The following is a 72,089-nucleotide window of genomic DNA, read 5'->3' as shown; positions in this document are numbered from 1 at the left end:
TTGCTGAGCTCGACTCGAACTCGAAAACTTTAAAAGTAAGCTCAACTCGACTCAAAAACTCACGAACTAAAAATTATCAAGTTCAACTCGAACTCAAAATATAATATTGAAACTTGAACTCAAAAAGGCCTGAACTTAAAAAAAAATTAGAAGCTCGATTAAAGTCTGAAATTCGAGCTCAATTGAAGCGAAAGAATAGTTCACTCTGTGCTCACCAAAAGGCTCTATGAATTTGAATGCCAAATTACCTCTATTATTTATAGAAGTCAGTTAGGATGCTCTTCTATGTTTCTTAGCCATGTGGGATTTTTTTGTTCTCATATTTTTACTCTTTAGACTTTTATGATGCTCTTCTATGTTTCTTAGCCACGTGGGATTTTTTTAAAAAAAAAATTAAACCAAACAACATCGTTTGTTATGATTTTTTTAGCCCCAAATTTATTTTTTGATTATAGTTATGTAATTATATTTATTATATAATATGTTTTACCTTAAATATTATGTTGTAGTTGATTTGAATCATTTTGTTTCACTTGATTTTATGGTTTTTAACTTATATATGTTATGACTTGCTTTGAATATGACTTGTGATATAAAAAACTATTTTTTATTAAATATTTTTCGTATTTTTATTTAATTTTTTAAATAATTAATTAATTATGACATCGTCCGATTCTTCCGACCGGTTTGACCGATTCGATCGGTTGAACCAGTGAACCGGTAGCACGACCGATTCGCTTACCGGTCCGGTTCTGAAAACCATGGTTGTTACTTGTTCAGCTTACGGAGAAGAGTTTGGCAATTGAGGTTGCTGAGCCTGAAAGGAATGAGTGAAAGGTTTTGAAAGTTCTGTTGTAGGGGGAATGTTTGTAACCCCCTCAGATCGATAAGGGTAACCCGATCCGATCTGAGGTTTCACATTAGGGCCACCGGAGCGACCCACTGTAAAAATAGCAGAAATTTTAAAACCCTTTTATCAGAACATGTAAACTTATAAAATCATTTGCCACTATTTAAAAATAAAACAGATTTTCAGACTCGTATATAAAACAAAATACAATTACATGCCCCCTAATCACATGTACCGTACTCTGTAACAACGCCGGAAGAACTCCCTTACTAAAGTCGATAGATGCACTGGTACAATTCTTTTAACCTGAAAAGATGAGTAATAGAGTGAGCTTTGGAAAGCTCAGTAATACAGAACTACCATATGATGTTGATGAACGTGCATATACAAATAAATATATATTTCCTTATTGTTTCCGAACATTTATAGATTTTTATGCTGAGCAGAGATCCTACTGATATTTCAGGTGGTAACGGACAATGAGCTTTCGTTTCAGAGAAATATTTCAGATGACTGAGTTCAAGAGATCAGAATAGGTTATCTAGTGTGTTCCCAAAAACTATGTAACTTTTCAGATCTTTTTTAAAACATATATATATATACCCCCATCCCAACACAACATAATGTGTAGGTTCCCCAGAACTATACACCCAACCCAACACATCATATAAGGCCCTGAGCACAAAGCCGAAGAACCTGCGGAAATTCTTCCTTCAACAATACCCCCCATTTAAAACATTTTTCCGTCATTAAACGGAGATATCATAAATCAAAACAGAATTCAGAACAAATATCAGAACAAAATCCAGATAAGAAATCAATACAGAATTCAGGTTATGTATCAGAATAGAATTCCATTCGGAAATCAGATAAAATAATTATATGATTAGGGAACACGCCAGAGTTTACAAATATTATTCAGAGGTACTGGATAATCTTAGCAAGTAGAGAAACTCGGATCTTCAGTATACCGATAGAATGTCGGAATTTAGAATCACTATTATAAAAAGTTCAATAACTGACAGAATCATCAGTTATTCAGAATATGAATTATCAAGATCATATCTTATTCGGACAGTTTTCAGAAGTTGTACGTAATCAGAAGGGTATTCAGAATCTTTTACATCCATATCAATTGATCGAATAATCGAACAACTTAACAACGAAGATTCAGAACCTTAACAATCTATGTCGACTGGTCAATTCATTTTCCTTCCAGGGTATTTACTCTTTAATACCACAAATTCTTGTTCATATATCATTTTCGAAATTAACGTTGAATAAATCTTCCAATGTCTTTATTTCATGTTCACGCTTTCACCATATCATGAAATACTGACGTACTTGATTTTGTAATTCATAATCCATAAGAACATTACATCATATATGTTCATTAACATTTCCAGATTCATCCAACTCACTTATTCAATCCTCAGTCCTTGTGGTTACTTAATTTATTTAGCATTCAAGTCCATTCCAGATACTTCGGGATTTTCCAGAGTAATTCAAGCGTTCCTGATTTTCAGACACATGTTGCACTTCCGTTCCATTCAATTTGGTCTTCGTGGTTGATTTGTTGAACAAACGTTCAATTCTTAGTACTGAATGCGATCCAGAGTTGAGCTAAGTTGAATACTTCCAAAATTTATCATCGAGTCAAACTTAAGAAGACGAACACGCATTCCAGTAATATCTATATCGTTCAGGTACTGGCATATCCTTAAGATTGATCAATTTACTTAAGCTGTGATCCATAACTTCTAAAGGTAGTCCAACACCTATGCTTATTTGGATTCCTTAATTAATCCAAGGCATTTACTTAGAATAGGACACAAGGGTATTTTGGTAATTTTGGTGTTCATTTTTATTCTATTTATTTCAGAGCTCGAAGATATCCAATCATTCTTGAGCTTGGTGGTATTCTTGGGTCATTTCCATTACAGGGGTATTTTGGTCATTTTACAGATTCATCGTATTTCAATCATTTCGTTCCGTCTGATCTTACTATTAAATTCAATCTTATCATTTATTTCAGTCCTTTCGAACAATTATGACAACAGAACACCCTGACAAATTATTCTTCAGGTATTTACTCATAACTCGGATATTTCTGGGTCAAGTGTCTTCTCAGATTTTACAAACGGAATATCAAGAATTTTCCTGAACTAAGTCAAGATCTTAACAATCAAATCCGTACTTAATCGAGTTAAGTACGAATCCTCAAAGTATTTTCTCATTCAGGGTCAACTCGGACTATTTTACCTCTCAAGGGTATTTCTGTAATTTCTTAACCAGATAATTTCGATATTAGCTCTTAACGAAAATAATTATAATTTAGAGATCCTATGATTAATTGATTTCTTGAACACTCTCTGATCTTGAAATGATTCCCTTAACAGACTTCTAGTATCCTTCACAAACCCTCATAAGACTAAAAATCGGTTATCCGCATTTCCTAATCAAAACTAGTATTTCTTATGCACATCAATAATTTTTACCGGATCAATATGTCTTTTCAGAGTTATTAACCAACTTCCAGGGACAATTCTTGTCATCTTACAACATAAGGGTATTTTCGTAATTTTACCCTACCAGATTATTCTCACAATTTCTCATCCAAGTACCTTTAACACTTAACCTTTGATGAAATAAATTATAAGTTGCAGATACAGGGCTGATTTCTTTATCACTAATCACAAACTTGTAATTTAATCTAACAATTCCTCAATCTCTTATATTAGTCATTCAATCCGTAATCAGTTACAGAATTTCTACATCATATCGAGTGTATAAATTATTCAACTCCACCAAAGTGACCAACATTATCTTGTTCATGCATTTATCAATATCAACATATTCCATAAAGCATAAAGAGATAGTAAAGTATTACCTCAATTTTCGTGCAATACTGATCGACCATAAAAATTCCATTCGAACGGATTTGATCTTCAATTCAACTTCTAATAATTCCTCAGATACGTATCAACATAAATTATATCAAAAACGGAGCTTAATTACGATAAACGGGTCGAATCGGGTGATAAATCAGTGAAAAACAGCTTACCGGGTTCGAATTTGGCGAAACGGACTTCGGATTCAAGACATCGAAAGCATAAAATATGACTTTTCAGAAATTTGGAATTTTCGGTCAAAATCAAAGTCAACGGGTTTGACTGGAAATTTCGAGGCCTTCGAGTTTGAATTTCGAAAAACGGACTGCGGAATCGGATTTGGAACATCGAAAAATGTCAGGATAGGTATATTCGGTCAAAGTCAAATGTCGTTTAATCCCCAGTCAAAACCCGTCAAAGTTTTTGTCAACAGTGGTCAACGGTCAACTGTCAATGGGTCGGGTCAACGAGTCAGGTCGGGTTATGACCGGTCAAACCGGTCGCGCGTGGGGGCGCGTGAACAGTGCTAAATTCCCGAAAAAATTCCTAAAAATTATTTTGAGCGATTTTGAGATACTTACAAAGCTCGGTTCAAATTTTTGAACGGTGGAGAGCTCGATTTCACCGAATCGGAAACTTTGACCGCTTCACCTCCTTACGCGCCGCCGTCGACAGAGACCAAGGATGACACCGGCAGACTCGGAACGGAACAAGGAACACGATGGTGCGGGAGGTGTCGTAAACGGATGACCTGATCGTCGTGAATCGATGAAAAACCAACTAAAATCAAGTTATTACCGACGGTACTTCCGACTGAAATTAACGACGAACGGTGACGATTCGCGACGAAAGGTTTGAGGGGTTTTGTTCCTCGGTTGACAACGAACACGATGGTGGTTTCGGCTCGTCGATCGGAGGTCGAACGGCGAGTAGATCGGAGTTGAAAGGGGTTGTTGGAGAGGGAAAACTGAAAAATCTCTGTTGAACTTGCGCACGGGGAGTTCATAATTCAACATATAAAAAATGGTTAAATCATGGGTTTAGCCACTGAATTTCCTTCACTTCATAAAACGGTATGCCAACTTTAAAATTTTACAACTTAACTCACTGTTTCTTTCAAAATACTAATTAAATCCACCACTTTATAATTTCTTAAAATTTAACCCTTAAATTGGGGTGTTACAATGTTGGGATATAAGCTCTAGGAGACGTGTATGTTTTTCATGTCTTGTGCATGAGTTTGTTAGAAGTTCGTTGAGAGCTTAGAGGTTGATGAGCTGTCATTTCTAAACTGTTCTCTCTCACACACACCGTCAGCCTTTGTATTTGTATAAATAATTAGTGACTGCACTAATTATTTGTATAATAAAATTTTATATTTTATTTTATTATAAAGTTTAAATTTTAAGTCTAAAACATTAAATAGGATATATGTCATCGAAATATACATATTATATAAACTCTAATTTATACAATATGTGTATCAAATATTTTTTTTAAAATTATATTATTAATTTCAAAAAAGAAACATAAAATTAGAAAAATATAAATATGATAGAAGACATTTTGCAAAATAAACAAAATAGAATAGAATAACGAAGGATAAAGTGATGTAACAGATAAATAGGATCGATTTCTTCTTTTAAGCCTACTTAAAATTAAATAAGAAATCATATGTAAAATACAACCTAAATTAGGGTGAGTAAAATTATAGTTAATCATTAGTTGTTCCTGTGCTGGGAAAAAATAAATTTTTTGACTAAAAAAATTCAATTAGATTTAAAGTTTTATAAACTTGACTTGAAAATAATTTAAATTCAAGTCAGATATAAAATAAAACTCGAATAACTCAAACAAATTTATAACTAGTGGATTGATTTTCAAGTCTCAGTTGAGTTCTTTAACTCTGCATGATATATGTATATCACATATAAAAATATATGAAGAAATGTATATAGTATATATTATATAGTTATAAAATACCGTTTAAATTATAATTAAATAGTACCATAACATTACACTTATTTACAATCAAATTTAAACAAAAACTCGAACTCGAGTAAAAACAAAATTCAAATAAAGTTTGAGTTATAAAATGGGACTCATCAACTCGACTAACTCAATATATTTTTTGACTCGATTCGACTCGACTTCATTGAATACTTGCCCCTAACATGAATGTGATAGAATAGAATTAATAAGAAATGACTCAAAGTGATACAATGCGGAAAAAGGAAAGAATCAGAGTTCTGCTCTCTTTTATTATTAGTTTATCCAAATAAAGTTGAAGTAATATGAAAAATGTATCTGAGTATTCCATTTTCACCACAGCATACATTTCGTGTCATTGTGTGGTACCCTGCTTGAATATCATATCTATCAAAATAAGAGACAAAGTGATGAAAAATTCTTAAAGAACCAAACTGAAAATTCATACATCTTACAGGGACCGAGTAGTAAGCCGTAAAAGATATGTTCCTTATTGATTTCACGCGTATTTATTACATTATAAACATGACACAACCATGGTAGATCTGTTCCTCACTGTCCTTCTATTAAATATATGTATGTATGAGATGGTTGATATAATTAAGTAAAGGCATATTATTAAAATTAGTCTCCAACATTTATCAAAATGATCATTTTGCCTTCTATTCTATTTTCAAAGCATTTTGGTCTATAACATTTCATTTTAAAGCAAAAAATTCCCTAACATATGACAAAATAATCATTTTGTCCCTTTTTCTTTTTTGGGACATTTTTGCCCTCAACGTTTTATTTTAGGTTAAAAAAGACTTTTATTTTATGGCATTAATCATGTGTTAACTAATGTTTTCATTTATAGAAGAGTTTTTTGCCTCAAAGTCTAATGTAGACGGCCAAAATGCTCAAAAAAAATAGGGGTCAAAATGATCTTTTTGATAAAAGGTAGGGGCTATTTTTGACATTATGCCTGTCAAACATAAAGGATGAAAAGCAGGCATCAATTCTGTATGAACTTGAAAGGAGGCTTCTCAAGAGCTGGTGATGGATCAAACTTTCCATAGTCTCTCGTGTTTGCTCTAAGCACCCTTTCATGGGCTCCACTTCCTTCATCACCATCCTGTTTATATATTGTTTTTAAAAATATCATAAAATGAATCAACCAACATAAAGTAAGAAAAAAATAGATATGCAAATGATTAAATTTACGTACGGACGTAGTATTTTATGTTATGAAACGAATTTTTAAAATTGTAGAAAGGGACGATTGGACGAACTTATAAAATTAGAGGGAGAAAATAGATTTTCAATAAAAATATATATATATAGAAAAAATTTAAAATATATGATAATTTTAAAATTTCAGTGAACTACTCTGTCCTCATCCACCTCCTCGCTCCATCATCCCTGACTAAATTTAATGAAAAACAAAGTATGGGATTAGTTAAAAACTTTGGGTTTTTTATTTAATTAATTGATATGTAGAATTTTTTTATAACTATCGGTATTCAATTTATTAATCGATTAATTTAAATCTAAGTATAGTAGAGATTTTTTATACCATGACCCTATATATATATATATATTATATATATATATACACGGTATACCTCAAAGCCTGCATTTATTTCCTTAGCCATGTTTATGACCTTGGGTCGTCGACCTGTAAAAGATGATTTTCAGCATATAAATGTTGGAAGATAAAGTGTACACATACGTACATACATACATCATAAACCCTAATAGGACTTTGAAGCAAAAGAATAAAATGAATATTTTTCCATTTTACGAACTAATATTTTTTCTTCAGTTTTAAGCGACGAAATATGTATATTAATTACTTTTATACTAATTAGTAAGCTGCTGTTTCCTTCTTCGTCACTAAGAGCTTAAACATTTCATCGACAAATCGTGCATGAGTTTGAGCAGATTAAAGAAAAAGAAAAGAGGGAGATAAAGCTCACCGGCCGCCATTGAAGTTGATAAAAGAAAAGCTGAAACCATAAGAAAAAGTAGAACAATCTTCTTGTTCTGCATGTTTAAGCAATCTCTCTTCATTTCAAAGCTGTTTTCTTATTCAAGAGAGAATATGAAGCAAATGAGAGCTTATATGCATATATATATATATTGCAAATAATTCTACACTGGCTAAGAGTGGCCACTGGCCATTGAACTATGGAAAGAAAAAAAAATACTTGTATTTTATTGTGAATAATAATGATAATTATCATTTTAAGATAAAATATTTGAAAGGTTGTTAAAAAAGGTGGAGGAGGCCACTGTTCTTTTGTTGGGGCACTTTTTAATTTAATGACTTAGTGGATTATATAGTTCATTAAGGTAACAGTACTGAGATATTTGGTGAAAATCATCGTAATATTCTTTCTTGTCTTTCTCGTCTATGAATCTATAGAGTTTATTAATTCATATCTAATTATTTAAGTTCAAAATAAGAGAATATAAAGAGTAGTCTCAGTAATAAAGAGAATGTTGTTTTTCTTAGGTAACTCGGGTTTAAATAGTTTTATCTACAAATTTACATGAATTTATCCATATTTGAAATCGAATACAAATATTATGTTATAATCCATTTTTCTTTTCATTTTTTAGTTACTCTCGTCTTCGCTCTTCACATTTTAAGATATGTATTACCCCTCAATTAGTTAACAAATGACTGACATACATGTGTACATGTATTTATCATTGGATATGCTTGAATTAGCATTAGCAATGGAGGATTAGATTAAGTTCATGCATACATCATCCTCCACTTACATAATCCTATAGGCATGCCTGCTGCTTTAATGGAGTCTGAGTGTATTTATAAGATTACATGTTTATGATGTTATTTCATTGGAAAAGCTTTTTGAAGCACTTGTAATCATGCAAATTTCAAGTGATTTGATATATGATAATGTCTCTTTTAACTTGGAATTAATGATTTGCACAAGGGTTTTAGAGGAATATAGGTGTCAATCGTGTCTTTGATCATCCATTTCATCTAGTTGAAGATAAGCATTGAACACATACAACAAAGTTAATCATAGATACTAGATTCAGCACATTGTACAAGAATAAACAAATCCAACAACTTCCAACAAAACACATATATCGACAAAGAAGCGGATACCCATCGAGTATCGAGATGAATATGCCGGGGAACCGATGTTTATAGCTTTGTCGATGTTGATGTTTTTGACGAAGATAGAGGTTTGCAAAGAAAAACACAATATATGAAGGAAGATGGAGGTCGAAATATCGGTTTGATGGTATTAGAGGTTGAAGATGAAGTTGAACAGAGTCCAGTATGAACCAAGAACACAAATTACAACCATCTCAAACAAAACTCAGTATCAAGCTGAACTACAAGACTCTTGAGTATTTCGTACTTCAAAAATTGATCCAAGCGTTTTCAATCCTTTGGCTCGTAAAACCTGAACTTCCTTAGGTACATCAGGGTCTTCAAGTACCTGGATAAAAAAGAGATCTATAGCAAAAGATACCAAAATTTGCAATGATTTTTGGTATGAATCACTTGGATAAAGTTAAGGAAGAAGATTGTTTTCTACTCACTGCTAAGCAAACATTAGATAAGGTTGTTTCAATATCAACTACATTGATCTTCCAAAGGGATTGAAGCATGGCGTCCTTTCTATCTTCAAAGGTTTTCATCAAGTTTTCTTCTGATTGTTCTCCTTGTGTCGCTTTCTTCAGCTCTTCTTGTATCTGGATTAAATTAACAGCACCTACAAAAAGGAGATATACGTGAACGTACTTGACTCGTTTTCGTTCGGAAAATTAGAAGTCCGATAACAGACACAGGCCTTGAATGCCATCAAAACAAGATCTATGACCATTAAATTGCAGAACATTGTACCTGAGGCTGCAATTACTTGTGATATCATACGGTGACCTTTATCGCGCACCCATTCGGTAAAAAAGGGTACCATCATATACGTTTCTTTGCCGAGTTCGCTCGCACCTTTCCTCGTGTAAACATATCCTATAGTCTGTAGCATTTGCTCACCAAATGCTGGAAGTGTGGAGAAAACACAAGTTAATGGAAATAGTTAATATGTAATGGTAGTAAGTAACAAGCTTACCAGCTTTCAAAAGTCTCTGTGCTTCGGAATTTGCCCAATCAATGAACTCGGTGGCATAACCATCAACGTACGGCTGGATCCTGGTTTTCAGAGTTTTGATAAGCCTTTCTTCCCTTTCTTTCTGCAATGTCTGCAGGGGAATAGGGATACAAGTGTAACTTGAAAAACCAACACATGTAGAGGAAACAATGAAACTCAATGAAAGGGTTTTACCGCAAGCATTTCCTTAAGCCTTTGCAAGCGAGCTTCCCTGTCTAGTGAAGTATCTTCAAGTTCAACAGATGCCAAAGTAGCCATTTGCAGTTGTCCAACATATTCATCGAAGTATTCGCTTCCGAAAGCCATCCCGAACACGGCTGCAGGATCCATCATGGAGCCTCTGTCGCCGAAAAGAAGATGAGGTAACGTTGAAGGAACAAATAAGGATCGATCTAATTTTTTAATATAAGAATGTAACTTTGAAAATCACAATCAAAGGATATAAACTTACTGTTGGAGTCCTGCCTTTCCATGTTTGTCATATAGTTCCCGTTTTGAAGGATCACTTAGAACCTGGTACGCCTCAGAGAGTTCCTTCAAGCATATATAATCAAACGCCGAAGATAATTACCATTACATTGTTGATAAATAAAACAATAAATCGAACCAAAAATTAAAATATTATGTCACGGTGAACCACTGTCTTAGAAACAATATAACGATTGCTTACATGAAATTTCTCGTCAGCTTTTGGATCCCCGGGGTTTTTATCGGGGTGAACTTGCCTAGCCTGAAACACCCCACGTAAACGAATCATGCAAATAATAATTCAGAACATTTTCATTGCCCAGTTCGGATTTTCGACAAACACTTGGAGGGCAACTTTTACATCCACGAAAAATCCAGATTCTAAAATCATGGACGAATCTTTTATGGGGGGAAAACCCAGAAACGTAAACATGATGAGGATTCAAATGAAAAACTTACTTTTCGGTAATAAGCCTTCTTGACTTCAGCAGCGGATGCATCAACATTGACACCCAATACATCGTAATATGAGGTATCCTTCATCTTTGTTATAATATTATCTTGGCACTGCTTTCAACATTATAACTTAAAATTAAAAAAAATACAACAAGATTAATATTAATAACAATAATAATATCATAATTTAAATCAAGAATGGAACTTGCGTGTTGAGGAGTGTGAGATGAGGAGAACAAAGAATTGATTGATGATTTGTAAGGAAATGGAAGATGACTAAATTTCCTGTCATCGGTGATCGGATATAAAATGAAATACAGACATAATGTGAAATCTAAAGACAAATATAAATCCAAGATTTACGTGAGTGGAGATGTCTGGGTGTTCATCGGCTATCCCATGCTGTCGGAAACTTCATTGCTTCGTGTGTCCGTGTTGTAATGGACGGATAAACAACGGAAAATCCCTCTGTACCAAAATCTTGAGGAACGTTATAGTTAAAGAAATACTATAAAATTATTTTCGGCAATATGTAAAATTATTTATTGCATTATCAGATATGTTGTCTTCTAATTTTAAAGGTATAAATGTAGATGAATGATACATCATTCACAGTATTAATTAATTTTTAAAATAAAAGATAAAATATTCACCTCAATTTACCAAATAATAATTTTGACGTATTAAAATTTATGATTTTGTTAAAAAATATCGCAAACTATTCTTTATGATTTTTTTTGGCATCCTAATTCCAAGATTTCACCTTGATTAATCCGAATCGATTCAGATTACACACCTGACTCTAGTAGGTGAGTCTCCCAGTTAGAGATGGTAAACGGGTGGGGCATGTGTGGATACCCTTCCTCCATCCCTATACGCATCTAATATTTTCGTATCCACCACCTATTTATAATCCACGATGGGTAAATTTTTTAAATCCACACCCGCCCACGCAGGTACATTCTCAAATTCATCCTGACACTCACTATCCAATTTGATACCCACCACCCATCCCGTACCCGTCTGTACCTGTCTATATCCATCTTACAAAATACATAAGCAACAAAACATAAAATAAACTCGTTCATTAAAAATCATAATAAAATAAAACTAAGATTATTTGAGTTAAGGATTAACATATATTTTAAAATAAACTAAAATCTTAATAAATAAAAAAACATAATAAAAGATATAATTAAAGTCTAGAAACATAAATGACAAACACATGATATTTTTGCTCTTTAGCACAACATTATCAAATTTTAGGCAATATTTTGCACATCGATTACTCCAGTATTACAATCATCATTCTTTATGTCCTCCATTGAGAGCGTTTCAATTTAAATTCACCAGTACCTACATAAATTTAATAAAAGGTAAACTAATATAAGTTAGTAACTAAACTTTAATAAGATAATTAAGCACAATTTCACATATTAACATAGATTAAAAAATAATTTACCTTTAATATCATCCCAAAGTAAATTCTGAGTACACATTAATTCTTCAATCGTCTTCGGAAGTAGTTGACTACGATAAGGACCAATCAGTCTTCCACCCATGCTAAATGTAATGGGACAATGGAGACAAGAATGCTCAAAATATCATTTGCTATTTGTTGATAAGTGAATAACTATTTCCATTTGTTTTCCTTCAATTAAGAATACCAAATCATCAACAAGCGGTATGTTGGCAGTTTCCAAGTACTTGTCTAAATCATATTTTCTGAAATTTCATCATTATTGGAACACTCTAGACCAGTACGACACACAATCGACTGATTAGGATGTTACACGGAACCACCGAAATAACTGACCAACTTTTTCTTATTTTCTTTTACCATAAAATGGCTATTTTAAAAATCCACTCTTAAGAAAACATCCATAAAAATAAAATATAATAAAACTTTACACTGAAGGGCTCCCAAAATCAAAATAATACAGAACAACTTCATTAAATCTATTATTCAATTGGACAAAAATATTTACGAATATACATGCCCTTTAAAAAAATTTAAGACGTACTCTAATCTGCCCTGACCTGGACCTCAGTCACTCTACTGCTCCACCTAATATGCGTAAGGAAACAAATTCCAAACGCTGAGCTAACTAGTTCAGTGTCACACTAACAACTAAATCATACTAATTGTATATCACTAAAATACTCAAGCTATCAAGTTTACTGCTCTGTTTTACTGTAGTGAGTATGCTTATATACTCTCTATCTACTCTATGGTAGACATCATGGAGCGGCTGAGGGGTTGCATCTAGGAGCTCGCACACCCCTGTAGTCTACCAAGGATATGGCCCCCGAAATCTCTACATCAGACACTGTTGAACTATGTTTCGATATAACAATTTAAGGCAAAATGGTTTTTGGACTTGAATTGAATTTACAAAATTTATTTGGACTTAATTGAATGTATTCAAAATTTACAAAAATAATTCAAAGTTCTTTTAAATTAAAATTGAGCACAAAAATGTTTTTATGAATAGTAATTTACTATTTGAACAGTAATTTACTATTTGAACAGTAAATCACTGTTTGACACAGTAACCCGAGGCTCAAAAATTCCAGTATGTAAAAGGGGAACCGATTCCCCCCAAGGGGGTACCGATTCCCTCACTGTTCATCAGCCCAACGGTCATAATATTTGAATATTATGAAGGGGTATCGATTCCCTATGAAGGGGTACCGATTCCCCCCATTCTGAGCAGCCTGTTTTTGCAGAAAAATCATTCCCAAACGGCTCCAAAACATCCCCAACGGCTAGATATGACTTCAAACACATTTCAAGCTATAAATACAAGCTAAGGACACTTGAAGAAGAAATAGAACAACTATCCAAGCAATCAAACACAAGAGAAGAATTTTTCATTCTTATTTCATCTTTCTCTTGTATATATTTTGTTCTTGTGAGCTCAATCTTGTAAACACCTACCTTAGAGAGGTTTTCTTGTTTACATTTCTTATCTTTTTGTAAAGGGGAAAGGTTCTAGCTTATCCCGTGTAAAAGCTAGGGAAAGGTTCTAGTTTAGCCCGGAACAACTAGGGAGTTTGTAAGGTTACTCTTTATCCTCAAAAGAAAGAACAAATTAGTGAATTTGTTGGAAAATCCTTGGTGAGGAGCTAAGGTAGTGGACGTAGACTTTGTTTGAGAAAGTCGAACCACTATAAATCGCTGTGCAATTCTCTATCTTTCAATCTCCTTACTCCCTAAACACAAAACCGTTCCGACCCCTCTTTGCAAATCGTTCCGGTTGTCGTTTCGAGATTCCGAAAATCCTAACAATTGGCATCAGAGCCTAACTCGTTAAGAAGGTTTAACAACCTTGAGATGATCCTAGAAGAAGCTCTACCAATTCCCGACACAACCGAGAAGATGGCTTCCACCTCCGGCTCGTTCCACATGGAAGACTCCCTACTAACGGACAAGCCTCCATACTTCAACGGAGACAACTATCATCATTGGAAGAAATTAATGAAGGTATTCATCCAATCCAATGATCTTGATGTATGGGAGATAATCGAGAATGGCTACTCTTCTCCAAAGAAGAAGGAGAAGAAGCGGAGTGACAAAGAACGGAAGAAAGCTCAACTTAATGCCAAGGCCATGCACATGTTGTTTTGTGCATTTGGTCCTGAAATCTATGAAGGAGTTTCTTCATGTTCAAGTGCCAAGGAGCTTTGGAATAAGCTCAAGGAAATCCATGGAAACAAGAAAGAAGAACCAACAAAGGTGGTGTCTCTAGTGGCTTATGAAGAGCCTGAGGTATCTTCTAACTCAAATGAATTTAATTCATATACATTTGATGAGTTACAAGATACTTTTAATAGGTTATATTCGGAGTTTGAGACCATGAACTCCAAATATAAGAAAATGATTTCAAAATTTAAAATTGAAAACGATTTTCTTTTGAAAACAAAAATAGATTTTGAAAGCCAAAATGAAATGTTGAAAAAGGATTTAGAGCTTTCAAAAATAAAAATTGATAGTTTTGAAAAACAAAATTTTGATTTAAAAGTTAAGCTTGAATGCTTAACAAAAGAAAAAGAAATCATTTTAAATAATTCATTTAGTTCAATAATGACAATATGCTCACATTGTCATTATCATGGTCATTTGGAACATACTTGTCCTTTGAAGAAAGGAAAACGTTTTAAAATTAGGCAAGTATGGGTTCCGAAAGGAACAAGGGGCATTGAAACTAACGTCCAAGGATCCAAAGCAATTTGGATACCAAAATCTACTTAAATGTCTCTTGTAGGTGTGTGGGAGCAATGGTGATGAGAGTGATGATATTCAAGATGCTCTAGCCACACATGAAAAAGGAATGGGTAACCTCTAAGCTTAATGCTTTTAATTTAGGTTATTTGGTTGCTCATTTGATTTTAAGCATGCATGAGTTTTGGTTTTAAATGATTATGCATCATTGTTTTAATCTCATGTATGTTGAAAAGATGATTATGATGAACATTTATTTTTGAGAATTTTTAGTTCATCATAATGAATTTTGGTCAAAATTGGTTTTAAATGCTAATGATATCTCTTTAGCAATTGATATCAAATTTCAAAATACTTTGATTTTATAAATTTTAATTTTTGGCCTAAATTTGAATGTTTATGCATGTGGTCTAAATGAAAATGATATCTCTCTAGCAATTGATATCAAATTTTTAAAATTGCATAACATTTTTGGAAAACTTTATGCAAATGCACTTAATTTTAGCAATTGGTATTAATATCAAATTTCAACAATTGGTATTGCATAAAGTATTTTAGACTTGGATATATTGAATTTCATGTGCTACAAACATGTTTGTTATTCTTTTTAGAAATTCAATATTTTGTTTAAGTGTCAAGATCTTAAAAGCTTAATTTTGTTTGGAATACATTTATTGAGGGGGAGCATTGATTTTTCAAATGATTTTTAAATGTAAAATTTACTACTTACTCTCCAAAGTTATTTTAAACTTCAAAGATCGAATTATTTTTTTATATAACAAAAAGGGGGAGAAGTTTAGTTTGAAAAATTCAATTTCTTAATGAAAAAGGGGGAGCTTAACATTTTCATATGTTTTCCAACAACTAGTATCTTTAAGGGGGAGTTTTTGCCAAAAACAATTTTTCAAATATTTTGTTATATCAAAAAGGGGGAGATTGTTGAACTATGTTTCGATATAACAATTTAAGGCAAAATGGTTTTTGGACTTGAATTGAATTTACAAAATTTATTTGGACTTAATTGAATGTATTCAAAATTTATAAAAATAATTCAAAGTTCTTTTAAATTAAAATTGAGCACAAAAATGTTTTTATGAATAGTAATTTACTATTTGAACAGTAAATCACTGTTCATCAGCCCAACGGTCATAATATTTGAATATTATGAAGGGGTATCGATTCCCTATGAAGGGGTACCGATTCCCCCCATTCTGAGCAGCCTATTTTTATAGAAAAATCATTCCCAAACGGCTCTAAAACATCCCCAACGGCTAGATATGACTTCAAATACATTTCAAGCTATAAATACAAGCTAAGGACACTTGAAGAAGAAATAGAACAACTATCCAAGCAATCAAACACAAGAGAAGAATTTTCATTCTTATTTCATCTTTCTCTTGTATATATTTTGTTCTTGTGAGCTCAATCTTGTAAACACCTACCTTAGAGAGGTTTTCTTGTTTACATTTCTTATCCTTTTGTAAAGGGGAAAGGTTCTAGCTTATCCCGTGTAAAAGCTAGGGAAAGGTTCTAGTTTAGCCCGGAACAACTAGGGAGTTTGTAAGGTTACTCTTTATCCTCAAAAGAAAGAACAAATTAGTGAATTTGTTGGAAAATCCTTGGTGAGGAGCTAAGGTAGTGGACGTAGACTTTGTTTGAGAAAGTCGAACCACTATAAATCGATGTACAATTCTCTATCTTTCAATCTCCTTACTCCCTAAACACAAAACCGTTCCGACCCCTCTTTGAAAATCGTTCCGGTTGTCGTTTCGAGCTTCCGAAAATCCTAACAGACACCATACCCTCAACTAACACATCCCTTGCGAGTGTCAGGCCTCTACCTAAGTTAGTCAGCTTAAAGTACCTTGTGTACTCCCTAAGGATATATCCGGATTGCATCTATACTTTCGAAACTGATAGCTTTTCTAAAGGAACTCAGGTATCCTGATTGTTTCCCAAAAATTCAAACAATGCTAGTCTTATTTGATCTTATTTTATTATCGTTTCTAATTTTGAATTAAACATTAATAATATTCTCACTTGTAGTCTTATTTGGGAGTAATTAAAAGCTTTTAGGAAACCTTAATGGCTTCTATAAATCCTCTTAAATTGATGCCCAGACTGAACCCTTGGTATCGATATTAGCCTTGCAGTATCTATACCCTCTCTTTAGTATCGATACCTTGCCCAACGTATTGATACCCTAGTGCTGAAAAGCTTTGAAACTAAAGGGGAAGAATCGATACTCTTAAGGGATTATTGATACTAGGACCTTGGGTATCGATACTCCCTTGATTACAGATACAAAAAGTAGTTACTAGAATCCTGGTCTTGATATCGAACATCCTGGTCTCGATACCAGATCCTCAGTATCGATACTCCTTGAAGGGGTATCAATATTTCTTCTTAAAACTCTTGATTTTTAGGCTTCTCTCAAGAACAATATCGATACTACTTCATGCAGTATGGATACAAACCCTAAATATACTATATTTAGACACGAATTGGCCTTCCAAACTCTCAAATTTCCATATTTTAAGGTTTTTCAAAGTGGTATTAAGTCTTATTTGATCTTAGGGGTCATAAATAAGCCTTAGGAACATACTAAAAATGTTAAACATTAAATCTACTATGGAATTCTACTTAGCATACTTAAATCTTAACTTTCTAACGTAAACTCATTTCTAATGATCTACAACTAGTATAAGAAAGTCGTTGTGAGTGTGTTATTTGGTTACCTTGGCTGCTAAAACCTCTCCAAACTAGGGGTCACCTTTTTCTTACCCCTTGCTTTAAATTTTCTCCTATCTCTTTCACTAAACCAAAGCAAAATAAGGAGATTACTAACTTGTTTAGATCTTAGAAAATAGGGTTAAAACACTTTAACAACCTAATTTTACTAAAATTAACTTGAATCCTTTGATCCCCTTAACTTTCATAAAATCTTATTTTCTAAAATCATGTTCAAAACTAAAGATTTAGGGCTCAAATTGAAGCTTGAGGGAAGGAGATTAATATTCTTACCTTGGTTGACTCAATTTAGACTTGGAACTCTTAAAGCTTGCTCATTTTTCTTGTTCTTGGGAGGAAATGAAGAGAGAAAATGAAGAAATTTAGGGAGCTTGGGTTTTCACGTGAAAAAATATTGGCTTAAGAGAGTTTTTATCCATTAAAACAAGATATGGGTAAATTACTAATTTGGTCCCTCTTTTTATTAACCCAAGTTAAAACCACCACTAACTATTAGCTCTTGGGCCAAACATAAGCCCAATATCATTATAAACTAGTCCAAACTGATCTAGGAAGTCTAATGGGCTTGATTTATGGGTCTCAGATTGAGTCAAACTACCGACCCAGGTTTCGGGGTATTATAAATGTCCCCCTCATAATAGGAAATTTCGTCCCTAAATTTTGACAAGGCATCTACGTCTAATCTCAACCACTAGAACAAGGGCTGGACACTGGTCGACTAGGGTGTAGTAACTAGAATAGGAAATAGAGTAAGGTTACCTAAATTCACATCAGTTGCATCATCATCCTCTTGGGCTCATATCGTAAATTATCGGGCCACGATTCTAGGATCCATACTAGCTACGAGCTGAACTGTACCCCTAATGGCCTGACCAAACGAACTCTCTCATCTCTAAAATCCTCTGCCCATATGAACTGTCGGAGCTGGCTGTTGGGTCAAAGCTGGAGCTATACTCTGAACTTCTGGGTATTCTCAGAGAATATGATATAGGGATCCATAATGGTAGCAACCCCTGGTTCCAAACTGACAAACTCTTGGGTGATTTCTACCACAGAGAGAACAAGTGGGATGAGAATGTGCTCTCGACAATCCCTCAGAACTATTCATCGATGCGATAAATAATGACCTCCTGCTCTGACTGGTCATACTCCCACATTCACTCTTGCTTTGTGATGGTCAGCTAGACTGGCCTGTCGAGACTCTCCCAAATTCTTGAGATTCTCTCGACCTCTTGGATGGCTAGGCTGTCTCTACTGACTCAACCACCTCTCTACCCTGACCTGAAGATGCACCTTCTTCCGTTGCTCTCTTTCACACAACTCTTTCTACTTCCTTTGCGTGAAAAACTAACTCAATAAAGACTCGTGGTGGATTACTGGCCAAGTGAGTGATGATGTCTAGTCGTAGACCCTCTTAAAACTTTCTACAGTGATGATACTCTGATAAAACCAACTCTGGGGCATATCTAATCATCCGGAAGAACTCTGCCTCATACTCGAATACTAATCTATTCCCTTGGGTTAATTGAGCAAATTGATCGTTCATCTCATCCTTATGGGCCTCTCAATATACTTCTATCGAAATTCCTCTAAGAATTGATCCCAGGTGAGTTGCCCAGGCTTTAAAGACATCTCCACAGTCTCTCACCAATTTATCATATCACCTTTCAGTAGGGAGATAACGCACTCCAACATTCACTCAGGAGAGAGATACAACTGACGAGGAATCCTAAGGGTTTCTCTTAACCAATGATCAGCTACTATTGGATCATCATCACTTGGGCTAAAAAACTCAGTGGTCTGGTACCTCTAGAGCCTCTCTAATGGGGTTTCCTGAGGTGCTACGACTGGAGGAACTGGCTGAACTGATGGAGCAATGGGCATCTGAGGAATAGCCCTCGCTATGCACTCTAATGTGGGGGTCTAATTTTTAAAGAACGCAGCATCATCAACTCATGTGTCTTCAGGCTCTCTATGTTAGGAGTATAAGACGAACTTATCTCTTGAATCCTTAGCCAAGGAAGCTCTACTATCGTCTCTACTCTCTTGACTATGGTTTGAGCTCTCATTCATATCTAAGATATGATATTAAGAGGAAAACGAGGAATTACTACTATTGCAGATACAGAAGTACGACATAAATCTTTAGGGGCATGTATACTCATACACTCTTTACCGACACTGACTCATACACTTTTTCTTACTTTATTTTACCATAAAATGACTATTTCAAAAAACTATTCTTAAGAAAACATCCATAAAAATAAAATATATTAAAGTTTTACACTGGGAACTCCCAAAATAAAGTATATACATATCAAAATAATACATACCAACTTCATTAAATCTACGACTCAACCAGAAAAATATTTACGAATATACATGCCCTATAAAAAATGTTGAGACATACTCTGATCTACCCTAGTCTAGACCTCTATCATTTTACTGCTCTACCTAATATGCGTAAGGAAACAAATTCCAAACGCTGAGCTAACTAGCTCAGTGTCACACTAACAACTAAATCATACTAACTGTATATCATTGAAAGGCTCAAGCTATCAAGTATATTGCTATGCTTTACTGTAGTGAGTATACTTGTATACTCACTCTCTACTCTAAGGCAGACATAATGGTGTGGTTGAGGCAATGCATCTCGAAGCTCACACACCTCTATAGTCTACAGATGATAAGGCCCCCGAAATCTCTACATTAGACACTATACCCTAGACTAACCCACCCCTTGCGAGTGTCATGTCTCGGCCAAAGTTAGTCAGCTTAAAGTGTCTTGCACACTCCCTAAGGATATATCTAGAATGCATCTATACTTTCGACATTGTTAGTTTTTCTAAAGGAACTCGGGTGTCCTGGTTGTTTCTCGAGCATTCAAACAAGGCTAGTCTTATTTGATCATACTTTATTCTCGTTTCTAAGTTTAAATTAAACATTAATATTATTATCACTTTTAGTATTATTTGGGAGTAATTATAAGCTTTTGGGAAACCTTACTTCTATAAATCCTCTTAAATTGATACCCAAACTGAACCCTTTGTATTGATACTAGCCTTGCAATATTGATACCTTCTCTTTAGTATCGATACATTGCCCAAAGTATCGATACTCTAGTGTTGAAATGTCTTGTAACTAAAGGGGAAATATCGACACTCTTAAAGGATTATCGATACTAGGACCTTGGGTATCGATACTCCCTTGAATACCGGTATAAAAAATGGCTACTGGAATCTCGATATCAATACCAAGCACCCTGGTCTCGATACCAGACCCTCAATGTCGATACTCCTTGAAGGGGTATCGATACTACTTCTTAAAACTCTTGAGTTTTAGGCTTCTCTCAAGAAAAGTATCGATATTGCTTCATGCAGTATCGATACAAACCCCAAATATACCCTATTTGGGCATGAATTGGCCTTCCAAACTCTCAAATTTCCCTACTTTAAGGTTTCCCAATGTGTTATTAAGTCTTATTTGATCTTAGGGGTCATAAATAAGGCTTAGAAACATACTAAAAACATTAAATATTAAATCTACCATGAAATTCTACTTAACATACTTAAATCTTAACTTTCTAACTTAAACTCATTTTTAATGATCTACAACTAGTATAAGAAAGTTGTGAGTGTGTTACATGGTTGTCTTCGCTGCTAAAAACCTCTCCAAATCATCTAGGGGTCACATTTTCTATAATCATTGCTTTAGAACTCTCTTCTATCTTTTTCACTAAACCAAAGCAAAATAAGGATATTACTAACTTGTTTAGAGCTTGGAAAATATGGTTAAAACACTCTAACAACCTAATTTTACTAAAACTAGCTTGGATCCTTTGATTCCCTTAACTTTCATAAAAACCCATTTTCTAAAACCATGTTCAAAACTAAAGATTTAGGGCTCAAATTGAAGCTTGAGGGAGGAGATTAATATTCTTACCTTGGTTGACTTAATCTAGACTTGGAACTCTTAAAGCTTGCTCTTTTTTCTTGAATGGGTAAATTGCTAATTTGGTTCATCTCCTTATTAACCTAACTTAAAACTACCACTAGACTTTAGCTCTTGGGCCAAATATAAGCCCAATACCCTTATAAACTAGTCCAAACTGATCTAGAATGTCTAATGGGCTCGATATACGGGTCTCGGTTTGACCCGAACTACCGGCCTAGGTTTCGGGGTATTACAATTATCTTGCTCTACATATTCAACAAACTCGTTCAACATTGTTCATTTCCTCTTGGAACTTAAAAAACCAATAGATTTGGTTTTGCTCTTGGTAGCTTGGTTCTTACCATTTCTATATCCATACTTATCCATCAGTTCACGTAGAAGACCTTCAATTCTATCAATTTTTTCTTGGATAATAAACTCACCATAAATTTTATCAAAATAGAAACGAATCAATTTCATCTTGAACTTATGATCAAGTATAATGGTCACTCCCATAAGACCATTAACATCAACTCAATACTTGTTGTACTTCTCAAACATTACTAGCACCATCTTTCTTATATAATCATAAGGTGATGAAAGCCAATTCGACATTGTTATTCTAAGCCCACAAATACATGGAAAATACTTTTTTTGTTGTGGGATATTTTGAGGCAGAAAATACAGGTGTCATATCATTAAACACTTTCAATAATTCATAAATTTTCTCCACTTTTCACAATCCTCATTGAGTGGTGGATTCTTAAACAAACTTTCACGGCCACTCAAGACAACAAATACCTCATTATATTTTAAAGAAACTATAAGCATGTCATAAGTTGAATTCCACCTATTCTTGCAGTCAAGTTGTAACTTTTTCGTATATTCAGGAACTACTTGCTTAGCTACTTGTTCAAATTCTTGATTTTTTTATCTGAAACAATCCAAAAGGTAACACTATCCATAATTCCATCAAGACCATTTTTTATCACATCACTCAATCCATCCTGAACTATCAAACTAAGTATGAGCACAACAGTGCATATGAAGAAAACATCCATACATCATAAGTGAAAGATAAGGAAACTCTTAGCACAAAATATCAATCATAGCATCATTAGTTGTGCAATTATCCACGGTTATAGAAGATAGTCTGATATCAATATTCCAATAGTGGATGCATTCTTTCAAATGTTCAGCAAGAACTTCAGCTGTGTGAGGTGCCGGGACATATAAAAACCTATCATATTAATGTGATATGCATGAACACATAAAATAAAGGAGAGTTGGTAATCGTTGTTACTTAGGAAATACGGGCTAACATCCGAGTTCCCCTAACAGCTTGGTTACTGAACTTGGTAATCGTTGTTACTTGGGGAAATTTATTAAATTAAAGCTTTTGGTTATATAGGTCCTCAGGCTTCATCTAGGCCCTCATTTTATATATATTAATGTACAATTGAATGTAATAATGTATAATATATATTTTATAGTTACTTACATGGTACTTTAGATATGTCGGACCTGGGTTTAGGCTGCTGTGGAATACTGTGAAGACATTTCTGGATCCCAAAACAACTTCAAAGATCCATGTAATTAAATACTTTTTTCTGCATTATTTTTGAAATTGAGTATATTTTTTTCTTTTTAATTTTCATTCCCTTTATTGGTTGGTGATTTGTAATTATTACATATATATGTAGCGTGTGCATTGACTTTAGGTTACTGGAAATAAGTACCAGAGCAAATTGCTTGAAATTATTGATTCCAGGTAAATGGGCTTTAGAACATCCATGACATGTTATATTGTTGTCTATCTTTGTTTTCCTCTATTTTGCAATGCAACTTTTGCCATTTTTCGCTTAGATTACTGATGTATATATTTTTATCAAACATTCTATTGCTGCCTCATTCTATCAAAAAGTTTATGGTAATATCTGAATTTCTTCTAACTTGTAATGATCCTTTTATTCTGACTAAAATTTTGACCTTTCTGTTTGCATTATCTCATTGCATATTCTGTTGTGTGAAGCAGTTGAAAGGTAGGGATACATCCACTGCAGAATCTGGATCAGAAGCTGAAGATATTGCATCCCCAAAAGCAATGAGGAACTATTCACAGCCTAGGCTGATCCCTGTTCCTGAAGAAGTGGGTTCTTTTGACATTATAATCCTTTATATCTGCTATGTAATCGAATTCCATTGCTTGTCCCTCATAATGTGTCAGATTACATTCATTATGAGTTTATATACTGTCGGATACAAGAGAAGTTAATATAGTATTCTGCCTTTGGAGCACTAAAATGATTTGGAATGTTGAGTTCAACAGTATGAAACTGGTTATAAAGTGCGACTGTTTTTGCTTTATTTTCATTTCAATCTGCTAATTGCATTTTTAGGGTTTTCTTGTTTGGCTGTCAATCAAGAGTATGCTTTGACTAATGATTTTCATGATGACTTCATTATTCATCTTATCTGATTCTCCTCCCAAGTTTATTAGCGTTGTCATTTTTGGCAATGTTGCTAATCCTCTTATTTGGCTTTGTAATTCATGCAGACTAAGGTTGTTGGGAAAACAAACCACCCTGGTAACTTCTCAGGCTATGATGAATATGTTCCAATGGTTGACAAAGCTGTTGATGCTACTTGGAATAAACAAACATCCCCCCTGATGCCTTCTGCTTCCAAAGATCAACAAATATACTCTTGTATATTGTGTTACCCTTTTAGATTCTACATATTTATTCTAAAAAACTTGTTTAGCCTGATTGTAACACGCTTAAGAAAATGAAATGGTATTTTCCAATTCAGGTGCATTAACATTGCCTGAAACTCCCAGAGCTCCAGAAGGAATTCAAGCTCGGATTTTGCTTACTGCTATGGCTTTTTTCATGACACTTTACACTCTGCTGCGCTCAGTAGCTTTCAATATAACCAGAAAGCTTCCTGGCACAGTTTCTGGTACTGACCTTACCCCTGATGCAACTCAAAGGGAAGAGCCTTCTCCATCTCCACCTCCTTCTCACGCAGATGCATTATCTTCTGTGCTCAAGAGGTTGGTTCTTGAGGAGAAAGTTGATACACTACAAGCAAAGCCATCTGAGATGCCTTACAAAATATTTCCAGTACATCTAAAATAATCCTATATATATTGGGTTTTACACAACATAGCTTTTTACGAGGTCTATTGTTTTAATTTCTAAGAAACACAGAGGGTTCAATTTAATAATATAACTATAATATATTTTAAAGATTAAATGATATTTATTTTTATTTTCTTAACATTTGATGTGCCGTATAAAAGCTCTGACAACTTATAAACCTTGTCCTTCTCCTTGTTCTTCTTCTTAAAATTCCTCCTGTTTATCAATGGCTTCCTGAAGTGCCTGCATATTCAACAAAGGAAAAACAAGCAATTAAAGTTCACGGGGATTTTTGAGTACTTAAAATTTAAGTATTTAATACCTTCTTGGTTGCAGATAGCTCTTCTTCAAGGACGCAAACTCTTCTTAATGCACCATTCAGCATCTGCTCTTTCTCCGGCGGCATGGTTGCCGGTTTCCGTATGATAAAACACACCGCCTCTTCCAATTTAGACAAGCGAATCATGGCTACGATACTTATAACGAAGCTCATCGGTGATCATTCCTGTCCCATCATCCTTCACTTGCCAACAATATGCAATTTTGGCCAAAAAAAGAACAATGTGGTGGTGATAGAACGCTATCATGTTGGTTCATCAAACTATCGTTACGTAGCGGTTGAAAGTTTGGTGGTAGTTGAAAGTTTAAAGAATCGATCCCCTTGTCCACGATCGGAATACAAGGATGAGTTCAATGGGTGAATTTACATTTGTTACCCAAAATCTGGTGAAATGTAACATAAAATTGCTCATCAACGTTGTGATTATCGAAATCACATCTAACTTCAAGCAACATGGTGAATTTACGTACTACATGGAATTTTGACATCGTCTTCGGGTAGAGGAACGATCTAACCGCACCCCATTGGAGCCTGAATACAGAGCCAGCTTGAGGATAAACATGCGGTTAAGAGTCTGCAATATAGAAGGGATAGATTTAGCTTCGTTTTCGCTGAAAGAAACTCTTTTGCTAAATGAAAGTTAAGTAAGATTATCTCGGGATAATTGTCAAAATCGATCTTCTGAAGGCGCTGTAGGAGCTCCATTGCAGCCTTGTTGAAGCTTTTAAGGCCCTGCTAAAAGTGTTCATTTAGTTAGCGCATAGGTATTAGACCTGCAACCAAGCAAAACTTTGAGACATACATATATGTACACACACAGACACACATATATGACCTATTTCACATAACACTCCTTCAAGATCCAAAATGGATGTGCTCTGATTAATTTGCCTTTCTGCAGCAATGGATGCAGCAGGGAACTTAACAGCAAAAGGTCTTCTCGAACTCCTTTACATGGTGCTTTAGATATCGGCCGCTTGTTGTGACTCAAGTCAGCTTGTTAGCATCGACTTGACCCTTTCGATATAAACAGTTCGTCCATCGATCTTCATCAACTCCATGATATCGTTGTGGATTACACTCAATCACTTCATTGTAGTCTTTGAAATCAAAGTCCTTGACATCAAAACCAGTCCGAAAGAAGCAAGTTTAGAACACAGATAAGAAGGTTGCAATGCGTGTACGTATATATAGCAGGTGTGATTCAATGTTCCTTGTTTTACCTCAATGATCATGTCCGCCCCCCCAAATCCATCCTCCTTTGGAGCATATCAGCCTTTGCTTTGCTTTTTCGAGATCGGATTTCATCGTCCTCAGGAATCTGTATCATAATATCAAAGAGTTAATGTGTAGAATATCCAAATACCATTTCATAATATGAAATTCAATTAAAGATTGTGGCTTTAGCATCATATGATGATCATCATATATATATATAATTATTTGACAGATTTTGAGTGTCATCTTTTTTTCATATTATATGATTATTTTTACTGTGCATAAGTTAATTGGGTTACATCTCAAGTTCAATGCTTCAACTGTTGTTTGATTTATGCAGACCGCAGAGCCCAGTTTTTGAAATGGACTGATAAAACAGCGTACAGCCCAATCCTAGTTCATAATGAAGTCTGAAACTTTACTGATTAAATTTGCTTCGTAATTCCTACAACTGGAAACCTAATTTTCACTTGTATTTTTGACACTAGCTGTCAACAAACACAAGCAAGCTGCATTTTCATCATTCATGGCGGCGACTACTCACAGCCTTCTCTCCCCCTCCCCATCTCTTCCCAAAACCCTTAACATCCTTTGAAACAAAACCCATTTACCCAACTCCCCGTTTTGCCCCTCAAACCATCCAAAAATCTCTTCGAACGCCATTCTCTCTCCCTCAAAGCCGTGCTCTCTCAAAACACTACTAAAACCCAGAGCCCCACCTTTGAACACTGTTTCACGAAATCGTCAGATGGGTTTCTCTACTGTGAGGATATCAAGGTCGAGGACATGATGGGAAAGGTGGAAAAGAGACCCTTTTATTTGTACAGTAAGCCCCAGATTACTAGGAATGTGGAAGCTTATAAGGATGCTCTTGAAGGCTTGAAGAATTCCATCATTGGGTATGCTATTAAGGCCAATAATAATTTGAAGATTTTGCAGCATTTGAGGAAGTTGGGTTGTGGTGCTGTGCTTGTTAGTGGCAATGAACTCAAGTTGGCCCTTCATGCCGGTTTCGATCCAACTAAGTACATTTTCTTACACTGGACAATGCTTGTTTTTATTTTTGCAAACTACTTGTGTTTTTGTTTCACATTTTGGATACAGAAGGATATAACTTTCTAAAAGGTTTGATCAAAAGTTTGGTTTTTTGTGTATAATAGAAGGAATTATTGCAATGACATGTGAATTTTAATGTATTCACCTTGGTCTATGATGTGCCATTGCCAAGTTGATGTTATGGTTTTTGTTTGACTGCTTATATTATTTGATTGGTGCTTATATCTGGATTTATAGGTGTATATTTAATGGAAATGGAAAGCTCTTGGAGGATTTGGTACTAGCTGCCCAAGAAGGTGTTTTTGTGAATGTGGATAGTGAATTTGATCTGGAGAATATTGTTGCAGCTGCAAAATTTGCTGGCAGGAAGGTTAATGTTTTACTTCGGATCAACCCCGATGTGGATCCTCAGGTAATGTAGTGGTTATACTATCAGGATTTAAGAGATGATAAGAGCATGTTTTTTAATCTGATTTTTAAATGTCTGTTTTAAATGATTTGACTATTACCCTGTAGGTCCATCCATATGTTGCCACGGGGAACAAGAACTCTAAATTCGGTATTAGGAACGAGAAGCTGCCGTGATTTCTGGATGCTGTAAAGGCACACCCTAATGAGCTGAAGCTTGTGGGAGCCCATTGTCATCTTGGTTCGACGATTACCAAGGTGTGTTAGCAACATCATGCTTATCTGATTTAGCTTTCTCCTAGTTAGATCTGGTTAGAGAATTTCGAGGCAGGTTTGCAGTGGCTGACCCTTTTTTTCTGATGACCAAGTTGACTGATGTAGGATCAGCTAGCACGTGCTTCTAAGATGCTTCCAGAGTTCCATCACTTCAATTAGATTATTTTCCATTTTCAATAGTATTATCGTCTTATTATTCAGAAGTTGCACATCAATGCTAATATGCTATTGCTTCTCATGCAACTTCTAATTTGAAGTCAATACACAATGTTGTTCAGGTGGATATATATGGTCAACTACATTGACGAAATCCGTGCCCAAGGTTTTGAAGTTGATTATCTGAACATTGGAGGTGGATTGGGGATAGATTACTACCACACCGGTGCCGTCCTTCCCATACCTAGAGATCTCATTGACACCGTAAGGCTCGGACTCTAAATCTTGAAATTGTTGTTTTGATGTCTTTGGCTTATTCATGCATGAATTATTTGGCCACCTGGTGTGAGAAATAGGAGCTTCAGGCCATAGTATCACACTTTTGCTGGAATCTAAAGTGTTCTCTGTACGTGCTTTATACAATAAAGTACAAGTGCATCCTAATTTTCAGTTCATATACTATGTGAAAATTTCTTTCGCTTTTTGAATAGATGATATGATACTTATTATGGCTATGGTGATTCCCTTGTTTGGCCGTGTTATGAAGTATCGGAATTCCTATGATAGGAACGTTAATTTTTTTACTAATAATGTGTTTTTCTTGACGGTGGTTGGTGTAGGTCAGAGAATTGGTCACTTCAAGAAATCTTAATCTAATCATTGAACCGGGCAGGTCACTCATTGCAAGTCAAACTAATGGAACAAAAAATTTCATCGTTATCGATGGCAGTATGGCTGAACTTATCCGTCCAAGTCTTTATGATGCTTACCAAGTAAGTATCGGTAAAACAGGTCCATAGCGCAGAACCCAAAGCAAAATCATTCCTTAAATGTTGTTGAATGAAACCATATGCTAGAATCTTTCTTATTGAAAGGCTTAGTTCATCTTGCTCGATATGATGGTATCATCATTTTTCATTTTCAAGCTTTAACGGATTTTATGCTGATACTCGTCTTACTTGGTATGACTGTCATCATTTATGGGTTGAGCTTTTGACAAATTTATGCCAGTATAGTCGGTGCATCTTACTGTTTGTTTTAAGTATGTCTCAATCCTGGGTGGCGGTGCCTTTGGTTTGAACTTGTGTTGAAGTCGTTGATTATTAGCACAGTCTCACCTCCTTCACCTATCTGTTTAGTCAATGTCGCAATGAATACGTATTTAGCTTCTGGTTTTAGTATTTCTTTTTAACCATAGCTAGTCATCGGCATCAAATTTTATTGTGTATTCTGAATTACACATTTATACCCGTCCATTCTAAATGGACCATTCTTGTTTGATTGCAGCATATAGAACTGGTTTCTCCTGCACCTCCTGACACGGAGGTTTTTACATTTGATGTTGTCTGTCCTGTTTGCGAATCCGCAGATTTCTTGGGAAAAGAGAGAGAACTTCCAACCCCAGCTAAGGTATTTGTTTTTCCTGTAAGGAGACTGATCGGTGCATTAATCATTCGAGATTTACATCTTCTGAAGTTCTATTTTTGCAGGGGACTGGCCTAGTCGTCCACGATGCAGGTGCATACTGCATGAGTATGGCCTCAACGTACAATCTCAAGATGCGTCCGCCTGAGTACTGGGTAATGAGCTTCGACCTCGTCTACGTTGCAAGCTTCTCATATTTCAAGATTTTTATTCTTTAGCAATGATAATCTTACTCCATTGGCATGATATTTTAATGGTAAAAGATATAAATGGGAATTTGGAACTCTATTGTTTTCAGGTCGAAGAAGATGGCTCGGTGACCAAAATCCGGCACGGCGAGACATTTGAAGACCACATTCGGTTTTTCGAGGGTTTGTAATTTGACTAAAACTAGTAACATGGAGACCTGAAATGATGTTGTTTTGCAACACTTTTTTTCAAATATTATCCAAATGAAGTTAAATATTACAAATAAGATTACAATCCAAATTATTTTTTGGGTTTTTTCCCCCTCCAATTTATGTCGATGAATTACAATAACACTACTGCTTCACTATCTCAACTATTGAAATTATTATAGAAAACAATGATAGCTTAGCAATAGGCACAATATAAGCATGAAATGTTTTCTTGGTGAAGATTCAGTTCAATGGAAACGATGAAGTTGTGATAACTTTAATGTATTTGATTCAAGTCTTAACATATATATATATATATATATATATTATATATATATATATATAAGTTTTTATGCAAATTATTATCGTGACTAAAATTAAAACGTTAAGGGTTAAAAAAATTTAAAATATAGAGATCAAAATAATCTTCTATCGTACATTCATGACAAATTTTAACAATATTCTATCGTACATTCATGACGAATTTTAACGTTACACATTATTTTTTATTATAATATTTTTTTAATAATATTTTGCGATTATAAAGTAATATATGTTTAATATATTTCTTAGTCATTGATAATACAAGTTCTACAGACAGAATTGTAGTGTCACATCGAGGAATTTAGAAATGAGGGTCTAAAAATTTTAGTAATCTTTTTTTTATGGTAAAATAAAGAATCTAATAAACCCAGTCTAACTTTATATCCTAAAGAGAATAATACTCCCTTTTGAGACCGTTCAATACGTTCTGTTATAATCACTTTTAAAATATAGTATTCATTGTCTTTCAAATTTCGTTATTTATAACTGTTTCCTTTTATCTAAAACTTATGTAGGAAAAAAATCCTTCATTAAGTATTCTTATTCCACCTTATCCATCACAAAAATACATAAAAAAATTTACGGTTAAAAACTAAAATTTAATTAATAATTAATTAGTCTAATAGTATAAGACACTATATCGTTTAGGCAAAATCAAAAGTTTAAATTTTAATGTATTGAATTGAACAAAATGAGTTAAAATTATCACTTCCATTATATGTATAAAAGACATCTAAGTGTCCTGGATTCTAGTTTGCAAGGGCTTGCTACGAGGATTTGACCTTCAGTAGATATGGGCCTTAATATTGGGCTTTTCACTGGGCCGAGGTCGACAGTTTAGATAGCTAGGTCAAGTTTACACTATGAGAATAAAATAGACTTCCCTTCCTTGTCTCTCTCAGCTCTGGCAGCGGACAAAGCTCTCTCTCCACCCAAGGCTTATATTTTGTTATTCCATGGTATGTTCATCTCCCTCCTCCGTTGTTGAAGTCATCGGATTTGTCATTCTCTTTATGGTTTGTTTTTAGATTACTAACTCCTTTTTTGACTTGCTTTTTGCTAGGCCCCGAAGAAAGACAAAGCCCCTCCTCCTTCCTCCAAGCCAGCCAAGTCTGGAGGTGGCAAGCAGAAGAAGAAGGTTATTTTTTTTAATTATTTATTCAATGGGGTTGATTTTCTGCTGCATATGATTTGGTAAAACTTGGGTTTTTCTTTTTTGTATTTACAGAAGTGGAGCAAGGGAAAGCAAAAGGAGAAGGTGAATAATATGGTGCTGTTTGACCAGGCTACCTATGACAAACTTCTCTCTGAAGCTCCTAAATACAAGCTTATCACTCCCTCTATCCTCTCTGATCGTTTGAGGGTACTTTTCATTTCTTTCGTTTTTTTAAATACATTTCCTCTTTTGCATGTTGATTATTTGACTGGATCCTCTTTAATTTGGGATACTGTTATATTCTAGTTTGATGGTTGTTCTCTCTTTGTAATATATGGAAATTTAAGTTGCCTTTTTTTGTCACGTCTTGTTGCAGTTCACTTCCCATTATCTTGTAATTATGCTTTAGTTACTGATTGTTGCATGAATACAAACTTGATTTAGATGATGGGGTTTTATTCCATTGATTTATGTCCATGTTTTGTTAATCGAATGGCTTCTACTAGCTAGCAGAAATAGAATGGGTGGTATTGCAGCTAAAAGCGTCAAATGAGAATCTGAAATACATTTTCTTTTTCATAGACCGGTGTTATGATTGACATTTGTAGACTATGGCAGTAGTGCTTCTGTGAACTCTATTACATGAATGCTTTGTTTCAATATTGTCCGACATGGTATTGTATGCAACTTTCAGATGTTGCATGAATACATCTTTTAATTATGCTTTAGTCACTGATTGTTGCATTAACGGACTGAATTAGGGTGCTGTACTTTGAAACTTGGATTTGGATGATGGATTTTATTCCATTGATTAATCCCCATATGTGGTTATCGAATGACTTGTACTAGCTAGAAGAAATAGAATGGTATCGCAGCTAAAAGCGTCAAATGGCAGTCTGACATTCATTTTTTCATATACTATTGTGTGCTGGTTAATATTTGTAGGCTATGGCTTGGCACCGTTCTTGTATATATGTCTTCACGTGGATGCTTGTCTGAACTCTATTAACGAAAGCTTTGTTTCGATAATGTCTGACATGGTATTGTGTGCACCTTTCAGATTAACGGATCGCTTGCAAGGAAGGCTATTAGGGAATTGATGGCGAAAGGACTGATAAGGCTGGTGTCTGCCCATTCAAGCCAGCAGATTTACACTAGGGCAACAATACCTAGATGTTTTGTTAGAATTTTGCATAGCTAGTTTGATTCAGTCTTGCCTTTCGATTTTGAGTTGATTTTGTTAGAATTGTTCTGGTTTAATGCATACTTTTCAGAATTCGTATTCAGCTGTCTTAAATTTGTCCCTAACGTGTTAAGTAACTTAATTAGAGATAATCTTATTACTAAGATAGTGAAATATTTTTTCAAATCCAAACAATGCAGATCATGAATTTAAAGATTTCAATTTTAAATGGAAGATGAGCCAAGCTTCTGTTAGGTTTTAGGAGGCATGATGTTGTCATGGTGGGAGGAGATGGGAGAGAAAACGAGGAAGAATTAGGGTGAGAACACGAGGAAGAATTAGGGCGAGAAATGTGTATGTTAGGGATTGAGCAAAAGAAATTAGGGATTGATGTACGTGAGGAAGGGGTTAATGATTTACCTGAAGTGGAGCAGGCCGATATGGATCAGACGTTGTTGGAGCAGGCCCAAGAAGAATGAGAGCATCCGAGTCCATTAATCCAGTATCGGCAAAAGAAGACAAATTCTAAGGAGTTGTTATTTTGTTAGAAAGGACAACCAACTGACAATCTTTCTATTATCATTATAACTAATAAATTGGCTGAGTTGATATTTTTCAGTATGTTATGAATGAACAAACAATTTCTTCACTAAAACCTCTCTATTTCCTATTACCTATTTCTCAATTTCTCTTCTCAATCGTCCATTTATAACAATTGGTATCAGAGAGCCTCGGTTCTAGCAAGTAAATCAGTAGCATGACAAAGAAGAATCAGAGTATGGAAGTTGATTTATCGAGGTTGCAAAAAACAGATGGAGGAACTAACAACTTTGGTGAAACAAGGCCAAGATGAGTCTAATCCACCTAAATGGTGGGAGACTCAAGGAAAACAGGATTGCTGCTCTAGAGGCAAGAATGTCCACTAATCAAGGCTATGTGGAGGAGCTGTTGAAGATTTTAACTGGCAAAAATGGTGAACAAGAGCAGTCTGCAGCTGATCAGGTAAACACTCATAATAACTCTAAAATGGGGAGAAAAATCCTGTTTTGGTGACTATATGAAGGATAAGTCAAGATTCACTTAAAATTGATGAACCAGAGATTTTGAAAGATAGGCCTGATGCTTGTTTAGCCCTTAGGAACAGTTCTAGGCCTGAGAATCAAATGGATGAAAACGTAACAATATACTTATTTTGCTGGACTCGAAGCTGAAAACAGGGGACCAGGTGGTTCTTTTAATAGTGTTGGGACTATGTGGCATAGACCCAAAATTGAGTTACCATTTTTTTAAGGTATAAATCCTAGGGGGTGGCTTCAGAAGTGTCTTAAGTATTTTTTTCCTTATGCAATATTCCTATAGATCAGAGGGTGGAAGTGGTTACAATGTATCTTACAGGAAAAGCAGAAATATGGTTTAATGGCTATATTATGCAGAAGCATCATGTAACATGGCATGAGTTTGAAGCTGATTTGTGTCATAGATTTAGTGATAGGTCTTTTTCTATCATTGTGGAGGAATTCAGCTTACTACTCACTTTTTATAAGTTTACTTAGAGAAGACATCAAACATAGAGTAAAAGCCTTAGATCCTAAAAATTTATCTGAGGCATGCAAACAAGCTAAGCTCTATGAGTTATCTGTGGAATTTAAAAACAGAAAGTTGAGACCTTCGTTTAAGGTCCCACCCTACCCAAACCCCATAATAGTTTCAAGAAAAATTCAATGTAATACCTATTAAATCCATACTAAATTCCAATCCTAAACATATTCTCGTTGATTACATAAGGCAAAATAACCTTTGTTTTAAGTGTGGAGAAAATTTCAGTCAGGCCATCAGTGTAAGACAAGAAACTTAAAAATGATGATGAAGAGGAAATATTATTCCTACAGTTATCTGTGGAATTTAAAAACAGAAAGTTGAGACCTTTTTAAGGTCCCACCCTACCCAAACCCCATAATAGTTTCAAGAAAAATTCAATGCTAATACCTATTAAATCCATACTAAATTCCAATCCTAAACATATTCTCGTTGATTACATAGGCAAAATAACCTTTGTTTTAAGTGTGGAGAAAAATTTCAGTCAGGCCATCAGTGTAAGACAGAAACTTAAAATGATGATTGAAGAGGAGAATATTATTCCTACAGAATCTGTCCCTACTAACTCAGACCAGCAGATAGTGCAAGAAGAAGAAAGTTTAGAAATATTTATGAATGCTATTACTGGGTGTATTAGCCATAATACTTTGAGGATCAAGGAATAATTCAAGGCAGACCTTTGAATATTCTGATTGACGGAAGTAACACATTTTTTTGACACCATAATGGGCAGATGCTGGAATTCAAGTTCCAACTCCCTACCCTTTAGCTATTACAGTAGCTAATGGCCAACAACTCTATAGTTCAACTAGATGCAATATGGTGGAGTGGCAGATGCAAGGACATTCATTCATACATGACTTTAGACTCCTTAAATTGGGAGAAAGTGATATGGTTTTAGGGGTTGATTGGATGAAATTATTTAGCCCAATTTTGATGGACTTCAATAAGATGACAATGAGTTTTTATTGTTATACATGGACAACAACCTTCACTGCTTTTGCAGCAGATTTCAGGTGCTACTTTATTGAAAATGACAGCATCTGATGCAACTATTTTGGGGTATATGGTTCTGCTGAGTATGACTGAGACTTCTAAGTCAATTCCTGTAGCTCTCAAACCTCTTTTAAAGAGGTATCATTCTATTTTTGTTGAACCTACAAGGTTACCTCCTACAATGACTTATGATCATGCTATCCTCTCAAACCTTCTAGTCCTATTAATCTAAGACCCTACAGATTTCCTCATAACTGGAAGACTGAAGTAGAACAACAGATTGCTAAAATGTTAGCCTCATCTATTATTCAACCTAGCAAGAGTCCATTTGTTTCTCCATGCCTTTTAATAAAAAAAAGGATGACACTTGGAGGTTTTGTGTTGATTACAGAAAATTAAACAATCTTACAGTGAAGGATAAGTTTCATATTCCTGTGGTGGAGGATCTATTAGAGAGCTATATGGTGCAGTTTATTTTCCAAGTTGACTTAAGGTCAGGCTATTGGCAAATCAGAATTAAAGAGGAGGATCTACAAAACACACATTTAGAACTCATCAAGGGCATTATGAATTCAAGGTAATGCCTTTTGGTCTTACTAATGCCCCTGCTACATTTCAAGCATTAAATGATTTGTTTAAATCATTCTTAGAAAGTTTGTTTGGTGTTCTTTGATGATATATTAGTCTACAGTAATTCTATAGAACATTACTCATTTGCAATTGGTTTTGGAGGTTTTGAAAGCCAATCAGTTATTTGCAAAACTGTCCAAGTGTTTTTTTTTGACAGACCCAAGTGGAGTACTTGGGACATATTATTTCAGCAGCAGGAGTAGCAACAGATCCTACTAAGATAGAAGCTATGAAGAATTGGCCTCTTCCTAAATCTTTAAAGTCTCTGCGTGGATTTTTGGGTTTAACTGGTTACTATAGGAGGTTTATTAAAAACTATAGTTCTATAAGTAAACCTTAACTCAAATGCTTACTAAGGACATTTTTCACTGGTCTTCTGCAGCTTTGAATGCTTTTGAAAACCTAAAACAGGCTATGTGTATTGCTCCTATTTTAGCTTTACCTGATTTCACTAAGAGTTTCTATTTAGAAACTGATGTTAATTCAAGAGGTATTGGTGTTGTGCTATCTCAAGAGGGAAGACCTATTGCTTATCTAAGTAAGGCTCTCAGTCCTAGACATGATGCCCTCTCCATTTATGAAAGGGAGTATCTTGCTATTTTATTAGCAGTTTCTAAGTGGAGACATTATCTAGAGAGTAAGCCATTTATTATTAAAACTGATCATGAGCCTCTAAAGTATCTATTGGAGCAGAAACTGACCACCACTATTCAAAAGAAAGGGTTGACTAAATTACTGGGGCTTGATTACTCTATTCAATACAGAAAGGGTAAGTCAAATATGGTGGCATATGCTTTGTCTAGGCAATGGGAAGATCATAGTCAACTGATGGCTATGGGGACTACTTTGATCATTCCTAGTTGGGTGACAGAAGTTGAAGGCAGTTATAAGGATGACAAATTGGATTGATTGGATCATATATTAATTGTGAATGCTACTGCTGATCCTAATTGGAAATTTTCCAAAGGAATACTGATTTAAAGGCAGAGTTTACATTGGTCCTACTGGGTCTCTTAGGCTTCAAATTCTGCAAGCATTACATGATTCCCTTCATGGGCGCCATTCAGGAATTCAAGCTACTTACCAGAGGATAAAATCATATTTTTATTGGCTCGGGCTTAAAACTATGGTAGCTACATATGTTAGATGTTGTACATCTGTTAACAAACTAAGTATAGTATGTGCCTAAACTAGGTTTGCTACAACCCTTACCTATTCCTCAACAAGCTTGGGAGGTGGTTATTATGGATTTTATTGATGGCTTACCTACTTAATTCAAGAAAAATTGTATATTGGTTGTGGTTGATAAATTTACAAAATACAGCCATTTTATGACCTTGTCCCACCCCTACACTGTAGCTGAGGTAGCTAAGTTGTATTTGGATAATGTTTATAAGTTACATGGTCAGCCTAAACTAGCTATTTCAGATAGAGATAAAACATTCACTAGTCTCTTTTGGAGAGAACTAATGAAGCAGGTTGGCACTACTACATTATTCAACACTTCTTACCATCCTGAGACTGATGGTCAGACAGAAAGGGTGAATCAATGCCTTGAGCAGTATCTAAGAGGGTTGTGCTTTTTTTCAACCAAAGCAATGGGCTAAATGGTTGCCACATGCTGAGTGGTGGTACAATACTTTCTATCATACAACCCTAAACCTAACACCCTTTCAAGCTCTATATGGCTATAAGCCTCCTACAATGGTTTGGCAGACATAAACAATAGTACAATATGTGGGAGAACTAATGAGGAGTAGGGAAGAAGTCAAGCAAATTGTAAAATAATAATTAGAAAATGCTGCAAACAGAATGAAACAACAGGCAGATAAAAAGCATTCTGAAAGAATTTTTGTAATAGGGGATTGGGTTTACCTGAAACTGCAACCGTATCGATAAACATTCCTTGCCCTGAGGAAGAATCTAAAGTTAGCAGCCAAGTTTTACGGGCCTAACAAAATTTTAGAAAGAATTGGGGAAGTGGCATATAAACTTGACTTACCAGAAACGTCTCGTTTACACCCTGTCTTCCATGACAGTTTGTTGAAGAATCATATTGGCGCTACATTAACAGCTTTGACAGAGCCCTAAGGTAGATGAAGAGGGTCAGTTCGCGCAGAACCAAGTAAAATATTGGGAAATGAATTGTAAATCGTAATAACCGACCAGTTACTCAGTTGTTGGTAAGATGGACTAATCTTGACGATTCGAACGATACTTGGGAGGATTACTATGTTCTCTGAGGTCAATTTATTCTTTTGATCCTTGGACAAGGATCCTCTCAGGGGTGGGTATTTTCATGGTGGGAGGAGAAGGGCGAGAAAACGAGGAAGAATTAGGGCGAAACACGAAGAATTGGGGGAAGAAATGTGTATGTTAGGGATGAGTAAAAAAAATTAGGGATTGATGCACGTGAGAAGGGGTTAATGATTTACCTAAAGTGGAGTAGGGCGATATGGATCAGACGTTGTTGGAGCAGCCCTAAGAAGAATGAGAGCAGCATGAGTCCACTAATCCAATATCTGCAAAAGAAGACAAATTATTAGGAGTTGTTATATTTTGTTAGAAGTACAGCCAGCTGGCAATCCTTCTGTTATCATTGTAACTAAATAAATTGGCGTGAAAATGTCATGTTATCAACATGTTTTGATGTGTATTCAATTAATAGTTTTTATCTAACATAGTTTCTTTTAAACAAAAATTAAAATGTTATAGTAAAAAAAATCCTCTGACTAGGTTTAGGAGGTTTTTAACGAGACTTTATAGTATCCCTTTTTACCAAATAAATATATTCAGAAAATTAATAAATTAAGATAATTATTTGAGTAACGTTAAAATTAATATTGACATTTTGCCTTCTTCTTTTTCTTCGTCTTTTTTTTACCTTTTGGGGAGACCTAACCAATAAGCTAATCTCATTTATGCTTTTGTGTTAATAGAACATCTAATTGGAAGATGCCAAGGATGTAATGGTGGGAAATTTTGTAGCATGTAATACTCTATATTTTAATAGAAAAATTCTATACGCCGATGAGTACCACTAACGATAAGTACCACTAACGATAAGTACCATTAATTTAATGGATGATTCTTTCACACTCGACGAGCATGATGAGCACCACTAACTATGAACATCATTAATTTAATTTATAAAAATTAAAATTCTAAAGGCTCAACGTATGATTATAAATTAATTAAAAATTAAGGTAAATTATTTAAATAAAGGATAAACTATACTAGTGACACCTAACTATTGCTCATGTTCATTTTGACCACTATTTTTAAAATTTTATCAATCAGATCACTTAACTATTTAAATGTATTCAATTAAGCCACTTTTCGTAATATTTAACGGAGAAGATCATGGCAGTTAAAATATTTGGTATAATTACACATTTAGTCATTGTTACTTATATTCTATCAATTTGGTCCTGATTTTAATAAATTAATATAAAAAAGAATTATTTTATTCTATCATATATAATAATATATACATGGAGTATTATTTAGCCATCAACCACGTCATTTTCGTTATCAATTCAAGCACTATATCTTTCAACATATAAATATTTATTCAACAACTTTTATATTTACTTTAATGTAATATGTTCATTCTGTACTTTATAAAATTATTAGAAATTATACTGTCACAAAATATTGAGTTACGATAATAATAAAGAAATGAAGTATAATAATAAAAAAGTTATCATTATAAATCATTTAATTTTCTGGATTCTGAGATGCAGTCAAATGATTGAGAGTTATCTTAGAACATATCATCTTGTACTTACTCCAAATTAATATGAATTTAAAAGCTTTTTCTTATCACAAATAGAGAAAGTTTCTCAACTAAAAAAAGATTAATTATGTATTTAATCACTTAACTATCACTTTGGTTCAGTTAGGTTATCTAATTATTTCTATTTCAAAATCTTCACAATGTTTAGGTTTTTTGATTTCATTTTAATCATTTACTGTTAAAATTAACAGAACTATTGATTTGACATTTTTTTTCAATGATGATGTGACATTACCTTATGATGACATGTTAACGTCACCATTATATTTTAACTATTGTTGATCAAATGAACCAAAAACGTAATGTTAGTTATGATTTTGAAAAAAAAAGTTTGGTGACTTAAACGAAACCACATGTAATGTCCTAATCTAGTACGACCTGAAGATCACTAGATTATGACGTCACACAGACCGTCGGAGCATCCAACCAAAATTTTTCTTTTAAAATAATTATTCATTGCATAAAATTCGTAGTTTGTCATACATAAATTCATAATTTCATAATATTTTCTTTACAAATTTAGGAGACAAAATAACTTGAGTTTAAATTTACAAATATTTGAACATAAAACCTTGACTTGACATACACGGGTTCATTTACAATACATGCCACTAGTACAAAAGTCGAGACACACTCAAAAGACAGTTTTTGGTGCTAAACGATCTAGATAATGGCTCCTCAAAAAGCTCATGCTCCTAACATGCGCATGGAAACAAATTTCGAACACTGAGCTTACAAGCTCAGTACCACCAAACTTACATGCACCCTCTATTGGAACATACATAAAACATACTTATAACGTACTTGAAACATACTTGCTAGCATACGAATGTGCTAACTAAAATACATACGAAGGTAGGCATTATGGTGTTGTTATCCTACCTAGGGGGAAATCCAAAATTTTACATTGGATTGCACACCCCTAACTGCTCTATCAAGCCTTGGGCATCTACGCCCAGATAGCAAAGAAGTGCCTAGTGCACAATCTTAGAGTTGGCCATGTTCTAACATACAATCGTTCCCTTGTTCCTAGGTTATATGGTTTCTAAGTGAAATTTTAACTTGTTCATATTGTTTTCACTTGATGTTTTGTTGAAGGATTTAAAGAGTGGTTGGGTCCCTCAACTGTGTTTTCTAAATTCCCCATAATTTATTATCTTTGAAAAAGAGGTAGTATTAATGTTGGCTTATCAGTATCGATACTGATCTAGGAGTATCGATACCAACAATTTACAAATAACCTTGAGAAAAGGTAGTATCGATACCCCTGTAGGGAGTATCAATATTCAGCCCTTGGTAGAGACTCTCATGAGTATCAGTACCAAAATGGTTATGTTATCTCAGTATCGAGACCCTTCATTCAGGTATCGAGATCGGGTTTATGGTATTGATACTCTCTATATGAGTATCGATACTTTTACGTAAAACTCATGTATTGTTGCCTTGTATAAAAACAATATCAATACTTTGTCATATGGTATCGATACTGACACCCAAAAATCATGTTTGAGCATCTTCAACCTTTCTAAACCATCCTAAAGGCCCTACGGAGGTCCCCAAACATTATTATTATCTTATTTGAATTTATTAGGGTCATAAAGAGGCATCATATAACTTAAAAACATAAACTTGAGATTTACCATGAACATGCTCTTAAATCCTTCAAATCTAATGTAAGCTACATATATGGTAAGGCTTACAAATGGTATAGGAAGGTTTTAAAGGTGTTACCTTAAACTTTAGGTGAAAATTCCCCAAAATCTCCCAAAGGTTAACTTCTCTATTTTTACCATGGACCCTTCTCCAACTTCTTTCACTAATGCATGAGGAAAAATGTTACTAACATATTTATGAGACTATTGGAAGCCTAAAAACATTTCTTAAATTTTATCCAACCTTAAACACAAGTTATAATCATCTATTTCATAAACCCTCACTAAAACCCCATTTTTGGATCAAAACTTAAAACTTAACATATGAGACTTGAAATGAAGCTCTTAAATTGGGGAATAATATTTTTCTTACCTGAGGTAAACTCAACTAGGATTTGAAATCCTTAAATCTTCACTTGGAGAAAATAAAATGAAGAGAAAAATTAGTGGGATGAGGAATAGTGCTTAGTGAGTATGAAAGGGTTAACTCGATCTGCTCTAAAGGTAGTATATGGAAAGGTTGGAACGATATCTCCTTAACATAGTGTTCACGTATTGTGAGTACTATAAATTATACGCAAATAATGTGCAAGTATATACAATCGCTCAAGTAATATAATGATGTGAGTATCGTCTCCACAGGATTGGGTGAAATTAAAAAGTCTAACCAAAGCAATGCACTATTCTATCTAAGTATAGTTAGTCTTGATATATACAAATGTCACGGCAATGTAAATGTATGCTGGTGTATGGAGTGATGGTCTGATAGTGTAGCAAATGGAAATGCAATGGCAATGATGGATGTTTAATGTTGAGTATGGTGAAATGTCAAGGCAATGAAAATGGTAAAAACAGTAAATAAAAAGAAAATAGAATGTAAAGAAAATAATCCTCACGTAACAAGCTTCCAAGAGAATGAATTGTAGGGATTGATCTAAGGTTGCTAAACTTATTTCTCAAGTATATTTGATGTATGGTCTTTACTTACTCGACAGAGCTTTCCTAAAGTGTTAAAAAGAACCTAACAGAATAGGATCCAAGGCATCTGCTCTCACTCAACGATGTTGGCCAGCCTACCCTATTGATAAGACACCCTTTTTAGTCGTTGAAATCCTATCCTAGTCTCTTCCGAGATCTAAGGGATTAAGTTATAATATTCCTAGGCCGGTTCAAATCCCCTTGAAAATACTATAACCCATTGCTTATGAGGATCTTATCTTGTGTTTCTTCCGAATACTTACAAGTATTTTTAGTCTAGGATTCTTCCGAATACCTAACCTTCATCTAAGAAATGGACATTTCCATGCCTCTTACAAGCCTAGATGGTGAAGCATTCATAAGCAAAGCAAATAAAGAACCAAAATAAACTTAAATACACCATTAAAAATAAAGTTCAAACAACCATTAATCAATCACCACCAAATAAGTTAGTTCATGGTGGGGTTCAAAATATCCAAACACAAAGTCATGAAAATATTTGTTCCAAACCCACAAATAATATAAATAGCAGCAAAAAGGGAAGTTGAGAAGAAGCCTTCGACGCGCCACAGGAGGTCTCCTCTCGGCCACCGTGAACCACCCTAGCTCGCTAGCTCCTTTCGGCGCCTAGCTTGCCACTCCTTGGAGCTTTATCAATGGAGGAATATCCCAAGGAAGAAGAAGGAAAAAAAATAAAAATCTGATTTTTTTTTTTTTTGCTACAGTATGCGTGTGCGTCAATCCTCTCTTCCTCTCTCCCATGAGGTGTCATATATAATAAAAAAATAGGGTAATGATGATATTGTTGGATGAAAAATACCCCTCATACCCCTAGAATCACATGTTGAGCGTGAATGTTATCCTCCAAGTGGAAGTGGTCCTCTGGCGGCTCTGGCAGGCGGTTACAACAGTCCTTCACGTGCAGAGATAACTGTCTAGTGCCAGTTGTCCTTGTGCAAAAATATCTTTTTTATCTTTTTCTACGCCAGAAATGTCGAGGCATTTCATTCTGCTTTAGCAACGTGTGATGCCACATTGCTTCCCAAAGAATCCTTTTTCTTGCTATTCTTTGCACACCACAAAAACTACACCTTTCCCTCAAGGAGCACCATTAAGAAAAAAAACACTACCACCACAAATGCAACTATATGGAACTACATGATCCTAAAATGCCTAAAATGAGCTTTTAAACAAACAATAACTTAAGTGAAAAAGGCCTTAAAAGTAGCCTTTTTAGGAAGTTATCACACCCCCAAACTTAAGCTATTGCTTGTCCTCAAGCAATGGATAACAGTTACATAAGTAAAATGTCATGGCAATGTTCGACAATAAGATAGGATAAAATTGAATTTCAACCCTCAGAAAAAATAGGCTTCAACATGCTAGACTTATCAAGAATTCAAGTACTTTTCCCTAGGTCAAATCCTTTGTGGTAGTGTTGTGCGTGATTGTATTCAATCTATACTTAGCAAACTTAGACAATTTCTAATCTAGTCCTCTAGTTTTTTGCCAAGGCATTTACTTATTCATTAAGCACTTTTTACTCCCTTTTTTTTAATTACTGCTACGAAGGGAGTCAGCTCATCACCCTATTCTCCCACACTCTAGATGAAGGGAGCATACATTCTACCCCCGAGCTAGTTAAGTAGAGTCATCCTGTGACTACTTTCATTGACTCATATGCATAAGGCTGCCATTTATTAAAGAAAGTTCCAGGCAATGCCACGACAAATAGGAATGTCCCTCTACAGCTATGCCTAAGCATTTATTCACAGTTTTATTTCCAAGGGAGTTGTTTTTGAGTTCTTTTAAGCACAAAACTATTTTCAATGCCAAAACTAACTAGAGTTCTTTCATAAAAATTTTCTAAATTTTCTAAGTATAAAAAGCATATAATCGTGTAACATTTTACAAAGCATCAAGCTCTAGAGTGAGTTCTATCATTCTCAACAGTCATTTACATTCATAATCTAGCCTAAAATCATCATCATCGGGTATCCTAAAACATTCTATAACTATCCTACCATTTACTGATGCCATGGCATAATACTACGCTAATGCTATCATGCATATGACCTACCAAGAACATTACCTCCCCCAAACTTAAGGGAAGCATTGTCCTCAATGCTTATACTAAACTAATATAAACTAAATGTCATGCAATGAAATGCAACTAAATTATCATGAATGCAAAGGAGATACCTCAATGTTTGCGTGGTGGTGGTGCCTTGGAGGTGCTAGCAGCTCCTTGCTTGGTGCGCTTGCGTATTGGTACTGGCTGGACTCGGAAGAAGTGGAGTAATGACGCGTAATTCGTCCAGCCGTGGTCTTGGTGCGTCGACCACTATATGGTGTAGGAGAAGGGGTGCTGGGACAGGGATGGGTTTCTTCGACAGGGACAGTGGGCGGATATTCAGGAGTTTTCAGAACGGTGCGGAGTAGGAATCAGATCATCAGCGGGAGGATCGGCTGCATCTTGTTCGGCTCTGGAGATGCCTCGGCATTAAATGCCAGCAGAATTTTGTCTGGGAAGCCAGGGAAATTCCGTTGACCGTAGGGAATAATTTCTTGAAACATTGATTCCACCACAGTATCTCTACTTCACGTATCCAAAGAAGTTACGGATATCACCGTGTAAAGTATGCAGGTGTCTGAGTCTGCATCACAGCTTCCTCAAGAGCAATTAGCCTTGCCTCAGTATTTGATTGTGTAGTACATGCAGACTGCTCATGAGCAGATTCTTTAGATTTAGGATTTTCAAGTCCTAATAGCAGTGGGAGTCTGGCTCTAGTAATGCCCGATAATCCAGGTAAAATTTCATCAAAAACATTTTCCTCAACCTTTTTCTTACGACCTCAACCTTTTTCTTACGACATAAGGCAGTAATTAAGTTAGGAAACACAAAGCACTTGCCTTTTTACTTAAGCAATCATGAACTTGCTGAACAATAATACGCCCAACATCAATAGGACGGGACACCATTATCGAATGTAAAAGCAGTAAGCGTGAAAGTGATACCGTAGTTGTGGGAAGTGAGCATGAGTTTATGCTTAAGGAAGTGATTCCATAACTTGGCGCGCGGCTGAAGACGTTCTCGGTTGACCGAGTATCGACTCGTTTGATGCCCATTCCACTCAGTGCTTTTGAAACAAAGGTCCTCCAAGACCCCATAGTATGTGGTGCTATTAGCCTCCTCTTCGAACGTGGCATACCCATCTACTACATCCTGTAAATGAATATATCGGTTAATCGCAGTGGGTGTAAACGGATCTGCTTACCTCGGACGAAGATAGAGTGTTGGTTGGGCTTGGAAATATTCGCGTAGAACTCCTTAACCACCGAGGCATTTACCAACCAGGCCACCATCGATTTCCTCAGTAAAAATAAATCCTAACTCACAAAAAAAGTTTTTGGTTCTTGAAGTTTTGGAACCGAGCCCTGTCCTCGTCATCTTCAAACTGTTGCCAAGCGTAGTGTCGGTTGGAGCCGGTCTTGAACGCACCATTTTCGTGTGTGTATGAAGCAAGAAAAATGATAAAGGAAGAAACTTTTGAAAGCTTTAAAAACTTATGTATTTTGGCTATGGAGAGAATAAGGGGAAGAAGAGAGTAAAAGAAAGAGAAAAGTAAAGTTAAAAGAAAGAGAAAAATTAATAAAGAAAGAGAAAAAAAAGTTAAAACTTTAAGAGGGAAAAGGTATGATAGGACAGTTAAAGAGTATTGAGTGGGGGAGGGGGTTATACGTGTATGGGGAAGGAAAAAATACCAAAAGGTAATGATGGTGATAGGACAAGTCTGTGGAAAGAGAAAAAAAAATATCAGAAATTAAATTAAATAAAAAGAAACAAATCAAAAGAATATCTCTCCAATTAATGCATGTCATTTCCTCCCTTTGGTAACCGCTCCTTGCACGGTTTGCAGTACTATGGTCCCTACAAAACATATCAAAAATTAATTACAAAATGAATAAAAAAAAAATAAAGAAAAATAAATTTTAAATTTTTATTATGCAGACACAAATAAGGCCGTGGCATCGAATTTTGGTTCTCCTTCTGGGATGCTTCAGTATCGTGCAGACGTAACATGTCCTTGTTGTGTGGTGGTGGAACTCCATTGTAGGCTTTCAGACGCTGGCATTGACCTTGAAGATCGTCCCATTGTCTATTCTCTTGATCTCAACAGCTCCATGGGGATAGACATAATGCACCTCAAATGTCCTGACCATCGAGATTTGAGTTTCCCAGGAAAGAGTTTTGAGTCTGGAGTTGTAAAGAAAGACTTGTACCCCTCATGAAAATGTCGTGGCATCAGTTTCTGGTCATGCCACTTCTTGGTTTTCTCCTTGTATATCCGAGCTTCATATGCTTGTGCTCTAAACTCTTTCATTTCGTTAAGTTCAAGTAATCTCTACTCCCAGCTAGTTGAGCATCGAAATTCAATCGCTTGATGGCCCAATAACTTTGTGTTCAAGCTCAACCGGGAGATGACAAGCTTTACCATACACCAACTTAAAGGGTGGCATCCCCAAAGAGTCTTGAATGCAGTTCTATACACCCAAAGTGCTTCATCCAAATTGGCGACCAATCCTTACCCCTTGGGTTCACCACTCTCTAAAATCTGTTGATCTCTCGATTAGATATCTTGCTTGGCCATTTGTCTGCGGATGATATGTCATGGCAATCTTATGTCGAACTCCATATCTTCATGCCTTGGCAATAACTTGTTATCAAAGTGGGTTCCCTCATCACTAATGATAGCACGAGGTACTCCAAACCGAGTGAAATATACTTGTGCAAAAACTTGAGTACGGTTTTGGAGTCATTCCTTGATACTGCTATTGCTTACACCCATTTTGACACATAATCCATAGCAAGCAAGATATATAATTTTCCTTCAGAAGATGGGAATGGTCCCATGAAATCAATGCCCACACATCAAACAGTTCTATCTCCAAAATATTTGCAGCGGTATTTCATGTCGTCTGGAGATGTTTCCAGTCCGTTGGCATCGATCATCCTTTGTAAAATGCTTGGCATCTTTAAACAGAGTTGGACAGTAAAAGCCTGATTACAGGACTTTAACAGCAGTCCTTGCTCCACCAAAATGGCCTCCAGTTGGGGCCGAATGACAATGGTACAAATATCACTTTGCTCTTCTTCAGGTACACATCGTCTAATGAGCTGATCGGCACAATGCTTGAACAGATATGGCTCATCCCAAAAATAGTTCCTTGCATCGTGCTTGAACTTCTTTTTAGCCTGACTATTCAAATCAAAAGGCACAATTCCACTAACAAGAAAATTAACAAGGTCAGCGTACCACGGGATTGCCGTGGCATATAAACAAAGGCACAATTCCACTAACAAGAAAATTAACAAGGTCAGCGTACACGGGATTGCCGTGCATATAAAATTTTCTTTTCTCATCAGGAAATTCCTCTTGGATATCTATAGTGTCATGGCATTCAGAATTGTTCTCTAGCCTAGATAAGTGATCAGCAACTTGATTTTCAGTTCATTTTCTATCTACCACCTCTAAGTCAAATTCTTACAAAAGTAAAATCCACCTAATAAGTCTAGGCTTGGCATCCTTTTTGTTCACTAAGTATTTTATAGCCGAATGATCAGTGAACAATAACTTTAGTGCCTATTAGGTAAGGTCTAAATTTATCAAAAGCAAATACCACGACAAGTAATCTTTCTCAGTGGTACTGTAGTTCAATTGTGCTTCATATAAAGTGCGACTAGAGTAATAAATAACATGAAAACATTTTACCTTGACGTTGCCCCAGAACACTCCTACGGCATAATCGTTTGCATCACACATCAGCTCAAATGGTGAGTCCAATCGGGAGGGACTACAATGGGTGCCGAGACAGTTGTCGTTTCAGCTCAGTAAATGCGCCGAGGCATAATTCGTCAAACACAAAAGGTTGGTTTTGTTGAAGCAATGTGCACAAGGGCTTAGAAATCTTGGAGAAGTCTTTGATAACCTTCTATAGATCCAGCATGTCCAAGAAAACTTCTTATACCCTTGAAATTGGTGATGGCAACTTTTTCAATCACTTCAATCTTCGCCTTATCAACCTCAATACCCTTGTGTGAAATTTGTGGCCTAATAATGCCTTTTGTCACTATGAAGTGACATTTTCCCCAATTTAAGACCAACTCAGCCTCCTCGCGTCTCTTGAGAACTTTTGCTAAATTGTCGAGGCATGGTTCAAAATCGTTCACCATGTAGTATAGTGGTGAGTATTCCCGCCTGTCACGCGGGTGACCCGGGTTCGATCCCTGGCAACGGCGCCAAAACTTGTTCGCGTGTTGTGAGTATTATAAATTATACGCAAATAATGTGCAAGTGTACACAATCGTTCAAGTAATATAATGATGAGTGAGTATCGTCTCCAAAAACAGAAAAGTCGTCCATGAAAATCTCCAAAAAAATCCTCAACCATGTCTGAAAATATGGCTTGCATACAGCGCTGAAATGTTGTCGGGGCATTACAGAGTCCAAAAGGCATCCTCCTAAAGGAAAAGTGCCATAGGGACAAGTAAATGTAGTGTTCTCCTGGTCCTCTGGTGCGATGGCAATTTGATTGTACCCCAAGTACCCATCCAAAAAGCAATAGAATGCTTTGCCGACTAATCGATCCAACATTTGGTCAATGAAAGGTAGAGGAAAATGGTCCCATTTTGTAGCTTTATTGAGTTTTTGATAGTCCATGCATATCCTTCATCCGGTCACAGTGCGAATTAGTAACCACCGATCGTGCCTCCTTTCTTCGAAACATATTGGACAGGGATCACCCATGAGCTATTTGAGATAGGGTAGATCACTCCAGCATCAAGCCATTTCAGAATTTCTTTCATCACCACTTGCTTCATAACGGGTTGAGTCTTTTGTGGTCTATTGAATTATCGTGGTAATCTTCAAGCAGAATCTTGTGCATGGATATCGTGGGACTGATGCCTTTCAAATCGGCCATAGTCCAACCAATTGCTTTTTTATGCTGCATCAACACACTTAACAAACTTTGCTCTTGGTTAGCAGTAAGGTTAGCCGAAATAATCACCGGTAAAGTCTCATCGCTACCTAAGTAAACATACTTAAGATGCCCTGGCAAAGTCTTAAGCTCTAGAGTGGGTGGATTTATTAATGAAGGCTTAGGAGGACTAAATTCATCAAAATTTAGAGGTTCAAAATTCATACCTGATCTAACTTGTAGTAAGCTAGATTCTTCCTCAAAAATTGGAAAGTTGTCGGACTCCACTAAGCTTTCATCATCCACCCAATATTCATTTTCTACTAGCTGAATAAAATTGTTCTGGCAAAGATGTTCAGTCTCTTCTTCAATCACTGAGTTCAATTCAGAAATGCCTTGGCATTCTTCAGTGTCATCAACATATTTGAGCGTTCGAAAAACATTGACAGTCACACACTGATCAGCACTCCATGGTGAGTTCACCTTTTTCACAGTCTATCAAGATACGTCCAGCGGCTAGGAAGGTCTTCCCAGAATGATTGGTGCCTTGGCATCAACTTCGCAGTCCAGAATTAAGAAGTCGACTGGAAACACAAACTTATTCACCCTTACTATGACATCCTTGACTCTCCCTTTAGGTTTCACATGGGATCTGTCAGCAAGTTGTAAAATAACTGAGGTGAGTCTTACATCTCCTATGCCAAACTTCAAGAATATCGATTTCGGCATTAAGTTGACACTTGAACCAAGATCACACAGTGCCTTTCTAACGAAATTAGCTCCAATTGAACAAGGAATAATGAAGCTGCCCAGATCATTTCTCTTTGGCGGCAACTTACTCAATCAAGAACAAAATTCTGTTGACGTGGTAACAGTCTCTACTTCCTCTTCTTGGTACAAATTTTCTTCAGAAATTTGGCATACATCAGCATCTGTTCAACAACTTCCAAGAGGTATATTGATATGAGTTGATCAAGAATGTCCACGAACGAACTTGAACTGACTTCATCATTATGCTTCTTCAATTTGCGGGAAGGGTGGGGGAGGTCTAGCTTCCTTAGCTGCAGGAATAGAATTTGTTTTTGCCTTGGCATCAGAATCTGGTATCTTAGCAGAATCCTCCTCCTTGTCCTTCTCAGTAACTCTATCATCATGTAATTCAACTTCAGTAGTGGGATTAGAATCATCATGTTGTGGCCCACTATCCTTGACTTGTTGATTGATTTGTGTTCCACTCCTAAGAGTTAACACATTGCAGTGCTCTTTTTCAGGTGCTCTAATGACTTCAGTATCACTTGGCAAACGTCCTTGCTGAAGCTCTTGCAATGCCGTAGTAATCTGACCAATTTGACCTTCCAAAGCTCTCAGAGACGAGCTATGGCTTTGAAGTAGGCGCCTTGACTATGAAATAAAGCCCTTGATTCTTAATTGAAGTAGAATGGTCTTGCAACATTGTCTTCGTAGTGGATATGAACTCTTGAATTGTAGCTTCCAATGAACTCATGCTTGCTGAAGATGAAGCTCCTTTGTTGGCATTATGCCATGGCATAGCATTTTGGTAACCTTGAGGCTCATTGTGATTCTGCTGTCGAGTAGGTTGATTAACATTATGGGCTCCTTGATTTCCCCATGAAAAATTGGGATACTGACGCCATCCAGCATTATAAGTGTTAGAATAAGGATTGTTGTTGCCTCGATTGTAATTACCTACAAAGTTGATAGACTCATGGTTGGTGGGCATTCACTCGTGTGATGATTGCCTTGGCATAACAACATACCAACTAGTTGCTTTCACTTCCTTCACATCAGGAATGTTGTAAGTTCTTCAACATATTAGTGATGGCTGAGAGTTGAGCGGACACTGAATCCTTGGTATCTAACTCAATACTCCAGTGTTCTGTCCAAGATAGCAACGCCTCAGTAGGTGATTTATCCAGCAATGTCCCATTTGCCGAGGCATCTAGTAACATCCTCGTGGGTGCATTGACTCTATTATAGAATGACTACTTGAGTCCAATCATGAAAACCATGATTTGAACACTTCCGAAGCAAACTCTTGTAACGGTCCCAACACTCATACATGGATTCGTAGTCGCCCTGGAGAAAAGATGATATTTCATTCCTTAGTTGCTTATTCATGTTTGGTGGGTTGTACCTCAATAAGAAACTCTTGCAAAGATCGGCCCATGATTCCATAGAACCGGCTGGTACACCACTCAACCAAGACCTTGCTCGGTCACACAATGAATACGGAAAAAGCTTTAATTTCAGAAAATCCTCATGCAATCCTTGGCGAAAAGAATCACAAACTTCCAGAAATTTGCGAATGTGATGCCTGGCATCTTCAGTTGGCATACCCCAAACTGCCCAACAAAATTCAACATGTTGAACATGACCGGTTTTAGCTCGAAATATGCAGCTTGAATTTCAGGTGCCACGATCCCAGGATTCAGATCATCCAGCATCGGATTTAAGTGGTCGCGAATAACGCGCGGCCTAATAGTAGGATCAACATTGTCTAATGCCACGGCATTATGATTTCCATCATCCTGACCAATGCCTTGGTTTCCAATCTGATACATATTTCTTTGAGTACGTCTTCTTCTTCTAAAGAGTCTTTCAATCTCAGGTTCTATTGGTTCCAAAGGCTCTTCAGAATTTCTTCTAGGCATACACTAGATAAAACCTGAAAAAAACAAAAATATCAAGTAAACTATACACAAATAAAAATGCAAAACAAAATATGCTCTGGCAAAACTAAATAACTTCAGGCTGCCAATCCCCGGCAACGGCGCCAAAAACTTGTTCGCGTGTTGTGAGTACTATAAATTATACGCAAATAATGTGCAAGTATACACAATCTCTCAAGTAATATAATGATGAGTGAGTATCGTCTCCACAGGGATTGGGTGAAATTACAAAAGTCTAACCAAAGCAATGCACTATTCTATCTAAGTATAGTTAGTCTTGATATATACAAATGTCACGGCAATGTAAATGTATGCTGGTGGATATGGAGTGATGGTCTGATGGTGTAGCAAATGGAAATGCAATGGCAATTATGGTTGTTTAATGTTGAGTATGGTGAAATGTCAAGGCAATAAAAAATGGTAAAAACAATAATAAAGAAAATAGAATGTAAGAATAATCCTCACGTGACAAGCTTCCAAGAGAATGAATGGTAGGATTGATCTAAGGTTTCTAAACTTATTTCTCAAGTATATTTAAGCTACCTGGTCTTTACTTACTCGACAGCTTTCCTAAAGTGTTCAAAAGAACCTAACAGAATAGGATGCCAAGGCATCTGCTCTCACTCAACGATGTTGGCCAGCCTACCCTATTGATAAAGACACCCTTTTTAGTCGTTAAAATCCTATCCTAGTCTCTTCCGAGATCTAAGGGATTAAGTTATAATATTCCTAGGTCGGTTCAAAGCCCCTTGAAAATACTATAACCCATTGATTATGAGGATCTTATCTTGCGTTTCTTCCGAATACTTACAAGTATTTTTAGTCTAGGATTCTTCCGAATACCTAACCTTCATCTAAAAAATGAACATTACATGCCTCTTACAAGCCTAGATGGGTGAAGCATTCATAAGCAAAGCAAATAAAGAACCAAAATAAACTTAAATACACCATTAAAAATAAAGTTCAAACAACCATTAAATCAACCACCACCAAATAAGTTAGTTCATGGTGGGGTTCAAAATATCCAAACACAAAGTCATGAAAATATTTATTCCAACAACCCACAAATAAATATAAAATAGCAGTAAAAAGGGAAGTTGAGAAGAAGCCTTCGACGCGCCACCGGAGGTCTCCTCTCAGCCATCGTGAACCACCTAGCTCGCTAGCTCCTTTCGACGCCTAGCTTGCCACTCCTTGGAGCTTTATCAATGGAGGAATATCCCATGGAAGAAGAAAGGAAAAAGAAAATAAAAATCTGATTTTTTTTTTTTTTTGCTACAGTATGTGTGTGCGTCAATCCTCTCTTCCTCTCTCCCATGAGGTGTCATATATAATAAAAAAATATCTAGGGGTAATGATGATATTGTTGGGCGCAAAATACCCCTCATACCCCTAGAATCACATGTTGAGCGTGAATCTTATCCTCCAAGTGGCAGTGGTCCTCTGGCGGCTCTGGTAGGCGGTTACAGCAGTCCTTCACGTGCAGAGACAACTTTCTAGTGCCAACTGTCCTTTTGCAGAAATATCTTTTTTGTCTTTTTCTACGCCAGAAATGACGAGGCATTTCATTCTGCTTTAGCAACGAGTGATGCCACGGCATTGCTTCCCAAAGAATCCTTTTTCTTGTTATTCCCTGCACACTACAAACAAACTGCACCTTTCCCTCAAGCATCACCATTAAGAAATAAAATAACACTACCACCACAAATGCAACTATATGCAACTACATGATCCTAAAATGCCTAAAATGAGCTTTTAAACAAACAATAACTTAAGTGAAAAAGGCCTTAAAAGTAGCCTTTTTAGGAAGTTATCACATAGACACGGGAACACATTGTGATACATTCCAACTCCAGAGGCAGAGCTAAACGATATGCTACGGGTCCTATCATCTTGAGGATCTCTTATGGTCCTATAAAGAGTGGGAATAGTTTTCCCTTACCCCGAAATATAGAACTTTTTTCCATGGAGATACTTTAAGGAACATCTGATCACCACAACAAACTTGATGTCCTTAGGCTTTAAATCCGCATATGATCTCTGTCTCTCAGAAGCTTCTTTTAGCCAATTCTGAATCAGCCCGCTTTAAACGTAGCCCCTTTATTCTCAAATATATTTATAAAAAAATAAATTATAGATATATCTAATAATTTTATATAATATTTAATTTTAATAAATTAAAATTAGGACCAAAATGATAGAACATATAAGTGACCAAATGTGTAATTATACTAAATATTTAACTTCCACATCAGTTTTTTCGTTAAATATTAACGATAAGTGGCTTAATTGAATGTATATAAATAATTGAGTGATCTGATTGACAAAATTTCAAAAATGGTGGTCAAAATGTAAAGGGGAAATAGTTAGGTGGTCACTAGTATAGTTTACCCTTTATTTTAAATAATTTACCTTTAATTTTTCAACTAATTCGTAATTATACGTTGAGGCCTTTAAAATTTAAATTTTTATAAATTAAATTAGTGGTGTTCATCATTAGTGGTGTTCATCCGTGCTCGTCGAGCATTGTAGAATTTTCTAATTTAATTTGTAAAAATTAAAATTCTAAAGCGTTTCAACGTATAATTATAAATTAGTCAAAAATTTAAAGGTAAATTATTTAAAATAAAAGGTAAACTATACCAGTAACCACCTATATAACACCCCAAATTTCAGGCTAGTAGTTTCGAGTTTACCCGATAGGTAAGTAGACCTTGTGAAATGTATAAATTAAGTTGTTGGGCTTAATTGGGTTGGATTTGGAGTCCAATTAGTCATAAAAAGAGGATTTTTGAATATGAGAGAAAATGCCAACGACTAAAAATGTAATTAGACTAATGAAGAAAATTGAAGCTAATAGTTAAGGTTTTATTTGAAGTTGGACATGGGTTCTCATTTGGGCGTCTTTCATACTTCAATTTTGTTCCAAATTCATCTAACAACATCATTTTAATTATGCAAAGCTTTGAGCTCTTTGGTTGCAAGAAAAGTAAGGGTTTTAATCATCCAAGCCCTAGGGGGTTTTGTGTGTAAAGGAGCTTCATTTCATGATTCCAACATCAAGGTAGTATTTCTAATCCTTTGGAGTATTAAGTTTTCATAAATTCAGAGATTTTGTTAAGATTTAAATATTTGAGTATTTTCGGGTTTACCTTTGATTTCTCAAATAAATCATGTTTAGGTGTTAATAATACGTTTTTATGATACCTTAAGACCCTAAACAAATTACAAAGCTTCAAAATTTGTTTAGAAACCAAAGCAAGTCATTTGAGATTACTTTTAAGTGATTCATGGGCCTAAATAAACCATTTCAGTTTGAGTATCGATATTGGGATAAATAGTATCGATACTAGTTAAATAGGGCAAAAAATAGGGATTTTGGGCTGGAGCATCGATACTCAGGATATCAATACTGAGGCCTTATTTCATAACAGAATGCATTTTTGTACCAATACTCATAGGGGTATCGATATTTGACCCTAGGGTATCGATAGTACATGTAGAGTATTGATACTGCTTACTTCGGATGGCTAGATTTGACCCGTTTAAGGGTCGTAATAGATAAGAACAATCCATAACAGTAAGACTTAGACCGTGAGGGATGTAAATGACTAAATACACCTAGAAACACTCATAGGAGTGGGTTACAATGGATGTGAATATACTAAGCCTAATACATCAAAATATATTCAATGGAGGACATATATGGGTTGTTAAGGATAAGGATCGTCATAAGGGGTGTACCGATAAGTGGTACAATGAGTAATTTAGATTCATTTATATCAGAAAGCATAAACTCCAAGAACATCAGAGAACCCAAGATGGGTAAGTCATTCCTTTTAGTCATAAGGTATTGAAGGGAAGTACGATAAGAATAATTAAAGTGTCGGTTCTCATAAATGAACCCGAACCGGGTATTAGGCCAACTAGTGCTTCTGATAGTGATCGGCCAACTCTAAAACCATCGTTGAATCACAAAACGGGTAGAGACTTCTTTTGAGTTAGAGACTAAAACGACTTAAACAATGAACGAGCGATAGCGGCTAATGAGAGGATCACCTCACTTTAGAGAGTCCTTCTAAGCTAGGGTATAGCTAGGTTACCTTGGTTGTCCTAGTGGGGCATTGATTGTGCGAGGGGTACTTCAAGAGCTAACTAGGGTGAGAGGCCCAAACACTCACAAGGAGTGGGTTTGAAAAGTTAGTGTAGTGTGGCCTTTGGACCTTAAATATGCTTGGGTAATAATGAATATGGTTTTCCTTAAGGGCATAAGACTCTAAAATACTATTAACCTTTGCATAACATTTTATAAAAGAGAATGGTCGAAATACTAGTAAGTGAGAGAGTGTTCTTCAACTACTTATGTTGTAAATAATAATATAATGACAAGATAACAAATGAGAATAATATCGTAACCTTTATGAATAATAACACTAAATTATGTGGCATAAAATAGCCTTTGTTTGGCACTCGGGAAACAACGAGGACACCCAAGTTACTTGAGTGTATATATGTACTATTCGAATATGTAAGTAGATATTTGGATTCTCTTTCCCAGTGCTATGGCACTTTTGTATCAGTGCGAATGCACTTTTGTAGTGTTGAGGCACTTTAGTACATATGCTAAGGCACTTTCGTGAACTGATGACCTTAATAATATATAAATATTTATTGTGTTTGGTTTTGTACGATGCTTATTGCATTATGTCATTGTCTTGGTATTGCAGTTAGAGACCAATATTTGTACTCATAGCAAGGTTCTTAGTAGAAAACTAAGGGAAGCATGAGACATAGGCTATAGTGATAGAACTATTGAATCCTAAGTATATAGCACTTGATCTAGATCTTGCATGTTCCTACTGATTAGCATCATATGCCTTAGCATGCTTGTGTTTATATTCTTATGTTGCTCTAGATTAACTTATACTGCGAAGCTTTCTAAGCTCAGCCTCCGGATATTTTTCGTTGGCAGGTCTATAGCTTATGCAGTTTCGTGGAGCAGTATCATAGCAGGACTTCCAGCATCTCCTTCAGTATTGTATTATAGTTAGTGGGAAATGTATTCAGAACCTTACTTATGTATTTGGTTGTTAAACTTTGGGTTTGTGTTTTGATTTTAAATTATGTGTCAGAGCTTTGGTTTTGTAAAATGTTTTATATCAGTTACTTATGTTTTAATTATGATACCATTCATTGTGTTTAAAAAGAAAATGAACAGGTTTTGAAAGAGTTGTGGTTGCTTCGGTAGCCCAGTGTGACACTTTAGGCCTAAGTGGTTTATGGTGGTTACAACCTAATTATACTCCTTTTATTTTGACCGTCATTTTTTAAATTTTGTCAATTAGGTCACTTAACTATTTAAATGCATTCAATTAAGCCACTTTTCGTTAATATTTAACGAAAAAGCTGATGGGGCAGTTAAAGTATTTGTATAATTACACATTTTGTCCATGTTACTTATATTTCTATCAATTTGGTCCTAATTTTAATAAATTAAAATGAATTTAACCCTCAAATCAAATGGTGCCAAGTAGTTCTTTCATCTTATCTTTCAATTTGTATGAAAAAAGAAATAAAATAAATAAAACTTACAAAATTGGTTTCATTTTTGAGAAATTAAAAAAATTAAATATAAAACGCTTTGATTTAAAAATACGTCTATATTAAGTAAAATCAAATTTTAAACTCTTAAAAATTAATCCAACAATAGATTTTACTTATAAGCAACGAATTAGATAAAAGTAATGTTGTAATACTTGAATAACTACTAATAAAAATAAATATTTTTAACAACGATCTAAAAGTAATTACAAAATAAATAAAACATTAATATAAACTCCTAAAATAATTAAAAGATAAATTTAAACACATTAATTTGTCACATAATTGTCTTACGTGTATCAATGTAAAATATAGTATTTCATGCTGAAAAAAGAAAACATGGAGACATGCTAGCATGTCTCATTACAAAACATTGCCATGTTTATTTTATTTTATTATTAGAAATAATAAAAGAGAGAAAAGAAAAATTGTATTGGTTGGCATTAAATTGGATTCTTCTACAATTAACTACTTTGGTATATTTAAATTATTAAAATTTGGAACCAAATTGATAGAATATATAAGTAACAATGACTAAATGTGTAATTATACCAAGTATTTTTAACTGTCATCAGTTTTTTTTCGTTAAATATTAACGGCAAGTGGTTTAATTGAATGCATTTAAATAGTTGAGTGACCTGATTGATAAAATTTCAAAAATGATTGTCAAAATAAAATGGGCAATAGTTAGGTCGGCACTGGTATAATTTACCTTTTATTTTAAATAATTTGCCTTTTTATGCTAATTTATAACTATATGTTGAATCCTTTAAGATTTTAAATTTTATAAATTAAATTAATAGTGTTCATCGTTAGTGATACTCATCGATGCTCATCAAGCGTGGTAGAATCATCCTTTTTAATATAATGGGTATGCATAATTTCTTTTTTTTAAATATATTGAATCATATTTAATATCTAATCTAAAATAATAAGTATGTATTTGACCTCCTATAGGACCATATGCATCCCCCTTGGCCTAAGTATGTGTTTCGGCAATGACCTACATTGGGTGTCTAATATTTTCACTATAGAAATTATGACGGAGGAGACAGAGATTGGTGATGGTGATCCGTGGAGGGGTGGGTCGAAAATGCTTATCAACTTTAAAGGTGACATTTTGCTAATTCCCCAATCTATAATGGTCGTTGACTTTATGACCATTCAGGAAATGGGGCCTCTATCGTCTGCTGCAAATGGGCGTTCACTTTCTAGATCAACATCTTACCACGATTGACGCCACCTTTTAACGTTCTATAGCGGTTTATAAATAAATACCACTAAACTTAAAATATTACTGGCGTTTTCAACTAAAACGCAGCTATATACCGCTTGGTGTAGTGAACCAACAATATAAAGAGCGAGTGGAGAACAAATTAATGGTTGCCAAGGACCCTGACCTCAAAGCTCCATCTCTACGGTAAAGTTCATCTCCACATAGTGAATGCATGGCATTTGTGGTTCATATAAAGAGAGAGGGAAGCACCCCACGTGAAATTTTGTCACTTAACACATTGTTTGTTTCCATTTTACATTTCCAGGGTTGGGGGATTTCTCTTTTTCACCTTCTTTTATGGGGTCCAATGTCATCTTTTCAGATTTCGACTTCTTCAGCTTATATAAGCAAACAGTTGGTCGCTTCCTAGTGCTGTATATTAGGGTTCATTGAATCAAATTACTTTTAGTTAATATTATTGAATCAAAACAAGTAAACAAGACAACAAATAGAGTGACAAAGGGAAAACTTGGTAATGGATAAGGTCTAGAAATGTTTTTTCTTTGTTTAATATTATTATCTATTCGAAGGACTTTTAATTATTTGACAATGAACATTCGCCTACTCTTACATGTCGTGTTCGAATCTAAAACTCAATGAATAATAATCATTCTTTTATCAATTAAAGTCGCTAGATTCGTGCAAGACCTAAAACTGTTTTTAAATAGGATAAATGTGTCTGTAGCTTTTTCTCTAGAAAAAAATACAATATGTAATCTGCATAGTTTAATTTGTGGCATTAAATTATTATTTTAATTTAAAATTCAAGCATAATATCATCACATTTCTATTCTATGTTAATAGTTAACGAAACAATTATAAAAAATATATATATAACTTATATCAGGCACAATATTTCATATCATAAACAATTGAACATACTTAAATCATGAAAATTGATTATCAAGTCATTGTACTTAGCTTATTTCATCACATGACATCCGAAGTAGAGTCTATAACATTTCATATTGAAAATCTGATTCGCCTGGAATTTTAGTTCGTCCACTGAAATTTTAGTTCATCCTACTTAAGTTTTAAGTTCGTCCCCTAACATAAAATTCTATTCCGTTCCTACTCGTGTACTTAAAGCTAGTGTCCTGTAGCTTTTTCTCTAGAAAAAAATACAATATGTAATCTGCATAGTTTAATTTGTGGCATTAAATTATTATTTTAATTTAAAATTTCAAGCATAATATCATCACATTTCTATTCTATGTTAATAGTTAACGAAACAATTATAAAAAATATATATATAACTTATATCAGGCACAATATTTTCATATCATAACAATTGAACATACTTAAATCATGAAAATTGATTATCAAGTCATGTACTTAGCTATTCATCACATGACATCCGAAGTAGAGTCTATAACATTTCATATTGAAAATCTGATTCGCTGGAATTTTAGTTCGTCCCCTGAAATTTTAGTTCATCCTACTTAAGTTTAAGTTCGTCCCCTAACATAAAATTCTATTTCCGTTCCTACTCGTGTACTTAAAAGCTAGTTTATTAATAATTAAAAAATTAAATTATTTAAATTTTATTTTATAATTCGATTTGAATTTTTAAAAATCAAATCAAATTGCATTAAATTTTTAACATGTCAAGTCAAAGAATTTAATTTTACTCTCTACCTACTATCATCCTAGTTCTGAACTGTTCATACTTCACCCATGATTCAGTCTGACTAGCAATATGGTTTTTGAATCCAACTATTCGAAGGTCACAAAGATGATTCTATGGAAATCTGTAATGAACCAATCAGGGAAAAAGGGCTTTACAAGAAAGTTCATGATGGAAGTGCAATCTATGATTGAAAACCCCCCAAAAACCTGGAAGCAGAAGGTGAAATTCTACGATACTGTGCACGAGTAACGGTAAGATATTACATTACTAAACGAGAACAAAGATGAAACTATTATATCTGTCTGGGATGGATGATCTGTTTCACCATTCATGTTAGATCACATCAATTTGAACTCAATTTCCAATTTTTCAACCATAAACCCTGAAAAACATACGAATTTAGACCAAAAAAACCCACTTTTCTTCATGATGTTCATTGAATCAACTGATGATTTATATTATCATGCTTTTGAAGATTAATGTAAACATAAGCTGTTAAGGAAACCAAGTTGCAACCCGAAGCTAAGAGAAGCTTTACACATCAGACGAAAACCATAAAAAAAGGATCAACGGCTGGAGTTTTGGAGTATTGAACGGGGAAAGGGAAAATAAATACTAAATTTATTTAAAATTTCAGTCTTTTGGGGGGTTGGAAGTTTGAAAAGGACAGGTGTCTGGCTAAAAATGGCTTCCTCTTTATGTAAGCATATTAGCTTGGAATCGAGAGTGAGTGGCATTTTTGCAGGGAAAACAAGGGGCACTACTTTATGCTTCATTTTGTTTTCTAGTATAATTTATTTCAAGATAAACAACAGGGCTTGCAGGATTTCTCGTGAAAGTCACAAGCATAAAGCTACCTCTCAACATTCATCACACATTTCATGAATCTCAAATCTTGACCTCTAAAAAATATACAAAAAGAAACTCCCTTTGAAAACCCAACTCTACAAATTTTTCACTTGGTGTGTTGTTTTTTCCCCCTCTCCTTCGATCCTTTTTGTTGAAAAAATGGTTCTTTGAATTCTTGGTTATTGAGAATTTTGATCTTTGGATGTTTTTGCGATATGGGTTTTTTCCAATGGATCTTAAATTCTTTGATCCAATTCGATTTCGATAGTTTAGTTTTGAGGTTACTTCGATTTTAGTCTTCTGTTATTATTTATTATATTCTGTACTTTGAGTACCTTTGAGCATCTTTGACAGACTGACACAACTGTCATTCCTTTTTGTTTGTTTTTATTGCATCTTTATGTGATCTTTAATGTTTATCGATCTATATATACTCAGCTTCGTCCTCTACCAGCGAGAGAGCTTTAATGGAGTCGTGTTGTTTGACGATGAAAGCCAATTCTCGTTTGGTGAATGTGAGAAAATGTGGCTTTAGCAATGGAGATAATGCATTTCTGGGGGAGAGAATCAGAGGGAGTCTTAATAACAGTTGTGGGTTAATCAGGTGGCAAACAGTCTGAGTGTTGATAATAAGAAAGAAATGAAGCTCAAAACCGGTGCTTCTGCGATTCTCACATCGAATAATCACAGAGAAGCCACGGTTGTTGATTCTTTTCCATGATCTTTCTTTATTTGTTTCTGCTTCCATTACATTTGTTTGATCATCAGGTTGAGAACATGTTTGTTTTAGACCGTGCAACCACGTCGGCACGAGAAAGGAAACTTGATCCGAAGAATGTGCTTCAATCATATTGGGAGGAGGTGCAGGGACTCGTCTCTTCCCACTTACTCGAAGGGTGGCTACGCCTGCGGTAAGGACATTCGAATTCTTTAATGCTAAGCTCGATTTCATGGCAGATGCACTTGATGCTGAATTCGATGCTAACTTAGATTTAGATCGCTTTGACAATAGTGCTTGGTTTTATGTGAATGTGTTCTGTAGGTTCCAATTGGAGGATGCTATAAGTTGATCGACATTCCGATGAGCAACTGTATCAACAGTGGGATAAACAATCTTGTTTTGACACAGTTCAACCGGCCTCCCTCAACCGGCACCTTGCGCGCTATGGAAATGGCATCAATTTTGGAGATGGGTTTGTGGAGGTATGAGATCCTTAATAAAGATAGATTTCTTGACTTTCTGGTCCTTTATCTGCTATAATGTTGAAGATCAATATAGAACTACAGAACGAATGTGACGTTTTCAAGAAGATAGAATGAAATTATTGAATGAAACTCATTTGAGAATGAAATTATTGAATGAACTCATTTGAGAATGAAATTATGAATGAACTCATTTGATGAACAGGTTCTGGCAGCCACTCAAACATCAGGAGAAGCAGGGAACAAGTGGTTCCAAGGAACCGCGGATGCTGTGAGGCAATTTATATGGGTATTTGAGGTAGGAACTAAAAGTTGTATTTTCCTTTCATGTGAAATGGTCGCAGATTCATGTAGTTCGCATTCGGTTCGACCTGAAATAATATGTGATGAATCAAAGCTATTCTTGTAGGATGCAAAGAACAGGAACATTGAGAACGTAGTCATTTTGTGCGGGGATCATCTCTATCGAATGGATTATATGGATTTTCTACAGGTATTGGTTTCTTTCGCTTTGATTTGAGTCATACTTTTTAGCATAGCTAAAAGCTTCACTAACTAACTGCAATGCCATAACAGAATCACGTTGACAATAATGCGGATATTACGATTTCATGCGTGACCATGGGCAACAGGTTTCCAATCTTCTCTTAATAATGTAGTTTTTCAAGTTGTATATATATTTTGTTTAACTGGTCCCTTTAGTAAAAGTTTGCATGGTTTACCATTGTGATGAAATTATCACTTTCCAGCCGTGCATCCGATTATGGACTGGTGAAGATAGATGGAAGGGGCCGTATCATCCAGTTTTCTGAAAAGCCAAAGGGTGCTGATCTGGAAGCAATGGTAAGTAGTAGAAGTCGTGCGTAGTCTTCGATGTCCAGTTAGTTTCGAATTTTCTCAAGCATGCCTTTCCACATTGCATTTACTGTCTTTGACATCATGTCATTCATATTCTTCGTTTCTGTTTGTATACATCTAAATTCTGAATGTCTGTCGATCCGATATACAGGCATATTTTTTCAAAGACTGGGGATGATATTGGAACTATAAAGGCCTTCTATGATGCCAATATAGAACTCACTGAAGAGGTTGGTTTTAATGTTACCCAAGTTTCATTTATTGACTGGATGTATGTCGGATATACAAATTTTTCGTTCATTGTTCGAATAAGATTAATCGTTTATACCTGTATGCAGGTTCCTAAGTTTGAGTTTATGATCCAAAGACACCTTTTCTATACATCTCCTCGACACTACCACCAACAAAAATCGATAAATGCAGGGTATGATTGTACTTTTGGATTACAATTGTGACACTTCATTTTCTTCCCATCTCATGATGTTTCGGTCTGTAATGCAGATTAAAGCACTAATCTCCCATGGATGCTTCTTGCGAGAATGTACTGTCCAACACTCGGTAATTGGTGAACGCTCTCGTTGGATTCTGGCGTGAGCTTCAGGTGAATTATCATCGTTTCCATTTAAACTAAATCAATTGCCTTCAAACTTTTTTGTTGGATTGGTGTTCAATTCCTTCCTATATCCACAGGACACAGTTATGCTGGGAGCGGACTATTACCAAACCGAAATTGAAATCGCATCTGTACTAGCTGACGGTAAGGTCCCGATTGGAATTGGACACAACTCCAAAATCAGGTAACTTGAATAACATGCTGAACAAATCCAAACAGTTAAATGACGTAGCCATGATCTCGTCTTTCTTATACACATATCGTTTTCTCTGCCAGGAACTGCATTATCGACAAGAATGCTAAGATAGGAAGCGATGTGATCATTGCAAACAAAGATGTAAGTATACTATCCTCATTCATTTCTCTGTATCATCAAATAAGGCTGCATTTATAGAACACCGATAAATTGTTGTTTCTCTTGTAGGGTGTTGAAGAAGCGGATAGGCCGGAAGAAGGATTTTATATCCGGTCGGGAATCACCATCATAGCAGAGAAAGCAACAATTAAAAATGGTACTGTCATATAAACGGATCAAAAATTACTTCCACGGACAGCTCCGAGCTAGGAATTAGTAGGGGCACATTATCGAAAGCTGTCACGGTCGGACGAGCTTCTGAAGGTGGCGTTAGCAGAGCATTTTGCCTCAAGAAACAAAGCTGCATTACTGTGGATTACTTTTATGTAAATTAAAACTTCTATTTTGCATTGGAAAGTAATAGATTTCATGTCAGTTGGAAAAATAAGTCGGGTGGCTAAGCCCCCTTGTTCTTTCTATTCCTAGTGTAATATCTTTTGAGAAAGACTCAATAATCTTTGTTTATAATTTTATCCCTTTGATGCTTTTAATGTTTCCCTTTAGATTTTCTTATAAAGAGCAGAAATTGATTGTTAGTGACGAGATAGAATTTCTTATCAGCAGCTATCATTGGCAGATTGGGAGCGTTGATTTTCATTATTTTTAATAATTAAGTATGGTATAAATCAAATAAAATAAAATAAATTACTATAAATTCGTCCCACTGGCAAGTAATCTTCTAATAAATCCGACAAACAATACAACATTATGAAAATTATATTAAAGCATTGTGGACCTACAATTGAAGCCCACACAATATAAGTGTAGGCAGGAGTAGTAATAATAAAATATATAAATAAATTTTGCTCCAATATATATTCTATTACATAAATTTTTAATAAACCTTATAATTGATAAAAAAAATAATATTTAAATTAAAATGTGATATGGAATTGTAAAAAAAATATTTTAATAATTAAAATGCTACTATAGCTCTAAATAAAATGCTACTATAGCTCTAAATGAAATCCTACTCCAAGACGTCACAGAAGCCGAGGCGGATTCCAGCATCCCTTCTTCCGTACACATGCGTTTTGAAAGTAATAGTAAATATAATTGGACTGCCTGAGCTGTGATATCCTTGAGTTGATAGCTGAGAAGATGGTGGTTCAGGAGGCAATTTATATGGATATTTGAGGTAGGGACTAAAAGTTGTATTTCCCCTTCATGTGAAAATGGTAGCAGATTCATGCAGTTCGTATTCGGTTCGACCTGAAGTAATACGTGATGAATCATGTAGGATGCAAACAACATGAACATCGAGAATGTAGTCATCTTGTGCGGAGATCATCTCTGTCGAATGGATTTTATGGGCTTTCTACAGGTATTGATTTCTTTTGCTTGATTTGAGTCATGTTTTTTTAGCAAAGCTAAAAGCTTCACTTCCTGCAATGCAAAACAGTCATGTCGACAATAATGCTGATATTACGATTTCATGAATCGGCAACAGGTTTCCGATCTTCTTCTCTTGATAATGTAGTTTTCTCAACCTGTATACTTGATAAATGCAGGTTATGGTTGTGTACTTTTGGATTACAATTGTGACACTTCATTTTCTTCCATCTCGTGATGTTTCAGTCTGTTAATGCAGATCAAAGATGCACTAATCTCCCATCTCATGTTTCACTCGGTAATTGGTGAACGCTCTCGTTTGGACTCTGGCGTTGAACTTACTGATTTCCTTCAAAACTTCATGGTTCGACTGGTGGTGGTTCAATTCCTTCCTATCCACAGGACACAGTTATGCTGGGAGCGGACTATTACCAAACCGAAACTGAAATCCCCTCTCTACTAGCTGACAGTAAGGTCCCGACTGGAATCGAACACAATAACAAAATCAGGTAACTTATTTAACATGTTGAACAAATTCCAACAGTTCAATGACATATCTGTGATTTGTCTTTCCGAAACACATCGTTTTCTCTGCCAAGAACTGCGTTATCGACAAGAATGCTAAGATACAAAACGATATGATCATTGCGAACAAAGATGTAAGATAGCTCCTAATCCACACAAATAAGATATTTAGCAACACCGTTTAAGTTAGCTCAAGGGAAATATGGAGAACTTATTTAGCAAAGGGGGAAATGTTTATTACAGTCGTCGTCTTCGAAAGTTACTGGTGGTGCCCTGGTAGGTACGGACCAGCAAACCTACTCCTAACCCGATTCCGACACAGACACTGAGGCCGATTCCGACACCCAACCCTCACACCGGCATTGAACCAAGACAGCTCCCCATCTTCATCATCAAAATAATCCACCCCTGAATACATATAGCTGTGTTCTTCATCTTCTGATTTATGATTCAAGCAGTCCGGTATCTGTAAAAGAAATGAAAAGCAGAATGTTAAGTCAGACATACATTGTTGTGATTCAAGTATATGAACACATCATTATGGTTGGCACTATCAAAGTCACTACGTAAAAAAACCCTTTATTATTTCTTCATTCACAGACCGGGAATAGACAACAGGGTTGCAGATGCTCGGTTCGAGCTCTAGCACATTAACCTCAGGTTCAAAAGTGAAGAGGAAAGACATAACAACTCCAATATAGACATAATAGTTGAATGATTGAGTATCAAACTAGCATCTAGGAGTTAAACTGGTATGTTGGTGCATATAATTAAACTATAGTCCGAGTCACTTGTGTCATTAGCTTCCAACCAATTAACAAATCTTGGTGCCAAATTATTACTACTCAGGGATGTTTGAGACTCAGAGGATATACCTCGAAGAAGCAATGACAATACGACACAACAATTTCTACTCGAACCTTTAAGTTGTAAACAGCATGATGATATTTTAATGAGATTGTCCTCGACATGATACCTGAACCTTCTCTACCTTTTCAAAGGCAATTATATAGATCTACTATAACAGAATGTGCAGGCATTGAACAAAGGATTACTGACATAGGAAATAAGATAGATGTATGCAACGGTACCAGTACTGTATTAGGTAATGTAAACCGTTAGCAAATGTCATACATAGCTTAGTCCGATCCGAGTACTACCTTTTGAAATAAAAGTATGTACCTATCATATCGTGCTGTCTATCTGAAGGAAATATTGATTCTCAGAAAGAAGTTTCGTTAGACGATGAACAATATAGGGTACAATTTACAGCATGTGATGAATGGCTAGGATAACATATCAGCTCAGCAGCGAAGGGGGAAACATTTCTTTTGAAGAACTTGAAATTCAAATGTTAACAAATAAATACCTGCAAAGGGCTAGCTTCTTTCTGATCTTCAGTTGTGTCATATTCTGGTATCGAACCCAACACCCCTTTCATTTGTTTCTTCCGTACACTAGGCTGTAAAGTTCTAGTTAATATAATTGGACTGCCTGAGAATGACCCGGCAACATATACCTCAACTGTGGGTGAAACTGATCCTGCACTGTGATATTGTTTGGCCTTGAGAAAACCAGTGCCTGAAGTTATAGCTGATTCGCAGTTCATGCACCACATCGGGCTACTTCCTCTCGACTCTCCGGTGCAACCGTTACTGTCACACAACTCTAAAACCCCAGATAGCAGAAGAGCATCCTTATTAAAAACCTCAAATTGCACACTCCCTGTCAGCCTTATGCTATCCGTGCTCACGAAAGTGGCTTCTTCTGAGCTTTTGTCTAGCCGGTCCCTTCTAAGAAGGGTCGATGCACCATCAGAATAGATGCCGGTTCTAACACCATTTACTTCAAGAAGTGTATCGGGATTCAACGGAACATGGTTTAGAGCAAGGTAACTAGGACATGATTCATCATCAGTCTCACACTTGCTTACTCTGACATAGAAAACTCTTACATCCAGCCACCGTAACAATCCCTTAGAGAATGACCTGTAAGGAGAGTGCCTTGTAACCATGTGGCCATTACTAGTCGGTCCATTTCCGTTCGAGGATTCATAAACCCTCTCCATAAGTGTAGAGAATTTACTTGCTAAAGTCCATACAATAAATCATTCCAGAATAAAAAAGCCTGCAGGGATGAGAAAAAGGTGAAACCAAAGTAATTTCATGCAATTGACATTGACAAACCCAGAAACAGCATAAAGCCATAAAAGATAGATGTGGAAGATGAATTTTCCATTGAAAACAATCACGAAACCTCTAAAGAAGGAAAATAGAGTAGGAAACGTGAAACCCTGAAGTTACAAAGATGAATTTCTGTATATTTTCTGCAGCAATTGAACTGAGAAACAAACGGCAATTCAAGTATTGGCAGAGGCAATATGAGGGTAATTCTTACCAAACTAAAGTAGAAGCAAGAAAAGATAAAGAAGAGATAAGAAGATGGGCAAATAAGGAGAAAAATCCAAAAGTTCCACAGTGTTTTAAGCCTAAACAAATAATTACTGATATAAACAGAAAAATGAAAAGACAACCTTAAGTTCCAATCCCATAATTAACTAAGCAATACAAAAAAGGAATCATCTTTTGGCCTTTTGTTTATCAGTACGGATTAGAGATCAACGAATATTAATTAAAGGGAAATCGAAATTTATCAAAAGGGAATTGATTACATCAGAGAAAAGAACAAAAGCAAGAATACAAATTATTCACATATTCAACTATCTTTCTATCCTTTTCTCTTGATTTGTTATATACATTTAATGCATGCATCATGCATGTATGATGGTCTGATCACCGCGAAAACATCAAAAACAAAAATGGGTTAACTGAACAGAATCCCGAAAATCCGGATCCTAAATGGTTGAAAACTCTAAGAACAATTAATGAAGATCCGAACCCAGGAAAACAAAAAAGCCCAGCTTTATATTGAACTTCAAAAAGCTGAAACCTAATCAGAACCTGAACTGAACCCCGGCCATAAAAACCAGACTCGAGACAAACTTACCTCAAATATCAAACAAAGCACGAACGCCAGCCGAAAACAATCGAATCTGGTGTCTACTTCAGTGATGATTCCCGATTCCCTTCTCCTTAAATAAAACAAAAGCACAGCTTTTGATTTTCGGAAGAGACGAATCTTACAGTAGCAAATTACCGAACAAAAAACTACCCAAATTAATAAACAAAAATTCAATTAAATCAAAGAAGAAATAGCAACAACCCAAGGGATCAAATTCAGCAAAGAAAACTGGGTTGTTCTCGTTTTCCTTTCATTTCCCAGGGATTATAAGTTTTTTTATTTTGGATAAAATGATTATTTTTCGAGTAATAAATTCTAGAGTGGGGTCAAAATGTATCGGAAATCCTACAGATCTTATCCTAGAAGGAGAATAAAACGAAGGCTCGATGGCAAATGTGTGGAAAACCGAGTTTACCCAAGCCTTTTCTCAATAATGAATTTGGTTCTTGCAAGTCTCATTCATTTTCATCTATGGAAGTTTTGCCTAACAGAGACTAATTTGAATGGTTCTCAAGTCAACAACTATTTTGTTAATGTTGTTGTCTCTATTAACAGATTTTTTAAAAGATTTAGCTTCGATTGGTTGGTTGGATAGATGAATACGGATATTTTCACATTTGATTCTTTCAATCTTCATTTTCCTTTTCCCAAGCAAAGAGAGCGCAACGTCAATTATTTTTTTTAAACGAAAAGTTGTGTATATATAAAGGTTCTACTATTATATAATTCATTATATTTTTAATTAAAAAACTTTTTAAAAAATATCAATTTGAACTTCTTTAAATGTTTCATTGTTTTTTTAAGAGAAAATAACCTCAGTGACCAAAAATCCCAGATAATATACGATTTTGACCAATTTTTTTTGGATTTACGAAAATGACCAACAAAATCGCAATGCGATCTCTAAATCGCAACGCGATCTCCATCATCGCAAATTCGCGTTGCATTTCGCGTTGCGATAGTTGAAAATCGCGTTGCGATTTTCCATTTCGTGTTGCGATAGTCTACAGTTGTCGTTGCGATTTTCCAAATTCGTTGCGATTTTGTTTCTTAAGAATTTTCTCTAAAAAGATAGTATCCGCGCGGACGTGTCGAAGACACGTATTACCACGACCACGACCACGAGACGAGACGAGACGGACGGCGGCGCGCGAGAGTCCCCCTTGTTCTCTATCACTCAACAAGGAAGTGGGAAAGCCAAGCCTTAAATATCATTCCCAATAGTGTTTCCAATACAATGTGGGATTGAGCATTACCAACACTTGTTTCCAATACAATGTGATTATTCAGGAAACAATTAACAATCATGCACCTTAAAACAACTGAATCAACAACCAATTACATTAGTATTATACGATTAAATATGTCATAATTAAAAGTCAATCTACAATCAATCGCGATTATTGTAATTTTAAGCAAAACATTCAAAAATAATATCACTATTTAAGGCTCAATCCCACATAGTATTGGGAACAAGTGTTGGTAATGCTCAAATCCCACATAGTATTGGAAACACTATTGGGAATGGTATTTAAGGCTTGGCTTTCCCACTTCCTTGTTGAGTGATAGAGAACAAGGGGGACTCTCGCGCACCGCCGCCGCCGTCCGTCTCGTCTCGTCTCGTCTCGTCTCGTCTCGGGTCGGGTCGGGTCGTGTCGTGTCGTGTCGTGTCGTGGTCGTGGTCGTGGTCGTGGTCGCAATGCGAAATGCAACGTGAATTTGCGATAGTGGAGATCGCAATGCGAATTAGAGATCGCATTGCGATTTTGTTAGTCATTTTCGCAAATCCAAAAAAAATTGGTCAAAAATCCTATATTATCTAAGATTTTTGATCACTGAGGTTATTTTCTCTTTTTTTAATACCGACAAGGTTCCATGGTCCAGTTGTCAGGACATTGGACTCTGAGTCAAGTAACCGAGTTTAAATCTCGGTGGAACCTTCTTGTTTCTGCAAATTCTCTCTCATTTAGAAATCATCTAATTATTGCTTTAATCCCTCTACAATACTTAAATCCTTCTCTTTTAATCCAGTAAAAGTTGATCTTGATCACACTGTCATAACAATGTGAAAATTCACTTCCATTGCCCTCTTTGTGTAATGTAAGTTTTCTCACCAAACTTGCATGCAATTTTGAGATGACCGAATTCAAAGGACAACAAATACTGTATACATACACAAAAGAATCTCTCGTTGATTTTCATGTCATTTTTTCCCCAGAACAGCTGAAAATCTGATCTTGAATGAAGCAATCCTAGAGAATTACAATTTACATTTCACAAAAGGACCACAAACACAAACTCAAATCGCATAAAAACTGTAGCTTGCTCTTACCCTGAAACAAGCTGTCAAACAAATTCGAACCACTGCTTGTCAATGGTTCCCCCATCACGCTGTCCACGGGATCGACTACACGAAACTCTGTTGTTTTAATAAATATCTTACGAAGATTTGTGCATCCTAGGAGCCCTTCCGATGCGATGCAAAAATATCACCTTGGAAATCCTATTTACCTATGAAGGGCTTCATCGGGTGCTCAACCAAAGCAGGCACTCGAATGGGAAGCCTGTCGTCTTATTAAGAAAGAATAACAATTTAACCTCTCTGCTAGTAGTGATCCTGCCGTTCTATATCTTGTTGTGGCTCAGGTGGCTCCGGGCATATCTCCCTTGAATGCCGTCTACGTGAAGAAGAATGGTCACCTCCACCATTCTGAGCGCTGCC

General features: G+C 35.5%; 5 protein-coding genes and 3 pseudogenes across 5 annotated transcripts in view; 4 read left to right on the top strand and 4 right to left on the bottom strand.

The window, feature by feature from the left end:
* Positions 1 to 6,130: 6,130 nt before the first annotated feature.
* On the bottom strand, positions 6,131 to 7,793 carry LOC120120671 (protein CASPARIAN STRIP INTEGRITY FACTOR 1-like). Its single transcript, XM_039140245.1, has 3 exons — positions 7,689 to 7,793; positions 7,335 to 7,387; positions 6,131 to 6,844 (listed from the first exon to the last, which is right to left on the bottom strand). Exons 1-3 carry the CDS (start codon positions 7,780 to 7,782, stop codon positions 6,725 to 6,727), a joined length of 267 nt encoding a protein of 88 aa, XP_038996176.1. The 5' UTR covers positions 7,783 to 7,793; the 3' UTR covers positions 6,131 to 6,724.
* Positions 7,794 to 8,784: 991 nt separating this feature from the next.
* LOC120120667 (chaperone protein dnaJ 10-like) lies at positions 8,785 to 11,278 on the bottom strand. The gene is made up of 9 exons (XM_039140242.1): positions 11,154 to 11,278; positions 10,794 to 10,901; positions 10,537 to 10,596; positions 10,318 to 10,400; positions 10,041 to 10,206; positions 9,828 to 9,957; positions 9,602 to 9,757; positions 9,298 to 9,470; positions 8,785 to 9,194 (listed from the first exon to the last, which is right to left on the bottom strand). Exons 2-9 carry the CDS (start codon positions 10,875 to 10,877, stop codon positions 9,078 to 9,080), a joined length of 969 nt encoding a protein of 322 aa, XP_038996173.1. The 5' UTR covers positions 10,878 to 10,901; positions 11,154 to 11,278; the 3' UTR covers positions 8,785 to 9,077.
* A 12,348-nt stretch (positions 11,279 to 23,626) lies between these two features.
* Positions 23,627 to 24,839, top strand: LOC120120673 (phosphatidylinositol/phosphatidylcholine transfer protein SFH8-like). Its single transcript, XM_039140246.1, has 3 exons — positions 23,627 to 23,848; positions 24,257 to 24,389; positions 24,511 to 24,839. The coding sequence occupies exons 1-3, from the start codon at positions 23,627 to 23,629 to the stop codon at positions 24,837 to 24,839; spliced, it is 684 nt and encodes a 227-aa protein (XP_038996177.1).
* Positions 24,840 to 26,911: 2,072 nt separating this feature from the next.
* Positions 26,912 to 30,154, top strand: LOC120120670 (annotated as a pseudogene).
* A 1,179-nt stretch (positions 30,155 to 31,333) lies between these two features.
* Positions 31,334 to 32,833, top strand: LOC120120656 (40S ribosomal protein S25-3-like). Its single transcript, XM_039140233.1, has 4 exons — positions 31,334 to 31,402; positions 31,507 to 31,581; positions 31,672 to 31,806; positions 32,660 to 32,833. Exons 1-4 carry the CDS (start codon positions 31,400 to 31,402, stop codon positions 32,798 to 32,800), a joined length of 354 nt encoding a protein of 117 aa, XP_038996164.1. The 5' UTR covers positions 31,334 to 31,399; the 3' UTR covers positions 32,801 to 32,833.
* A 28,828-nt stretch (positions 32,834 to 61,661) lies between these two features.
* Positions 61,662 to 64,879, top strand: LOC120120676 (annotated as a pseudogene).
* A 1,486-nt stretch (positions 64,880 to 66,365) lies between these two features.
* Positions 66,366 to 68,567, bottom strand: LOC120120664 (annotated as a pseudogene).
* A 2,992-nt stretch (positions 68,568 to 71,559) lies between these two features.
* The window catches only part of LOC120120663 (probable LRR receptor-like serine/threonine-protein kinase At2g16250), a 4,721-nt gene continuing 4,191 nt past the window's right edge, over positions 71,560 to 72,089 (bottom strand). Inside the window, 1 exon segment of the mRNA XM_039140238.1 lies at positions 71,560 to 72,089. This exon segment is cut by the window's right edge and continues 503 nt beyond it. Coding sequence (XP_038996169.1) covers positions 71,973 to 72,089 — 117 coding nt within the window. The 3' untranslated portion in view covers positions 71,560 to 71,972.

Source organism: Hibiscus syriacus, unplaced genomic scaffold (assembly GCF_006381635.1).
Source record: "Hibiscus syriacus cultivar Baekdansim isolate YM2019G1 unplaced genomic scaffold, ASM638163v2 tig00110344_pilon, whole genome shotgun sequence".
NCBI lineage: Eukaryota > Viridiplantae > Streptophyta > Magnoliopsida > Malvales > Malvaceae > Hibiscus > Hibiscus syriacus.
The sequence above is the reverse complement of the archived record's forward strand: the minus strand, read 5'-3'. Positions and strand labels throughout refer to the sequence as shown.

Coding starts and splice junctions, on each gene's coding strand:
- LOC120120673 (XM_039140246.1), top strand. CDS start 23,627: ATGGTAATATCTGAATTTCTTCTAACTTGTAATGATCCTTTTATTCTG. Junction 23,849..24,256: donor TGATCCCTGTTCCTGAAGAA/GTGGGTTCTTTT, acceptor TAATTCATGCAG/ACTAAGGTTGTTGGGAAAAC. Junction 24,390..24,510: donor GATGCCTTCTGCTTCCAAAG/ATCAACAAATAT, acceptor TTTCCAATTCAG/GTGCATTAACATTGCCTGAA.
- LOC120120656 (XM_039140233.1), top strand. Junction 31,582..31,671: donor GTGGCAAGCAGAAGAAGAAG/GTTATTTTTTTT, acceptor TTGTATTTACAG/AAGTGGAGCAAGGGAAAGCA. Junction 31,807..32,659: donor TCCTCTCTGATCGTTTGAGG/GTACTTTTCATT, acceptor TGCACCTTTCAG/ATTAACGGATCGCTTGCAAG.
- LOC120120671 (XM_039140245.1), bottom strand. CDS start 7,782: ATGAAGAGAGATTGCTTAAACATGCAGAACAAGAAGATTGTTCTACTT. Junction 7,388..7,688: donor ATCAACTTCAATGGCGGCCG/GTGAGCTTTATC, acceptor CATCTTTTACAG/GTCGACGACCCAAGGTCATA. Junction 6,845..7,334: donor AAATAAATGCAGGCTTTGAG/GTATACCGTGTA, acceptor ATATATAAACAG/GATGGTGATGAAGGAAGTGG.
- LOC120120667 (XM_039140242.1), bottom strand. CDS start 10,877: ATGAAGGATACCTCATATTACGATGTATTGGGTGTCAATGTTGATGCA. Junction 10,401..10,536: donor AAGCTGACGAGAAATTTCAT/GTAAGCAATCGT, acceptor ATATGCTTGAAG/GAACTCTCTGAGGCGTACCA. Junction 9,471..9,601: donor ACAAGTAATTGCAGCCTCAG/GTACAATGTTCT, acceptor TCCTTTTTGTAG/GTGCTGTTAATTTAATCCAG.